This window comes from Primulina eburnea, chromosome 5, assembly GCF_022965805.1.
Source record: "Primulina eburnea isolate SZY01 chromosome 5, ASM2296580v1, whole genome shotgun sequence".
Classification (NCBI taxonomy): domain Eukaryota; kingdom Viridiplantae; phylum Streptophyta; class Magnoliopsida; order Lamiales; family Gesneriaceae; genus Primulina; species Primulina eburnea.
In genome coordinates this window covers 16,024,633-16,096,721 of record NC_133105.1, presented here as the reverse complement: position 1 = coordinate 16,096,721, position 72,089 = coordinate 16,024,633, and the positions used below count along the sequence as shown (strand labels likewise).

At 37.9% G+C, this 72,089-nt stretch overlaps 1 protein-coding gene across 1 annotated transcript; it reads right to left on the bottom strand.

The window, feature by feature from the left end:
* Positions 1 to 60,851: 60,851 nt before the first annotated feature.
* LOC140831401 (uncharacterized) lies at positions 60,852 to 61,337 on the bottom strand. The gene has a single exon (XM_073195155.1). The coding sequence runs from the start codon at positions 61,335 to 61,337 to the stop codon at positions 60,852 to 60,854; it is 486 nt and encodes a 161-aa protein (XP_073051256.1).
* Between the last annotated feature and the right edge of the window lie 10,752 nt (positions 61,338 to 72,089).

Here is a 72,089-nt window from a genome sequence, read left to right as displayed (position 1 = left end):
TCGACTAACTAAGTCGACACATTTCTTGCCAGTGAAGACAACTTTATCCATGACGCAATACGTAGAGCTCTATATCCGGGAGATAGTCCGATTGCACGAGATCCCAGTTTTTATTCTGTCCAACAGGGACCCGAGGTTTAAATCGTCCTTTTGGAAGAGTTTACATGCAGCCATGGGGACGAAGTTTCTTTTCAGTACAGCTTTTCACCCACAGACAGTTGGCCAGTCTGAGCGAGTGATTTAGATTTTGGAGGATTTATTGCAAGCCTGTTTGATTGATTTTCATGGGACTTGGGAATCGAAGCTACCTCTAGTGGAGTTTACCTACAACAACAGTTTCCAATCATCTATAGGTATGGCTCCCTACGAGGCATTGTATGGAAAGAAGTGCAGATCGCCGGTTCATTGGGATGAAGTCGGTGAGAGTTCAGAACTTGGTCCAAATATTGTTCAGCAGACTACAGATGTGGTGGTCAAGATCCGAGACAGGATGAAGACCTCCCAGAGTCATCAAAATATTTATGCTGACAAGAGGAGAAGGGATCTAGAGTTTGCCGTAGGTGATCACATTTTCGTGAAGATAGCACCTATGAAGGGTGTTATGAGGTTTGGGAAGAGAGGCATGCTCAGTCCGAGGTTTATTGGACCGTTCGAAATTCTTGATAGAGTTGGGACAATAGCTTATCATGTAGCCTTACCGCCAAATCTGGCCGGTGTACACAATGTGTTCCATGTCTCAATGCTAAGGAAGTACCTAGCTATTCCTTCGCATGTTTTGAGCTATGAGCCGTTGCAGCTTGCTCCAGATCTGTCGTATGAGGAAAGACCTGTCCAAATCCTAGACAGACAGGAGCGGAGACTTCGGAACAAGGTGACCAAGTTGGTCAAGGTCCTGTGGTTGAATCAATCAGTGGAGGAGGCCACTTGGGAGTCAGAAGCAGATATGAGGACCGCTCCCTAGAGCTGTTTGGTAAGATTTGTTTTCGAGGACGAAATTTATATAAGTGGGGAAGGAACTGTAGAGCCCAAATTCAGTACACGTAAAACCCATGCATTTAATTAATTGTTAAATTATTTATTTAAGTTTAAAAAGAGTATAGCGATGCATGATCTATATAAATTTCTTCATTTTAAATTATTTAAGCTTTTGTGATGCACGTTAAAATATTTTCTTGAGTTTCATGTTTCAGGTGATTATTCGATGCGGGATCGAGGAAAAGAGACCGGGAACGAATTTGAAAATTTTAAAATGTGGTATTTTATTTTTAATTGAGAATGAGGCATATCAAAAGAGTTATTAAGTTTTTAGCATTTCAAAAGCCTAAATTATTTATTTACGTAATTTTAGAATTTTAAAACTTTTAAAGTTGAGCTTATGTACATTTCATTTTTTAAGAGATTTTATTTGTGGTAGAAGAAGGTTAGTATTTTAATTAATTTTTAATTACTAATTAGCAATTTCCTTCTTTAATTATATTACTAAACTCACGCACACACCCATATACTCACACACACCTTCACAATAACACACACACATTTTTCCTTACATTTCATTCCTTTTTTTAAAAGAAAAGCTAGGGTTCCATTAGCAAGAGGAGCAGCCTTTTCTCTTCATCTTCTCTAGCAATTTTCATGAGTTTTCTTCAAAAGAAAACGAGCCACTAATTGTTCTAGATCAAGCCTCGCACTGCCTCCGTTTCGGTATCGCCGTATCGTGAGTTTTAAACATCAAAAGGAACGTATATTCTTTCGTTTCTGCATTGATCTTGTCATATTAATAATTTTTATGTTTATTTTATGAAAACCATGTGTATGATATGTATAATTTTGAGCAAATATGGTTGGATCACTTTTGAAACGATTTTTAGATCTAAAAACTCGAATTTGCTGTCATTTTAAATATTGCGACTTTTCGGTCGATTTTCTGGAAAAACTTTCAACATATGAAACGTAGACTTTTTTATACCTTCGATTTGACTGTAAAGTCGAAATATTTGGATAAAAAATGAGTTAGTTATGATGGTTTTCGTGGGACTGCTCAAACTGCGTTTTCTGAAAATTTTGTTATCTAAGAATTTTTTAAGTTTTGTATTTCAGGATTCACTGGGCATCGCCGAGCTGGTTTTACTGCGGTTAGACATGTTGTGGGATGTGTTTAGGCACCATATGATATTTCTTTTTGCGACGGGAATGTCTTGGGAAGCATTAGAAGTCGTAGGAACTGTTATGGTGTCGAATTGTCGAGTCGTGTCGTTTTGTTGTTGCTTGTCGATGTTGGGGTTAGTTGGATTGTCGGTATGGGTTGGATTCAATCCCGTAGCGTCCTACGATGGGTCTTGATGTATCGATTCTTGGTCTATTCAGTTGAGTTGGGAGAAATAAGCACAGTGCAAGGAAATTTTCACGCAGGTTTGTTTGCCCGAGGCTACACGCACCCTTACATGGACCCAGGCACGGGGTCTGTGCCTTTGTTCCCTTCGCAATGCCAAAATTCCGAGCCTACACGGACCCTGGCACGAGGTCCGTGCCCTTCCTTCTTTTCGAGTATGTCCTTACAGTATGTACACGGACCCTTATACGGACCATGTTGCGTGTTTTCACTATCGCAAGTGTACGGTGTCAAGTTTTAGTAATGGTTTGAGTACAGATATCGATCCTACAAAGAGTAATTATTTAAAATTGTGTATTAATTACCATAATTGACATAGCTCAACTTTGTTTAGACAAATCAAATAGTTGGTTTAAAATCAATTCAAATAAAATAACAATTCCTGTAATTCTAGCACGCAGTAGAAAATTCATTGAGAAAATAAATCTAGAGATATGATTTCGTCTGGCTTCCCCTATGCTAAATTAAAATTAACTAACATGTTATCAAATAGCATCGTATTTACTAACCAAGAACTCGCAATTTTTCTATTCCCTTTTTCAAGTGATAAATAGAACTGTATTACCTATTACCGATTTTAATATGTTTATTCAAAATCAAGCAACACGTAATAAATGCAACCAAGGTCCTCTTAGGGATTCGTCAGAGTTATACGTCTTTTGCACGTTATAAATATCTAACGATGTGATTTCTCATGTCCTAATTTCAATCCCCTCTCTCGAGTGTTAGATCTTAATTATTTGATCAATCGTATTATGGCCAGTAAACCAAAAGCATTAATCACGAGAAATCACAAATAAACACGATGAATTAATTAGATGAAAAGTCAAAACGTCAATTAAATAGGGTAAACAAAAACTACATCAATCTCTAGAAAATAAACTTAGTTCATACTCGAATTTAAATCAATACAAAACATGTTTGTAATCATTAAAAACATAAAAGTAAGAAACCGAATTAAGAACGTGTTGGCGAGAGATGAAAGTGCGTCTCCGTGTCCGGATCCAGCATCTTCTATCTCTGTTCTTCGCGTCCCGTGCTCCGTGCGCTCTCACTTTTTCTCCTTTTTTCGAGTGCTATGACGGCTGCTTCTAAAATATTTCGGAACCCCTAAAAAAACAACGCCAAACCTACTTAACTTTGAAATCTCGCGCCGCGCGCATATGCGCAGGTGCTTCTGGTGCTGGCCTTCTTCTTGCGCGCATATGCGCGCTGCTCTCTGGATATCGGCTGTTGTCTCTCGCGCATATGCGCGCCATGAGCGGCGCAAATGCGCGAGGCTCACTGTTTGGGTCGCGCATGTGCGCGGCTTTGGGAGGCGCATGTGCGCGGATCTTTCTGTCCTAGTTGCGCTTGATCCGCTCACATTTCTTCTACTAAGCGCCATTTTGGTTCATTTTCACGCCCATGTCATGGCCGCACCTAGGCTCCTGCAACCACACCAACAACAACACGAAACGCATAATTCTGCCTAAAAAAGACTAACAATCTGTATGAATTGTAAAGATAATTTAAGTGCACAAATTGCACTTATCAAATCTCTCCAAATTTAAACTTTTGCTAGTCCCGAGCAAAATAAAAATGAATAAAACATTAACTAGACTAGACTAAACACATCTTAAAGAAAGTAACTAAACGAACAAGAGTTTTGGAATAAAAGGATAACCACTAGCCTCAGAGATTACACTTTCCATGATATTGAATCAAACACATACCAAATTACTCACAGTTCACGTGCGTGTGTGTTCTGCTATTCTCGTTTACCCACTCCAAATGCCAAGATAAGTTCATAACTTTTCATCTCATAAAATTTTGGACTCCTCGACACACATGTAATTAGCAAAATCATTGAGACACACATTTAACTTCACAAATCAACAGGACTTATAGTGTAATATTTGGCTAAACAAGGTGGTATTATGAAGACAACAATTTACCAAATAAAATCCAATATCATGAGATGCGCACATGTACACAATCAAATTCTGTGTCTATCGACGGCATTTTTCAAGTGTCCATAGGCTTAACTTTGACAACTCTTCTCCACTAGTATATTGGGTACGTGTGACTCGGTTAATAGGTCTTTTAAGCTTATAGCGTTAGGCTATGGCTAATGGCTTCAAAGGAAGGTCGGGAGTCAAAAGTGAGAGAAAACAAACCAATATACTTTTCAACATGTGTCTCCTACCTTTTGTTTCACTTCCACTTGCCTTGCCACAACATATTCACCATTTTGTCCTCTTTTTCACATCGATACGTCATACTCTCTTTTTTTTTTCTTTTTTTTATTCAACTTTATCCTTCTCCCTTTTTTCAACATCTTCTTTTTTTTTATAGACATTTCTTTCTTTCTTTTCACCTTTTCATGATATTCTTATATGCACACAAGGGAGAAAAACTTTTGTAGTGATACACAGGTTCGTTTTCTCTCAGTTTTCGGTGGGTACTAGTGTATATGCTCAAAAGTAGGTAGTTGACGTAAGAGTTTAGAATTGATACGAATGGGGGCTTTTGTGTGCCTTGGCACACTCCATTCGATTTTCATTAAGCTCAAACATGGGACACTAGGGTGTATATGATGTTATAAGTAGGCTTGAAAGGCTCAAACGTTCCAAAAAAATCGCCTAAATCATCCCTAAGTCACACAATACCCGTATCTCGCCTAGAAGAGTGCCAAACTAAGTTCTAGACTACTTTCAATTTACCAATCAATAAACACATACAAATCATGTTTTCGGGTATTCAAACAGAACAAATCACACATCTCATTCTCATTCAGGCTCAAAAGGGCTAACAATTGACAAATTATTCAAGGAAAAACAGGCCCAACATAAATCAAAGATTGCCTGAATCATTTTTGTGTTAGTGAACATGTAACTCAACAATAAATAATCAACATGCAGGTTTTGGAGTCCATTCATACATTCCAAGTTACAAATCACCTGAACACTCTCTTGACATCGGGTGTATCAACAATCATAGCAATCGTGAATTAATGTGTAAACGGTTAAGTAAAGATAGCATGCATTCGGATTCGTAATCAAGGAACAACATGAATTTCGGGTCAACTCTCATCATTGTTTGGTTATTACCTTAATCCCACAACTCTAAAAAAACTTAACGACTAAAATTGATATAAAGACTAAATTAACTATTCTATTTTTTTTTAAATAATAAACATCAAAATTAAAATACTAAAGCATCAAAATTCAGAATTAAATCACCCCCCAAACTTAAAATATGCATTGTCCTCAATGTATAAACAAGAAAGAAATGGGACAAGCATACCTCATACGACGAGCGTCAGTGCTCGCCGTCATCGTCATCGACATCCTCATCCATGTGCTGAGGTGGGGCCTGCGGAGGAGGTTCTGGATACTGCGGTGGTGGTCCTGGATACTGCGGTGGCCATGCAGGCGGCTGGGGAAACATGGGATCCGCTGGACCTATAGGTGGGAACCGCTGAGCAAGCACGGAGGTGAAGTCCATCATGAATCCCATGAAGTAGTCCGTGCGGTACTGAAGCGAATCCAGCACCTGGCGCTGCTCAACTAGTAATCTCCTCTGCTCCCCCATCTCTGTCTCAAGTCTGTGGAGTCGGTCTCCTCTGTGCTGTCGGGCTCCCTCAGGTGGTGGCGGTGGTGGAAGCTGTGCCTGTGGCAGGTCCTCGTCATCTGAATCATCGGGAGGCATATAGGGCGCAACGATGGGAGCCTTCGGCTTAAGCACTTGCTCATCAGGCGACCAGGAGACGCCGGCCTATCTGCATAGTTCGGTAACAATGTGAGGGCATGGAAGGGCAACCGTGGCTAATCCTGTGCCGGCTCTCATGATCGATCCATATATGATTCTTCCCAAGTTAACAGATTTGCCCATCAAAATAGCAAAGACAAGCGCAACTTTGTCTTTGGTTACATCGTGGTAATGCGAGGATGGGAGAACCCGAGCCAACACGAACGATGTCCACGCACTTTCATTAGGGTTCATCTCGGATTTCTTCAGCGAGATTGGACCACTCGAGCTCATTTTCCATACGGCGCCTGCCTGACACACGGTCCGAATGACCTCTGAATAAATCTTCTAAGAATTCGATGTACTCATCTTCTTCGAGGCTTGGCATCTGATAGATCATATTTATCGTTTGAGAATCAAACGATACCAACTTACCTCGCACCAGTACCTTTGACTCGTCATGTCGTATCCGCAGATTGGCATAGAACTCTCGCACGACAGAAATCACAGCGTCTAGAGGAGGTTAAGCAAATTCAACCCATTGTCTTCTTTCCAGTTCACGCTTAATAATACCACGTATTGTTGATAAATTAAATCCCCTCTCTGAGATGATAGACCGAGTCATCGAGCTCTCATACACCTGTTGGGCCTCCTCATTCCAAAACCGGTGTGAATCGAAGCTTGAAGAAGACGAGGCACCCTTTTTTGACCTCTTTTTCGGTGCCATATCAACTCAATAATCCAATGTCACAATCAACACCAACTAAATTTAACAATTGAAGATCCAAAAATCCGGTGAGCACACCCCAATCTACGTAGCAATTATAATCTCACAAAATCACTGAATCCGGTTAACAATACAATATACGCCCCAAGCACACACCGATTTAGAACAAATCGAAGTATCCACGTCACAATAACAGAAGTTCCCCTAAAAATCGAACAACAATTCTAACAAATCCCAAAGTTTGAACAAAATCTGGAGAAAACCCCTTACTTGAACAAAAGATGACCGGAATTAGGAGTGTGCCGGAATTTCACGACGGAGATTGGCAGCGGCGGCGGTTTTCGAAGGACGGGCGGCGGTGCGGCGGTGTGCGAGGAGGCGACGGCGTAAGGGTCTAAAATAAAAGGAAGGGCTGTGTGTAAAATCTGAAGATGCATCGCGATCCCTTTTTTTAAAAAAACTAAGTCGCGCGCATATGCGCTTTGAAGTGGCGCATATGCGTCGAGGCTACTGGCCGGCATGCTGGAATGTGGCGCATATGCGCGCCATGATTGGCGCATATGCGCCGACCTCTCTGTAATTTTCGCGCATATGCGGGCCTGGAGTGGCGCATATGCTCCGACCCTTCTGCCAATGTCGCGCATGTGCGCGGAACTTCGTCGCGCATGTGCGCCGAGCACACTGTCGATCATTTTTTTTTAAATACCTGTAAAAAAATAACAAAATGCAAATTAATACTTGAATCGAGAAAATTAAAATTAATAAACTAAGGAATCGAAATAAAATAAAATAAATAAAATGAATGCAAAAATAAATAAATGTGGGTTGCCTCCCACACAGCGCTTGGTTTAACGTCATCAGCCTGAATTATTCTTCAGTCTACTTTGGTTCTCCCAGTGGGATGTTGTCCATGTGTCGCTCTTCATTTCCAAAGTAATGCTTGACCCTTTGACCATTGACTTTAAATGTCTGACCATTGTTGCACTTTAACTCAATTGCACTGTGTGGGTACACTGTTTCCACTGTGAATGGTCCAGACCATCGTGATTTTAACTTACCAGGGAACAACCTCAGTCGAGAATTGAATAATAACACATGTTGCCCTGGTTCGTAGTCTCGTCGAAGAATATGCTTGTCGTGCCATTTCTTGGTCTTTTCCTTGTATATCTTGGCATTTTCGTATGCATCATTCCTGAATTCTTCCATCTCATTCAACTGCAACAGTCGTTGCTCTCCCGATGCTCCCATATCAAAATTGAGCTTTTTCACAGCCCAAAATTCTTTGTGCTCCAGTTCCAAAGGTAGATGACAAGCTTTCCCAAAGACCAACCTATAAGGTGACATCCCAATAGGTGTCTTGTATGCAGTCTTGTACGCCCATAAAGCGTCATCTAGCTTGATCGCCCAATCCTTCCGGTTTGTCTTCACTGTCTTTTCTAATATTTTCTTGATCTCCCGGTTGGATACCTCTGCTCGCCCATTAGCTTGCGGGTGGTATGCCAGTGTCACCCTGTGCTTCACATCATACTTATCCAACAGTGAGTTAAAAATTTTGTTACAGAAATGTGTACCTTCATCACTGATAATGGCTCTAGGCGTTCCAAATCTTGTGAAGATGTTCCTGTGGACAAACTTAACAACAACTCGAGCATCATTAGTGCTGGTGGCAATTGATTCCACCCATTTGGATACATAATCAATAGCAAGTAAAATGTAAGATTGACCAAAAGAGGATGGGAACGGACCCATAAAGTCAATACCCCAGACATCAAAGAGTTCCACCTCCAAAATATTTGTTAGTGGTAATTCATGTCGTCTAGAAATATTGCCAACTCTTTCGCATTTATCACGTGAATTAACCAAAGTATACATGTCCTTAAACAGGTTAGGCCAATAAAAACCAGACTGTAATACCTTAGTTGTTGTTCTTGATGCTCCAAAGTGTCCCCTGTAGGGTGAGGAATGACACTGCTCTAGAATCTTACCCGCTTCTTCCTCAGCTACACATCGTCTGATTATCTGATCAGCGCATCTCTTGAACAAGAAAGGATCGTCCCACAGATAAAACTTGGTATCATGAAGAAATTTCTTCTTTTGATGATAAGTTAAATCTGAAGGTAATTCCCCTGCAACCAGAAAATTTGCTATATCTGCAAACCAAGGATGTGTAACATTTACCTTGAAGAGTTGTTCGTCTGGGAACGACTCGTTGATAGCTCCACCTTATGTTCTTTCTTCCAGCTCTAGTCATGACAAGTGATCTGCCACCTGGTTCTCACAACCTTTCTTGCCTTTAACTTCAAAGTCAAATTCTTGAAGTAGGAGTATCCATCGTATCAACCTGGGCTTTGCATCCTTTTTGGCGAACAAGTAACGAAGAGCTGCATGGTCAGTGAAAACAGTTACCTTGGTGCCAATGAGATATGTTCTGAACTTGTTGAATGCAAACACCACTGCTAGCATCTCTTTCTCAGTAGTTGTGTAATTCTATTGGGCTGCATTGAGTGTACGACTTGCATAGTAGATAGATTTGAACATCTTGTCTCGCCTTTGTCCCAATGCTGATCCCACAGCATAGTCGCTAGCATCACACATGAGCTCAAATGGCTTCTTCCAATCAGGTACGATCATAATCGGCGCAGAAATAAGTGCGGTCTTGATCCTGTTAAACGCCTGCAAACAATCATCGTCAAAAATAAATGTAGAATCCTTCTCTAACAAATTACATAAAAGTCTAGTAATTTTAGAGAAATCTTTAATATAACGACGATAGAACCCGGCATGTCCCCAGAAACTTCGGATCCCTTTCACATTCTTCGGCGGTGGGAGATTTTCAATTGCCAGAACTTTGGCTCTGTCCACTTCTATCCCTCTAGCCGAAATTTTATGCCCAAACACAATACCTTCTGGGACCATGAAATGGCATTTCTCCCAATTCAACACTAAATTCTTTGCCTGACATCTCTACAAAACAAGTGTTAGATTCTGCAAAAAATGGTCAAATGATGAACCAAACACAGAGATATCATCCATAAAAACTGCCATTATTTCCTCGACCATGTCAAAAAATATGGCCATCATACACCTCTGAAAAGTAACAGGTGCATTGCAAAGACCAAATGGCATTCTCCTGAAAGCAAATGTACCGTAGAAGCAAGTGAAGGTAGTCTTCTCTTGATCCCCCGGTGCTATGACAATCTGATTGTAACAGGAATAACCATCTCGAAAGCAATAATAATGATAACCACCTACTCTATCAAGCATCCGGTCAATAAAGGGAAGGGGGAAGTGATCTTTCCTAGTCGCATAATTCAATTTCCTGTAGTCTATACACACTCGCCAACCAGTCACTGGACGAGTTGAAATCAATTCGTTATTCTCATTTCTAACTACAGTTATACCTCCCTTTTTAGGCACTACATGTACTGGTGAAACCCAAGAACTATCAGATATAGCATAAATGACATCAGCATTTAACAATTTTAATACCTCAGCCCTCACAACCTCTTTCATGGCTGGATTAAGCCTCCTCTGATGATCAACATAAGGGGAATAGGACTCCTGCATCAATATTTTATGCATACAAACAGTAGGGATAATCCCCTTTATATCAGCAATTGTCCATCCCAAATCAGATTAAATTCTCGCAAAACCCTCAACAACCTATCCCTTTCATCAATAGTAAGAGCAGAAGATATAATTACCGGATGTGACGAACTCTCGTCTAAGAATGCATAGCACAAATGACTCGGTAATTACTTAAATGCAGGGGATGCTTTTGGTACCTCTTTACTTGCATCTTCAAGCAACTCTTCATGCTGAGCATCACTCTTTTCCTTAGGTAGTGTATTGAGAGCAAGTAACTCCTCTTGCACATCCCAATCATCTTCATCCAGTGTAGAAGTCGATTCCAATAAGCATCTCTCTAAAGAGTCTTTCGTCATCCTACCTGCACCAACATGAGATACATATGAATCAATTATATCAATGCTATTACAAGTACTTACCTCATTTAGTCCTTTGATGGTGTTGTAGATGTTGAACATGACTTCTTCTCCACCTACTCTCAATGTGAGCTCGCCCTTGTGCACATCAATCAAGGCTTTCCCGGCGGCCAAGAATGGCCTTCCAAAGATAAGTGGCGTACCTGGTCTTCTTCCATATCTAATATGACAAAATCAGCAGGAAATATGAATTTGTCTACCTTTACCAGCACATCCTCTACTATCCCTCGTGGATAGGTAAGTGTTCTGTCTGCCAGTTGCAAAGTAATAGTGCTAGGTTTCACCTCGCCAAGCTGCAAAGTCCTGTAAATAGAAAAAGGCATTAAATTTAAACTAGCACCTAAATCACATAAAGCTCTATTTACTCTAGAACCACTAATAACACAAGGAATAGTAAAACTCCCTGGATCTTTGAGTTTCTGTGGTAGTTTCCTTTGGAGTATGGCACTGCACTCTTCGATCAGCTTTACGGTCTCAAATTCTTGAAGTTTCCTCTTCTTGGACATCACATCCTTGATGAACTTAGCATAATTGGGCATTTGCTCCAATGCATCGGCAAATGGGATGTTAATGTGTATTTTCTTGAAAATTTCCAGGAAATTCGCAAACTGATCATCTAGTCCTTTCTTCTTGAACCTCTGTGGATATGGAAGTTTCACCTTTGGTAAGGGTTGCGGTTTAAGTACTTTCTCAGGTTCCTCTACTTTCTCTTCTCCAACACTTTCGCTCTTTCCTTCATCTTCCTCAACTGTAACCTCTACACTTTCTTCAGCATGCTCTGGAATTCCGACTTCTTTGCCACTCCTAAGTGTGACAGCCTTGCACTGTTCCCTAGGGTTCACCTCGGTATTGCTGGGAAACTGTCCTCGATTCTGATCTTTTAAAGCATTGGCTAGTTGCCCAATCTGTGTTTCCAAGGATTTCATCGTGGCACCCATATTACCCATGTGTGTCTCCATGTTATCAAGACGAGACTCAGTTCTCGCCATTCTCTTCCCAGACTCAGTCACAAATGTACCAACTAGATCTTCAAAAGATGGCTTTCCTTCCCTTTTTTGTGTATTCAACCTTGGTAGAGGATTCAACACGTTCTTGTTGTTCGCATAAGAGAAATTCTCGTGATTCCTCAAACCTGGATGATAAGTATTAGGGGAAGGATTACCTCGATAACCTCCAAAGCCACGATTGTTGATGTACTGAGCTTCCTCCACAACGGGCTCTTCCTCAGCAGTCACCAATGCTACATCAGACGTAGATTGGCCTGGCTTGTTCATCGCTGCAATCTGTGCGGTTAATGCCGAAACCTGTGCAGTAAGTGATGTGATTGGGTCTACAGCATACACTCCAGCAGGTTTCCTTCATCCAGATCTTTCACTTGGCCATTGATAACTGTTAATGGTCATCTGTTCAAGCAATTCGTAGGCCTCATCAGGTGTTTTAGAAAAAATAGTACCTCCTGATGTGAATCTTTGTACGAACGAATAGCAAACACGATTAAAATCAAATCGTGCCTTCAATTCAATAACGAACAAAGAATCGTTGTTGTCCCGATCTTTTGAATCAAGTGTGTGTGTTGTGATTTTCACCTCTAAACTATGAAAAGTCTAGCAACAAATAATCACGAGATAAACAATCGAAATTATAACGAACCTTCGAAGAACAAGTCGACGACAATCCGCACAAGCACGATCGACAAACGCCACATAGTTAAAAACTTTGATAAGTTTGATTTTGTTTGACAAAGCAAAAGCTTTAATTGTTTGAGAGAAAACTCAAGAACAATGATAAAATATCAATAATAATCTGAATTGTGTTCCCAAATTTTCATCCCCATATGTTTTTGTTAACAAAAGATATCAAAAATCTAGAATCCAAAATAATTAAAACTCTAGAAAGGAAATTTTCTCGCTCAGCCGTCTCAGACACGGACCCCGTGTAGCCCTCCGTGCCCGAGTCCGTGTACACTCGGGAAATAAACCTCAGCTGGAAACAAGAGACACGGACCCCGTGCCCACCTCCGTGTACGGGTCCGTGTAGACACTGTCTTCGCAAATATCATAGGACTCGGACCCCGTGTACTGGTCCGTGCTTGGGTCCGTGTAGGCACTGGAATTCTTTATCCTCGGCTGTAAAGGACACGGACCCCGTGTGTAGGGGTGTTCATCGGTCGGTTCGGTTTGGTTTTCGATTTTTATTTCGGTTTTTTCGGTTTTCGGTTTTACAAATATATAATCCGATATCCGAACCATTTTTCTTCGGTTCGGTTCGGTTTTCTACCGAAACGGTTCGGTTATTTCGGTCGGTTATTTCGGTTTTGCTACAATTATTTAAATTAATAATATAAATATACTATAAAATATAATATGTTATTTTTTAAAATGATTTCTTAGTAAAATATTTAAATATAAAGTATAAATGAATTACATAAACAACAATCAACTAAGTATTATTCAAAATAATTCTTTATTCACTAATATCATCTCAATAAATAATATAAATAAAAATAACATTATTAATTTAATTATATTTCGGTTTTTTCGGTCGGTTCGGTTTTGACATTTATAATCCGAAACCGAACCAAATTAATTTCGGTTTTAATATTTATATCCGAATTATAAAATTCGGTTTTCGGTTCGGTTTAGTGTTCGGTTTTTTCGGTTTGGATTTTCGGTTTTTTCGGTTTTATCCGAAATTTGAACACCCCTACCCGTGTGCAGGTCCGTGTACACATCCGTGTAGTCTCGGCCGACTCCAACAATGCTTGAATCATATTCCGTTGGCCTCCAAACGTAATCCCATGCATTGCGACCCATTCATGCTTGCTCATGACTCCCTGTAGTGCCTCCTTGAACTTCTTTAATCGTCCCCTCGTGACTGGTCCGTCCGACAACTGCAAAGGATCCCATGCTTTTCTTGGGGCTTGACCACCCGTGTTCGCATCATCCTCCCCTTCTTGAAAAGGATTTGTCCTCAAATCTTGCTCATCACCTACATCAAACAACGACAAGTCACTAACATTGAAAGTAGAACTGACGTTATACTCACCTGGTAGATCAAGTTTGTAGGCATTGTCATTGATCCTTTCAAGGACTTTAAATGGTCCATCGCCCCTAGGTAACAGCTTTGAACGCCTCTTCTCGGGAAACCTTTCCTTCCTCAAGTGTAGCCACACCCAATCTCCCTTCTCAAATATCACCTTCTTCTTCCCTTTGTTGGCTTGCTTGGCATATTGCTCATTTCTCTTCTCAATGTTGGCCTTGACCTTTTCATGCAAGTTCCTAACAAATTCAGCTTTCTTTTTCCCATCCATGTTTAACCTTTCACTCACAGGTAAAGACATCAAATCCAACGGAGTTAAAGGATTAAAACCATAGACAATTTCAAATGGTGAATAATTTGTAGTACGATGCACGCAACGATTATAAGCAAATTCAACAAAAGGCAAACAGTTATCCCAATTCTTTAAGTTCTTTTTAAGAATAGCACGCAAAAGTGTTCCTAAAGTTCTATTAACAACTTCAGTTTGCCCATCCGTTTGAGGATGACAAGTAGTAGAAAACAACAATTTTGTGCCAAGTTTAGCCCATAGAGTCTTCCAAAAGAAACTTAAAAACTTAACATCACGTTCAGACACAATAGTCCTAGGCATGCCATGCAACCTAACGACTTCTCTAAAGAACAAGTCTGCAATGTTAGAAGCATCATCGGTTTTGTGACAAGCAATAAAATGTGCCATCTTAGAAAATCTATCAACAACAACAAATATTGAATCTCTCCCCTTCTTTGTCCTAGGCAACCCCAAAACAAAGTCCATAGAAATATCAACCCAAGGTTCATTAAGGACGGGAAGTGGTGTATACAAGCCATGTGGTTGTGTTTTAGATTTAGCTTGCCTACAAGTAATGCACTTATCACAAACACGTTCAACGTCACGTTTCATGCTTGGCCAATAAAAATATTCATGCAATGCACTTAAAGTTTTAGCCATACCACAATTCCCCATTAAACCACCCCCATGTGCCTCCCTAACAAGTAGTTCACGAATGGATGATTTAGGGATGCACAACCTATCTTCTCGAAACAAGAAACCATGATGCAAATAAAATTTATCATGTGGACCATGCACACAAGTTTCAAACAAACTCTTAAAGTTCTCATCTAGCACATACAATTCCTTCACGTGCTCAAACCCCAAATCTTTTGACTCCAAGGTAGAAATTAGTACGTACCGTCGTGATAGTGCGTCGGCCACTACATTTTCCTTACATTGCTTGTACTTGATGATGTAGGGGAATGTCTCTATAATGCCACCCACTTGGCATGCCGCTTGTTCAACTTTTGTTGCCCCATAAGGTGCTTTAGAGACTCGTGATCCGTATGAATCACAAACTCCTTAGGCCTCAAGTAGTGCTGCCACGTCTCTAGGGTCCTCACAAGTGCTAGAACTCCTTATCATACGTGGGATAGTTCAGCGCTGCTCCATTGAGCTTCTCACTATAGTATGCCACCGGCCGCCCTCCTTGCATCAACACTCCACCAATACCTACACCTGATGCATCACATTCAATTTCAAAAGTATTAGCAAAATCAGGTAAAACTAGTAAAGGAGCATTAATCAATTTTTGCTTAATAAGGTCAAAAGACTTCTCTTGCTCCTCGCCCCAATGGAATGGAACATTCTTCTTGATTACCGCTGTCATAGGTGTTGCCAGTGTGCTAAAATCCTTAACAAACCTCCTATAGAAGCTTGCAAGACCATGAAAACTTAGAACTTGACCAACAGTAGTAGGCGTTGGCCAATCTCGAATAGCACTTACCTTGTCTTCATCAACCTGTATACCCTGTGAACTTACCACAAAACCAAGAAAGACAAGTTTGCTTGTACAAAAATCACATTTCTTCATGTTAGCATATAAATTTCCAGCCCTTAGTGTGATTAGCACAAATTCAAGTGACCAACATGCTCATCCAAGTCTTTGCTATATACTAGGATATCATCAAAGTAAACAACAACAAATTTTCCTATGTATGCACGCAAGACATGGTTCATTAGCTTCATAAAGGTGCTAGGAACGTTAGTTAAGCCAAAAGGCATTACCATCCACTCATATAACCCGTACTTGGTTTTGAAAGCCGTTTTCCACTCATCACCTTCCCTCATCCTAATTTGGTGAGACCCACTCTTCAAGTCAATTTTACTAAAGACACATGCACCATGCAATTCATCTAACATATCATCTAGTCTAGGTATGGGATGCCTATACTTAATGGTTATGTTATTGATTGCCCTACAATCTACACACATACGCCATGAGCCATCTTTCTTAGGAACTAATAAAACAGGTACAACACAAGGTGACATGGACTCACTCACAAACCCCCTATCTAACAACTCACTTACCTGCCGTTGAAGCTCCTTACTCTCCTCCGGATTGCTCCTATAGGCTGGACGATTTTGGCAATGCACTCCCAGGAACGAAATTGATTTGGTGCTCGATTCCCCTCAATGGTGGCAATCCTTGAGGCAACTCCTCCGGAAATACATCCTCAAATTCCTGCAATAGTGAAACAACAATGCTTGGAAGGGCCCCGGCTATATCATTTTTGTTAAGGAGGATCTCCTTGTAAAGAATCAACACAAGTGGTTCATGTGTGTGCATTAATTGCTTCAACTCACTTTTTTGGGCCATATATGATTTCTTTTTGGCCTCTTTCCTCTCATTTTCTCTCAATTTTTTTTCTCTCATTTTGATTTTGTATGGCTATCTCACTCTTTTGATCGCTCTTTTTTTCAGCCATTTCATTTTTACTTTCGAAGGCCATCTCACTTTTTCATTCACTCTTTTTTTCGGCCTCATCTCTCTTCTTTTTTTTCAATTGGTCCTCCAACACTTGCTTTGGGGACAATGGAAGTAAAACAATGGAATCCTTCTTCAACATAAATGAATACCTATTCTTGTACCCATAATGTGTCACCCGCCTATCATATTGCCAAGGTCTACCCAACAAGATATGACATGCATGCATGGGTACCACATCACACAAAACCTCATTCACATACTTCCCAATAGAAAAATACACCAACACTTGTTTGTTCACCTTCACCTCCGCACAATCATTCAACCACTGAAGCCTATATGGTTGAGGATGCCTTAGTGTAGGTAAACCCAACTTTTCTACCATCTCACTACTAGCCACATTGGTGCAACTTCCCCCATCTATGATAAGATTGCAAACTTTTTGATTCACAAAACATCTAGTATGGAACAAGTTTTCCCTTTGGTTAGTCTCCTCCTCCTTGACTTGGGCACTCATGATACGCCTAGTCACTAGTGCTTCACCTACCACCGCCTCATATCCCTCGTCAGGATCCTCTAACGCAGGCATCTCATCATCATCATCACCCTCACTATGAGACTCATACTCACCATAGTCATTTAAGATCATTATCCTCTTATTAGGACACTCACTAGAAATATGACCCAACCCTTGACACCAAAAACATTTAACATCTCTAGATCGATTAAGAGGAGTTTCAGATTTACCTTGCACTCCTTGCTTAGGCGCCTCTTGTTTGGTCTCAATTTTGGGCTTGCTCACCACGTTGTTTTCCTCACGTTTCACCACATTTGATCGCCATGAAGATGATGAACCCCCAGTTTGATTGGTGCAGCCAACTCCACGCCTTTTGAGTTGTTGCTCCACTTTTATGGCCATCTGCACCATCTCATCTAGATCCAAGTAGTGTCGAAGCTCCACTTGATCTTGAATTTCCCTGTTCAAACCACAAAGAAAACGAGCCATGGTCGCCTCACTATCTTCCTCCACATTGGCCCTAATCATGACTACTTCCATCTCCTTATATTAGTCCTCAACACTCTTTACCCATTGCCTCAAAGTTTGTAGTCTCTTAAACATCTCCCTATAATAATGATTGGGCACAAACTTCTTCCTCATGACCCTCTTCATCTCATCCCAAAATTCAATGGGCCTCTCATTATACCTCCTCCTAATGGTCACTAGTTGATCCCACCAAATGAGAGCATAGTCTAAGAATTCAACCACCGCCAACCTAACCTTCTTTTGTTCGGAATAGTGGTGACACTCAAACACGAACTCTACCCTCTTTTCCCACTCTAAGTACGCCTCCGGGTCAGATTTCCCATGGAATGAAGGAATTTTCATCTTAATACTACCAATGTTACCATCTTCCCTATCCCTATCATATCTACCCCGTACAGCCTCTCTTTTTCCTCTCCCTCCCCAATTCTCCTTTTGACTCTAATCGTCTCCTCCCAAATCATATTCCTCATCATCTCTACCCAAATCCTTAGGCTTAGATTTACTCCCACTAGCACTACCCTCAAGCTTGTCCAACCTCTCATGCAAGGGCTCTAATTCATTCCTCATCAACCTACTAAAATGCCCAAATAAGGCCTCCATTTGGAACTTAGACACCCCTTGGTTTGAATCATCTCCTATCCCCCTCTCCATTAAATTTTTAGAATTGTACCTGCAAGAAAACGTTAGTAGAAAAAAAATATTCCTCACCCAAAAGCTCACGATCACTCCAAAGAAATTCGCTCGTCTCTCCTCTCTTATTTAGTTTGCTCACAACAAATACTCACTAGTCACTCCAAAGAAAATTCACTCACACTCAAGTAATGTCACTCAAGTTCGAGAGTCCTCTCAAGGTGCTCAAGATTTGTATCTGAATTTATCAAACAATCAAGTTTAAACTTGTGAACAAATGTGATCGACTCACTTGGATTGCGTAGACAAGCAATTTGAAGATCGAGATATATATATATATATATATATATATATATATATATTTTGACTTTGTGAGGGAAGTGTATATGACTCACAAAAAGGAATAGAACAAAATATCAAAAAGAAATAATGGTAGATTTTCGGATTTTTGGTAATCTTTTTTTTTTTTTGCTCTAAGAATTCCGAAAATTCAAAGAAAAAAAATGAGGCACAAATTTCGTGTATCACAGAATCACAAACAATGAAGACTGATAGAACAAAACAGATCTGAAAGCGGAACGAAAGAATAATTAGATCTGATAATAGAACGAAGGTAAACTTACTTGAATTCAATGAACCTGGCTCTGATACCGAATGATGTGAATCTTTGTACGAACGAATAGCAAACACGATTAAAATCAAATCGCGCCCTCAATTCAATAACAAACAAAGAATCGTTGTTGTCCCGATCTTTTGAATCAAGTGTGTGTGTTGTGATTTTCACCTCTAAACTATGAAAAGTCTAGCAACAAATAATCACGAGATAAACTATCGAAATTATAACGAACCTTCGAAGAACAAGTCGACGACAATCCGCATAAGCACGATCGACAAACGCCACAAAGTTAAAAACTTTGATAAGTTTGATTTTGTTTGACAAAGCAAAAGCTTTAATTGTTTGAGAGAAAACTCAAGAACAATGATAAAATATCAATAATAATCTGAATTGTGTTCCCAAATTTTCGTCCCCATATGTTTTTGTTAACAAAAGATATAAAAAATCTAGACTCCAAAATAATTAAAACTCTAGAAAGGAAATTTTCTCGCTCAGCCGTCTCAGACACGGACCCCGTGTAGCCCTCCGTTCCCGAGTCCGTGTACACTCGAGAAATAAACCTCAGCTGGAAACAAGAGACACGGACCCCGTGCCAACCTCCGTGTACGGGTCCGTGTAGACACTTTCTTCGCAAATATCATAGGACACAGACCCCGTGTACTGGTCCGTGCTTGGGTCCGTGTAGGCACTGGAATTCTTTATCCTCGGCTGTAAAGGACACGGACCCCGTGTGCAGGTCCGTGTACACAACCGTGTAGTCTCGGCCGACTCCAACAATGCTTGAATCATATTCCGCTGGCCTCCAAACGTACTCCCATGCATCACGACCCCTTCATGCTTGCTCATGACTCCCTGTAGTGCCTCTTTGAACTCCTTTAATCGTCCCCTCGTGAATGGTCCGTCTGGCAACTACAAAGGATCCCATGCTTTCCTTGGGGCTTGACCACCCGTGTTCGCATCACCTCCGGCGGCTGCATCCACATTCCCTCTAGTCGGCCCATCCAAACCATTATAAAATAACTCGATTTGTACCCAATCTGCATATCCATGGTTCGGGCACTTCCTGAGTAATTCCTTGTATCGCTCCCAAGCCTCATATAACACTTCAAGCTCTCTCTGCCTGAATTGGTAATCTCTATTTTCAACTGAGCAGACTTGGCAGGAGGAAAATACTTTGACAGGAATTTCGTAACTAAATCTGCCCAAGTAGTAATACTTCCCGGCGGTAGAGATTGGAGCCAGCTCCTAGCGTGATCCTTGAGAGAAAACAGAAACAGGCGCAATCGAATAATTTCGTCAGAAACACCATTAATTTTTACCGTGTCCATGATCTCCATAAAAGTTCTGAGGTGAAGATGGGGATCTGCTGTGGCTGCTCCTCCAAATTGGTTTGTTGAACCATGTTAATGAGTGCGGGCTTTAGCTCGAAGTTGTTAGCAGCAATGGTTCCGCGAGCTATTCCATAGTAGTGAGCGTTAATGACTGGGCGGAAATGTTCCCGGATAGGCACCTCTCTAGGGAGTTCATTCTTATGATCTCTGTTTTCAGCCATTGCTTTAATTTCGTCTCTCATTGCTTTCCTTAATCTCCTGGCAGCTCTTTCGATTTCCGGATCAAAATTAGCAAGTCGGGATTTTGAAATCTTCGCATGCACTGCAAAACAAGAGAAAATTATTAATTAAAAAAATAAATAAATAAAATGAAATAAAGTCTAAATTAAAATCAATACTACTTAGTAATGATATCAATATTCAATTAAATAGTTTACTCTCCGGCAACGGCGCCAAAAACTTGTTGCGTGTTTTCACTACCGCAAGTGTACGGTGTCAAGTTTTAGTACTGGTTTGAGTACAGATATCGATCTCACAAAGAGTAATTATTTTAAATTGTATATTAATTACCATAATTGACATAGCTCAACTTTATTTAGACAAATCAAATAGTTGGTTTAAAATAAATTCAAATAAAATAATAAATCCTGTAATTCTAGCACGCTGTAGAAAATTCACTGAGGAAATAAATCTAGAGATATGATTTCGTCTGGCTTCCCCTATGCTAAATTAAAATTAACTAACATGTTATTAAATAGCATCATATTTACTAACCAAGAACTTGCAAATTTTCTATTCCCTTTTTCAAGTGATAAATAGAACTGTATTACCTATTACCGATTTTAATATGTCTATTCAAAATCATGCAACACGTAATAAATGCAACCAAGGTCCTCTTATAGATTCGTCAGAGTTACACGTCTTTTGCACGTTGTAAATATCTAACGATGTGATTTCTCTTGTCCTAATTTCAATCCCCTCTCTCGTGTGTTAGATCTTAATTATTTGATCAATCGAATTATGGCCAGTAATCCAAAAGCATTAATCACAAAAAATCACAAATAAACACGATGAATTAATTAGATGAAAAGTCAAAACGTCAATAACATAGGGTAAACCAAGACTACATCAATCTCTAGAAAATAAACTTAGTTCATACGAGAATTTAAATCATTATACAACCTGTTTGTAATCATTAAAAATGTAAAAGTAAGAAACCGAATTAAGAACGTGTTGGCGAGAGATGAAAGTGCGTCTTCGTGTCCGGATCTAGCGTTTTCTATCTCTGTTCTTCGTGTCCCATGCTCCGTGCGCTCTCACTTTTTCTCCTTTTTTCGAGTGATATGACGGCTGCTTCTAAAATATTTCGGAACCCCTAAACAAACAACGCCAAAACCTACTTAACTTTGAAAGCTCGCGCCGCGCGCATATGCGCGGGTGCTTCTGGTGCTGGCCTTCTTCATGCGCGCCTATGCGCACTGCTCTCTGGATATCGCCTGTTGTCTCTCGCGCATATGCGCGCCATGAGCAACGCATATGCGCGAGGCTCACTGTATGGGTCGCGCATGTGCGCGGCTTTGGGAGGCGCATGTACGCCGATCTTTCTGTCTTAGTTGCGCTTGCTCCGCTCACATTTCTTCTACTAAGCGCCATTTTGGTTCATTTTCATGCCCATGTCGTGGCCGCACCTAGGCTCCTGCAATCACACCAACAACAACACGAAACGCATAATTCTGCTAAAAAAATACTAACAATCTGTATGAATTATAAAGATAATTTAAGTGCACAAAGTGCACTTATCAGACCATGACACGGTACTGTGTTTATTTGGGAAGATTATGTACCTCACTTTAAGAGCTGATTCGGGATTCAAGGTCGTAGTTTAGTAAGATGAAAGGAACTCATTGAAGTCCCGAAGGGTCTAGAAAGTCATAAGCTAATTATTTCGGTGTGTGTACGATTGACACGCTTAAGATATGATATTTTAAGTACTTGAGTTATGTGTTAGTATGTGCAGCAGTGGCCCCAAGTGAGATGCAACAAATCCGTCAGCACCAAGTAAGTATGTTTGATGTACAAAGAAAATATTTCAAGTTTTTGAGATATGCTAAATGTCTTGTGACCAAATTATGTATGGGATTGGAAAGCGGTAAAGTATGACTAGGGACCAATCCACTCCGTTAAATTATGAACGGGTTTAGATCAGGATTGGAAAACAGTAAAGTATGACCAGGGACCAATCCACCCGTTAAATTATGAACGGGGATCTCATGTATGTGGCAGTGGATCTTCCCTGTCAGCCCAGTACTGTGGTTTAGTCTGATCAGGCATTTTTATGTATGGGTCACTTGCTTTGAAACATGCCTCTACGCAAAATGATGAAGTTTATGTATGTTCAAGTATGTACGATGTAAACATGTTTAAGAAAAGTTTTACGTTGATGACACGTCTATGATATGTACGTATGTTCAAGCTTATGTATGCATGTTAAAGTTCAAGTATGTACGTCCTATTTTAAAGTTGCATGTGATGCTATTACGTATTACTTGTTACTTCCAGATCATAAACTCACTAGACTTTATCGATGCAGGTGAGGATAACTTTGATAAGACGAGGGGTGGGGACCAGTGAGCCGGCTTGGACTAAGCGGGAGGTTAAACCCGAGGACCGCCAAGTTTTAAGAATTTATGCAATGTTCAAATACTCTGATTTTTATGTTACCGTCATGAGGTTTAGACAAATGATTTAGAAAAATTTTAAATTTGGAACGTTTGGTCGTAAATATTTTTGGGAACGGATTATGGATTATTACAATTGAAAAGCTTATTTGGTATTTAAGAAAATTTTTATTTTTACGCATATTTTAAAATAGTTCAAAAGTACGGTACGTTACACCAACAATACAAGGTTTTGTGGGGACCCGGACGCTAACTCATTTTCTTGAATCATCATTGGGATTAAATGGATCAATTAAATGCGCTGGGTCGGAAAAAAAAAATTTAAGTTGAGCACCTAAAACAAGTGTCCAAAATGCTACTACAAGTTATGCTCCATTTTATTCAATTTACAAGATCAAGTTCAATATCTACAACATGATCAAAGATACAAAACTTGCTCAAAATAAAGTCATAACAAACTAGTGTTTATCAACCACATTTCAAGTGTTGAACAACAAGTTTTACATCTAAGCCCGGATCACCACTCTAATCTCAATCTTTCACGCTCTTCTCGACCCTGATCATGTCCCACCTGTTGTCATGCACACATACAAACACAACAACAGCCGGATAACTCCGGTGAGAAACATATTTCCCAGTATAAATAACGTATACATGCATTTCATACAAGCATATACAAAAGCGTAAAACATTTGTCAAACAATATGTATCATAGTCTAAGAAAACATAAACCGATACAAAGCTTTAAATCAAACTCTTTAACTCTTAATCTTTGACTCGACTCTATCTAGGGATCCCGGTTTGAATAAGAACGTAACAAGTCTCCCACCTACTCTCCCATTCGTGGTGGTGGTACGTCCCTATTCCCGGACTTCGGCACACTATATCGAGTGTCTACAATAGGAGTAGATCTTTCTCCTAAGCTCATCGATATAAACCAAACGTCCAGTGACTTGGCACATCTACCAAAGACTCATCCAAGATGTCTATCTCAAATATATGCTTTTCTATAACTCAATAGACTAAGCATATTAATCTCAAGAATTTCGAACGCATCAAAGCAATAACAATTTAGTATGTGGTTTTGGGAACTCAAGTCATATCTTATTCGAGTTATCTATCCCGATTTAACATTGATTTATACCTTTCTTTCCTCATTTTTTGGTTTGACGTAACCAATCTCAATCTTGCGTTGTTCGTTCTTCTACCGGTTTCGAAGTTGAATTCTCAAGTTTGAAGCCTTCGCTTCCAAATCTGGAATGACATTTTCGAGAGGCACAATATCAACATACAACTCAAAGCAAGACATGGTATGATCAATCACAATCTAATTACATTTTGACGGAATAATGGCGCAATTTTGAGAAACCCAGCAACTCAAACAACCATAGATGAATATCAACCACTCATAACCATCAACAAATACAAACTACAATTCCAAAATCTGAACAACCCCATTCAAACATAGGCTGGAAAAATGATAACAATTACATACATTGTTTGTCCTTCGATCCGGTTTCAATTATATGCTTATCATAATCTCAAGAACATATAACATCAATCAAATTATGATTTCTCCAACACCTAAATTTTGAACCATGCAGGAAAGTATTAAAACTTACATCCTTTCGAAGCTCTTGACGAGAGAAGCACGGAACTATGCTCGGATCGAAAATCGAATGACCGAATCTTGCACAATCAAAATTCAAAGAAATGAATAAGCTTGAGGATTTCAAAACATAGAGTTCTCGATTCTTGCAGCTCCAATTCTGAAGTGGATGGAGGGTTGCTTACATGTTAATATGCATGGCAAGACATGTGCACATTTCACTTTTTTTTTCATTCAGCAGTTCTCGCGCATATACGCGTCCAATGTTCGCGCATATGCGCGAGACTTTCTGTCTCGGCGCTTAGAATTACACCTGCTCGCGTATATGCGCGCCTCATCTCACGCACATGCACGAGACTTTTTGTCTAGGCGCTTGGCTGCTCGCGCATATGCGCGCCTCGTCTCCGCGCATAAACGCGAGGTCTTCTGGCCTCCACACGTATCCCATGCTTTCCCATGTCGTATATGTGCGAGGTATTCTGGCCTCCACATGTATCCCATGCTTTCCCATGTCTTCCTCGGAGCTTATCCTTCCATGATCACATCAATTCATCAATTAAATAATCTCGGATTACAATGATATAATCTCGGGCCTTACAGGTTTGCATATTCTTATACATCTTCGTACTCTCCGAGTGAATAGATTACGGGGTGTTGTGGGCTTCCTTTATAATGTTTTCTCTCAGTGAATCACCACTACGAACCCACAGTCTGTCGTGATATCAGACTACGCTATCCTCGACAGAATACGATCTCAGATCTTTAGACTCATACCTCAATCTCCACTTTTGCAGCTACTCATCTGAAGACAGACCTGCTCGAATCATGCCCTTCAGTGTCGACTATACTGTAAGGGTAGAAAGATTAGGTTCGCATATCACAAGAGTTTGAAGTAGTTCTTCAAATCTTCAGAGTGAATACCACTGTTGCTAGCTCGAGGTCATGAGTTAGATAACTCTTCTCATGAAATTTCACTTGTCTGGGCGCATAGGCTATCACTCTGTCATGTTGTATCAGAGCTGCACCCAAACCATGCTTTGAAGCATCCGTTTACATAACAAAATCTCCCTGCCCTGAGGGCATCGCTAGAACTGGTGCTGAAGTCAAAGCTTGCTTCAACTTCTCAAAACACTCCTGACATTCTGTTCCCCAAATGAATTTGGCATTTTTCTTTGTCAAAGCGGTCATGGGTACCACCATAGAAGAAAAGCCCTATATGAACTTTCTGTACTACCCAACTAGACTCAAGAAACTGCGGATCTCTGTCACACTCTTAGGTAGGGATATAAATGAGCCGAGCTGTTCGCGAGTTTTTCGGATCTCGGCTCGTTAAAAAGCTCGTTCGAGCTCGTTCGTTAAGCTTATCGAGCCGAGCCCGAGCCTTATTTTGGGCTCGACAATTTTGTGGAGCCGAGCTTGAGATTAATGATGTTCGGCTCGTTAGCTCGTGAACATGTTCGATAATAGGTTCGTGAGCTCAAAATTGAGCTCGGCTCGTTTAGTTGGCTCGTGAGCTCGAGTTCGAGCTCGGCTCGTTTAGCTGGCTCGTGAGATCGAGCTCGAGCTCGGCTCGTTTAAGTGGTTGATGGGTGAAAAAAACGGAAATATCAGCGACGGTTTTTAATAAACCGTCGCTATATAGCGACGGTCTGCATTAAAACCGTCGCATATTAAATTTAGCGACGGTTTATTAAAAACCGTCGTTATTATAGCGACGGTTTGCATCAAACCGTCGCTATAATAGCGACTGTTATGAATAAACCGTCGCCGATTAATATAAGCGACGGTTTTAGCAAACCGTCGCTGATGGCAACGGTTTTGGGGTTTAGGGTTTAGGGTTTATGGTTTTAGCAAACTGTCTATAAATTGTCGCGTTTAGAGTCGTTTGTAACATTTGCACTTAGTCATCCTGAGTGTTTATTAAATAGATATATCCGTTGTCCTTACAATCGAAAAAAATGTCAGAACAAACCATATTTAGACGAAATTACAAACCATTTGTGTTTCCTAATAAAAAGTACAAAATTGTTGATGTCAATCGAAAAAAGAGTCTTGGATACTACGAACCATTTGTGTTTCCTACGCAAGCCTCGCAAGTTGTGTATTTGACTTATCCAACAACGAAGAGAGCAGAATCAGATTGGATGCATGTGAGTACTCTACGTAGGCGAGCTTATGTCACTGATGTTGAGCAAAATACTGAGCATAATCAAATTGATACGAACAATACATTTCAAAACAACGAAAGTGGACCTCATGACATCTCAACTCAATTTCTTTTATCGTCTCAAAATCTAGTCGATGTTAATGTTATGTACGACAATGAAATTGATTTGAACTGAAAGTGAAATAGAAGAAGTTCAATATTCGAGCGACGATGTTCGTGACATTTATTGAATTGTACTTTGGAAAAAATATATATTTCATTAATTATAAATGTTAATGTTTTACAATTATTGAATTTATTTTAGCGAGCACGACATGGCAGAGATCCAACGTCATGGGAGCTATACCTTCACACACATCGACATGCAGATGGATCTTTCGTTGACACGCGATCCTGCCTGCTCCACGTAAGTTTATTAAATTTCGTTATTCTCATCAACGTTACATTAAGAAAATTCAATTTGATTCATTTTAAATCAACATCACAGGAGGAGATGTAGCGCTACATGGCTGATTCATTTTGTATGAAACACTTGTATTATTATTTGCAGATTAATAATATGATTACATTTCTCAAATTTTGTTAAGTTTTTTTCGATTATACAGCACAATATATTTTTATTTCAGATTTAAATAATTATAACATTTTTTAAAAAAAAACATTTAGCGGCGGTTTTTGTTCAAACCGTCGCGACATTAGCGACGGGTTTTATAAAACCCGTCGCTAATGGCGACAGATTTGACATACTGTCGCTATAATAGCGACGGTCTAAAATAACCGTCGCTTTTTGGCGACGATGTCTGTAACTAGCGCTATTTGCGACAGTTGTAGAAAAACTTCGCCGATCAGATCGGCGACGGTTATGTAGGCAACGGTTTAAGAAAAACGTCGCTGATCCAGATCGGCGACGTTTTTGTAAATACCTGTCGCTATTAGCGACGTTTGTGTCAATACCCGTCGCTATTAGCGACGCTTTTAATCAAAACCCGTCGCTATTGGCGAACCCGAGCCAGGCTCATTAAACAAGATAAACGAGCCATTAACGAGCCGAGCCCGAGCTTCATAAATTCCGAACGAGCCGAGCCCGAGCCCGAGCTTCGAACCCGAGGCTCGTAACGAGCTCGAGCCCAGCCCGAGCCGAGAAAATAATGAAACGAGCCGAACCCGAGCCAGTTACTGCTCGGCTCGGCTCGGCTCATTTACAACCCTACTCTTAGGCACTGGCCAATCTCTGACTGCCTCAACCTTGTTGGGGTCAACCTCGACTGCATCCATGAAAATAATGTGGCCTAAGAATGCCACCCTATCGAGCTAGAAATCGTACTTGATGAACTTGGCATATAACAATCTGTCCTTCAAAGTCTGCAGTGCGGTTCTCAAGTGTTGTTTGTGCTCCTCTTTTCTCTTCGAATAGATCAGTATTTCATCTATAAAAACTATGACAAACTGATCCAAATATAACTGAAATACCCGATTCATGAGATCCATGAAGATTGCTGGCACGTTAGTCAAACCGAAGGGCATCACCATGAGCTTGTAGTGCCCAAAACGCGTCCTGAAAGCCGTCTTGTGCAAATCAGACTCTCTCATCTTCAGCTGGTGATATTCTGATCGAAGATCTATATTTGAGAACACTGATGCTCTTGTTATTGAGTGTGACTCTATTCAGCTCTCTATAATCTCACCTTCGATTTTAGGCACATGATACTTGTTATTGAGTGTGACTCTGTTCAGCTCTCAATGCAGAGTCGCATGCTGCAATCTTTCTTCTTCACAAACAATATCAATGCGTCCCACGGAGAAAAACTTGGGCGAATAAAACCCTTGTCCAGCAAATCCTGAATCTGATATTTCAATTCTTTCATCTCCACAGGTGCTAGACGATATGGTGCCTTAGAAATTGGCACTATACCGGGCATCAGCTCAATAGAAAATTCTACCTCCCAGTCTGGTGGAATGCCAGAAACGTCCTTAGGAAAGACGCTAGGAAAATCTCTGACGATCTCGATGTCTTCTAGTCTCAGGCTGACTGGATCAGATACTCACAATACTCGACAGAAAATCTTGGCAGCCTCTCTTCATTAGTTTACTCGCACATATACAAGAAATGATGTGCGGCATCTGCTTGTTCTTTGCTACCTCAAAGATAAAATATTTCTCGGTGGGCGGTCGAACAGATACTGAACTCTGCCGAAAATCTATCGAAGCTCCATTTACAAAATCCAGTCCATGCCCAGAATGATGTCAAACTCAGGCATCGGTAGTACAATCATATCTGCCTGAATAGCATTCTTCTGCAAACAAAGCTCCAAATTCTTCATTATCATCGAAGTAAACATCTGATACTCAGAAGTAATCGAAACTTTGAAGCCCGTATCCATGGCCTCTAGTATATAAATGAATGTGTAGCTCATGAATCTAGCAGTGCATAGGTGGCTACACTTGAAATAAATATCCTTCCTGGGACAAAATATACCATCAAATCCGTTCAAGCTTAATAAATTCAAGAAACTCTATCGATAAACCCATAATTCTCAAAAATTCTCCAATTAACCAACCATAATTCTTAAATTAATCAATTCAATTCTTAAATCCATCTAATTAGAGCATGCAACCTTTATTATTCTAAGTTCTTGATTACAATAGTAGTTCTGCTAACCAACTTAACGTTTCATGCAATCAAGGAAATTTTTTTAAAGGAAATGCTAAGAAAATAGGTTACCGATGATCAAAGTCGAGTCGAGCTCTGCCTCTGCCTATGCCTCCTCTATATGCATGACGTAGGCTCTCCCAGTAGTAGGCCCCTTGTTCCTTGGGCAGTCTGTAGCTTTGTGACCCTCTTTCTTGCAGATGAAGAACTTAAATGTCCCCCACATGCATTTATCATAATGAAAATGGTTGCACTGATTGCAAGGCTGCCTCTCCTCCTGTCTTGGTGCACTAGATTCTGAGAGGTCTTTAGCTGCCCCGACTTCTTAAATTGTCCTTGGGTCATCTGCTGCCCCTCATGTCTTAAAGGCCCTGTGAACTGCCTCTTGTTGGGATGTGAGATCTGCTGAGTCTGATGCCTCTTCCTCTGCATCTCTTTATCAATATCTCTCAAAGCCTGCTCTACCAGAAAGGCACAAGCAGTAGCAGCATCATAAGTCACCGGCCTCATCAGCATAACATCCCCGCGAATGGTCGATCTTAGGCCATCCATGAAGTGCCTCAGCTTCTCCGCAGAATCCCTAGATATAATGGACACAAATTTGCAGCCCATGTCGAACTTCCGGATGAACTCTGAAACAGACGAGTCCCTCTATCGAAGACTCATGAGTTCTCGGGTCAGATGCCCCCTGACGTCTGCAGGAAAGTAATTATTGTAGAGCACATCCCTGTACTGGTTCCATGTGAGAGTAGCTAGATTCACCCCATGTGCTACCCCTTCCTACCATAGCGATGCATCATCCCTCAGCATATATGTGGCACATCTTACCATGTCAACATCTATCATATCCAGGTACTAGAAGTGCATCTCCAGTTATTGAATCCAACCCTCGGCAACAAATGGGTCGGTGGTGCCACTAAATTCCTTGGGATTGAGCCTCCTGAATTGCTCATACAAGTCTATCTGGGTTCTGGGAGCCTGCTCCAACAATCGTGCCATAACCTTTAGAACTCGGGTAACAAGGTCTCCTAGTGGTGGTGGTGGAAAAGCTATGCCACCTCTAGGATTTTCATCCTACTTGTCTGTACTAGGAGCTCTTCCGGGAGGCATAATATCTGAATATAGTCCAAATTATAAACGTAGCCCACATGCAATCCAATCTAGCTTTTAAATCATTTAACCTCAAAACATGTAAGCAGATCGACAAGTACTGTGAGTCATATATCTTGTAGACATGCAGGGGATAGCATTAAAAACATTCAAAAATGTAAACTTACAGACTTGAGTCTTGACGACTGAGCTTCTGAAATTGGCGGTAGCACAAACCCTCTATAAAAACCCTTGCTCTGATACAAACTGAAACGTCTGCCTCTTAAAATACTACATAAATTTTTATTTTTTTAAACTATGACCGAAAATACACACACTCTTAAACATATAAATAATTTAATCATTCATTTTAAAAGTCATCCGATCACTGAATAAAAATAATTGTAGTTAAGTAAAATCTTAAAATGTGACTTCATCATGGAGTTATTGTTTAAAAATGAACACCATCGAATATCTAGAATTCTAAAATTCACCATAGAATAAAAATCATGAACATTTGAAACTACTGTTTAAAACCTCTGACTCTTAATTATATTATGCGGAAGAAATGCAAGGTTCTCGGGTTATCAAGTGCCCCTACAGCTTCGCCTACTCAGTCTTGAGCGCCTCCGGTCTCCAGATCTTCATGAACACCTGCATCAATCACATTTAGTGAGTCTAAATACTCAACACACCTAAATTGCAATAACAAGTACATGTATATATCATGCAACAATGAAAAGTACTGTAATTAAAATAAGTTTCATGATCTTTAAAAAATAGACTTAAACATAACATATACATATTTAAATCATGTTTCATCATATCATCATCATATACTTATTCATTTTCCTTTATTAAATTCATATCATTAGTTGTAACTTTTCTATCAGGTCTAAGTAGATGGATTCGTCTACGTATAACCGCGGTACTCGACGGCGGGGACATCACAAAATTTTTACCCATCCACTGCACCTTGGCCTTATATGTTTGTATTCTTGTTCGTGTTCGTGTTCGTCATAACCAACTCACCTCCTTCAAAAACATATTATCATATTCATCAATTGTAAATTTAATGCATATACGTACATTTCCTTAGAACCTAGCATGCAACAAGTTTTCCAACATTAACATAAAAATCCACGTTCCTAATCAACATATACGTTTTAAATATGCATAAATAGTTGTCACGGCACTGCCAGGACTGCTAATATAACTCCAATACAAGAATGAACGATTCCCAATCAGACATATCAAACGCCTTAAAAACATATTTGTAATGATTTCTTAGACGTAAACTCGAGCACATACTTTAACTTCTATAATCCGATTACAACTTAGACTAGAGTCCCGGTTTTAACTCATATCTTAAACATATTTCAGAGACTCCTAACCAAACCACATATATCCCAATTAGACCCTCAATAACTTTGGACACATTGACATAACATCACCCAAAATGAACCATGCTCATCAAAATCATTAACACTCAAGTACAGTACTAGCACCTAGGCGCTGGTTGAGTAGCGTTGCGGCTCTTGTAAGCACCTAGGCGGCATGCATAAGCGCTATGTGCTACAGGAGCCGAAGATCAAGCACTGTACAGCCAACTGAGCAGCACCGTGGCACCATGCCTGCAAGAAAAAGCATAAATTTCCACCTCAAAGTCAAACCATCCTACGCTCACTCGGCCCAGACCAGGCTCGAACCAACGTATCCTAGACCACAATCAAACCTTCATGCACTGCTCTATCCATGGCTCTCAACCCATGCTCTCGAATACGCGTGAACCACACTTACGCCCAAAAACCGAGCAACAAACAAGAAATTTCGAATGGCCTCATACCAACCCAATCCTCTTGTGAACCTAGTGCTTAACATCATCGACAAGACATTATTTGAGTCCTCTAACCTTCGATCCTAGTAGCCCCTTGCAAGACATGTCAAAAACAATATATATACAGGAACACATAAATCATATACATGAAGAAAAACATGTAAATACCAAGCCAAATCTTTTGATCTGACAAGTGTCATGCATAATCACTCCAAAACATGTTTTATGGTGTGAAAGACTTGAAAGTAAAGGAATCAGGCGTGCCTTGGTATAAAAACTCTCAAAGAAATCGAACCAATGAAGCGAGGGACGAGCACCGGAGATACTGGACAAGCTTCTACTGAATTTTCCTTGAAAAAATGCACAAAATCTGATGTTGTTTTCTTGAGGCAGGTAGCCAATAGAGGGGAGGTGGGGTAGGGTTTTGGGAGTGAAAATTTTGCATAATAATTAAGTAAGATAATGGGCCTAGGTTTAAAATATTAAAGTCTAGATATCTAGGCCCAAAAATCCTAATAACAATCCCATTAGGCCCAATGACACGTAGTAAAATATTTCGTTTAGGTGCATTTTTGAAAATATTACCTGAACCCTCAAAACATCATCTGCTTCTCTAAAAATCGCCTATCGGTTTAAAATATCGCTCGATGCATAATAATATCTTTAAAAGGCCCATTTTCGAAGATTCAAAAATACACAATATATTAAATAATCAAAATTATTTAAATAAAACATTTTTTTAACTGTCTCCGATTTCGTTCCTCGTTCGCACGTAAAGTACTTCTAAAAGCCTGTAAAAATGAAATCTCGTAACTCATGAAATAAAAACATATAATCATGTCCTAATTGTATTCGATGCATTAAAAATAACAACTCATACATTTTAATAAAACCCTAGATTTGCATGCAGTCGGGTTATATTGTTCGATTTCTAGACCTTGCATTAAACTTCTCTGTTTATAGAAACAATTCAAAGACTACGTCATCGTAATAGTAAGGGAATCTAACTAAAAAAGACCATGTTTGCAAATTTATAAGAAAATTAGATGGGAATCATATCCTCGACTCATAGAAGCTGTTGAAGCTATTTTCTTGATGTAAGACCATAGGAAAATTTTGAGACACAATCACATCATTGTAGATATGCATGTGTGTGTCATTATTTTTTACTATTTATTTTGTTGTCAGCTGGGACCCGCAATTTTGTCATGATAACATCTTATTATCCCTATAAAATTGATGGATCGGTTCGAGCATCTGCGAGGGTGCTTCAAACACAATATTCTCAATTAGAAATAGTTCGTGTTCTAAGAATATATACACCGATGAATTAGATCGAGTTTTGTTTCAAACCAAGCAGCAAACACTCAAAGTAATCATTCGTTAAGAAAAACTGAAAGATTTTAAAATCTAATGACTTGTGTAAACTGATCGATTGAAATACGTGAAATCAGTTATAGCTTCTATCAGTTCAGCTATGGACAGAACTGAACTGATGAAGTCAATTTATAACACAGTTAAGCAGCTAATACACAAGATATGTTTATGGATATTCGGAGACTTCAACTACTCCTATGTCACCCCTTCTACCACCTCGGGTTGGATTCACTAAAAGACTTTGATCTATACAACACCTTGTACAAACTCACCCAACTTAGGACTTACCCATTGCCTAACTGAACTCCTAGTCTAGACTGAAGGCATCACCTTCCAGCCAACACTTATTTAACGTCTGTGTGTCAAAGAATACATACACAAGTTTTACGTCTTTGTGAAAGACGATATTTGAATGGTGGTGTGTGTGTGTGTGTGAGAGAGAGCTGATCTCTGAAAACAGCCCGAAAGGTGTTCTCACTCACTGAGAGAAATAAGCTTCTACACTAAGATAATATAACTTGGAGTGTTCCCTCGATTGGGCTGATTGCTTCTTTGTAAGATGATATGCAATAAGCGTGCTCTTTCTTTTCTCTTTTTTTTCACCTCTCGTTCATGTATATATATCTGCACTGATCTTCATCTTCTATTTATAGGCGCTAAGCTTGATCGTACAGTGATACTCAATTATTGTATCCGTTGTATTTTGAATTTGTTCCTTGAAATGTGTCTGTACTTTTCGACAACTATTATTGAACGTTTAGGCATTAATCATTGATGCAACGTTCATTATTGCCCTTTGACTAGACAATTGCTTTTGTACCCCTATGCACTGCTGGATTCCATAGAATAAGCTTGTCGTGTTATGCAACTGATGCCCTGAACTGGTCAAATGAACTGCTCTTCAGTTGGGCTGGTGAAATCAGTTTACTCGTCAGTTGAACTGATTTCACTCTTTCAGTTGAACTGGTCAGCTGGGCTTTTAATCTGTTGAACTCTTCATCAGCTGGCCAGGCTTGTGAAGGTCTTCTGTTGAACCACCTATCAGCTGGACAATCAGTTGAACTGGTTTACGATTCATCAGTTGAACTAGTTCAGTTCGATTAATCAGTTGGTACTTTCACTTTGCATTCTTCGATAACTTCAGCTGTGGCTCGATAACTGATCAGTTTCGAGTCCAGATCAGTTTCAGTTTCTGCGCACTTAGTTAGAATCATTAGAAACACAATAACAAGCTTTGTTAACATCAAAATAAGATTGTGAACATTAAATGTTCCAACAAAAATATTTCATCTTTCTCTCCACAATCATTGAAAAATATTTAAGTATTTTCTGGGTTTAGTTCTGGAAAAAAGTGTTTGTAGAAAGAATAAATAATCTTGGAAAATTATTAGCTGAGAGAAAAAATTATTTGGTATATGGAAGAAGTAATATTACCTTATGGGATCTGTTTAAACAACAGCTCATCTTGGAGATAGTCAAGTTTTGGTATTTTTCCTATAGCTTTAGCTGAATGTAATATCACTGGTATCAATGTTGGGAAAAAATTGAGAGTTTCATCAATGTATGATAGAATTACCGAAATGATTGAAAATTCGGATGCTGTTATTGCATTACCAGGTGGTTTCGGTACTTTTGAAGAAATTTTTCACAATGTTTCTTGGGCACAACTTAATATCCATAATAAACTGGTGCGCTAGTTGAATACCAATAATTATTAGGACAGTTTCTTAACATTTTTTGATATCATGTGGGACATAATTTCATTTCAGAAAATTCACGACTGATGCTTATATCTGCTTCGACTGCTGACCAGTTTATCGATGATTTGCAAGCTTTTGTTCATAAGCCTGATCCATCGTAACAAATACCAATTGGTCGCAATCTAACAGTAAGAAAAGAAATATGGATCATTGATGAAGTCATAGATTGGTTTGTGTTTATGTTTCTTATCTTCAATAAAATTCCAGGTGATTTCTTATTCATTATGAACTTTCTATGTATAAATGTTTTGACATTGGAGACAATATCATATTCAAGTTGAGGGGAGAGTATTAAGTTTATATAATATATATATATATATATATATATATATATATATATATATATATATATATATATATATATAGAAAAATAAAAACCATGCTTATTGCTTTTGTCTTAGTAATTTTTGCATATTTCATACATTTTATGTTTGAAAGATTTAAATTAAAAAATCTGTTAATCAATCTGGAGATGCTTAAATTTTTATTTAGTTAAACTCAATTTCTATATCTTAATCATTATTAAAATATAATTTATGAAATCTTTTCGAATGATTAACATTGTGATCAGATCAGTTATTAATATATATGACCAAAGATATACCTTATAAAGTGTAAACTCAAACATATTTTGTGATCGAGTGGAGAGGATTGAAAAAACAGCTTTCGAGCCTTTATTGAGCATGAGATAGGCTATCTATTATTTAAATATTGAGTTCTTATTTTGAAAACATTAACATATCCTGAGAAAAAATTCAAATATCATTGTCATTTTGAAGGTATAAGCTATGACTGATTTCTCTCTCATAAAAAAATATCGAAAAGTAAATAATAAATAAAAAAAGAGAAAAAGAAAAAGAAAAATATCGTACAAATCGAATAAATATGTGGTCAATGAGTATATCCTCGAGATGACTGAGTAAATAAAAAAACTTAAAGGAAAATAGGAAAAAATTAGAATTACTATATTTTGAATTAATGGATTTGTTATCTTTTGAATAATTTGGCTCGTTTGTATGTCTGCATTTCGTAAACCATTTTCTTGAGTGTTTATCTGTATTCTAACTTTAGAAGAGAAATCGTTCCCATCAAAATATTTATTAACCTGTGAGGACATGTAGTTGATACTTTTAAGAAGAATTTCTGATGGCCATGTATATTAAATTAACATAAAATATTCTTTGGATTGATCACTCACTTTATTTCATAAATTATAATTATAATAATTTTGATATAACTTTGACTTTTACTAAATTGATTTTAAACACCTGGTTTGTTTTTATTGCATTTCTGTCTAGATTAATCAATGTGTTTTGTTTTGTTATTAACGGTTAAATTTCTAGGGATTAGCAATGTGATTAATATAAAAAAATGTTGGTAGGATCGAGAAAGAGTTTAAAGGGGGGTTGAATAAACTCTTTAAGAAATTGACGCTTTTAAAATTTGTTTTCAATCGTTTTTAGATGGTTGAATCTTTTCTCGAACGGTTAGAAATATGAACCACTTGAAAATTGCGAAAAACGGTTTAGAATTTCTAATGATAGCTACAACTGGTTGGGAAGTTTGTTACCAAGAAACTGTTCAAAATGTAATTGTTTGCAGAAAGTAAAGACAAAATATTTTATGGATGTTCGGAGATAAAACTCCTACATTACCCTTTCTTCCTCTTCAGGAAGGATTTCATTAAAAGACTTTGGCTTTACAAACTGTTGTAACAGCATACTCCAATCAGAGCTTACTACGCTGCTTGTTTTGGAACTTTTATTGATCACTTTACACTTCCAGATATTTAAGAACCCTCGATTCTCCAGAGCACTCAGTAAATCAAATAACCAAAGGTGGCTGATATAAAGAAATAGTATGTTTTGAGTAGCACGAGGTTGATCATTGAATGATCAGATATATTCCTGATGAGTGCATGCTTGATGAGCGATGAAGTATGGAACTTTTAGTGCGTTGAAAATCTTCAAGTATGCAAGTTTAGTGATGTGGCAATGTAGCAGTTGAAAAGCTTGTATGTCATATGCAAAAGTCAGCGGGCTACTTTACATTCTTCAACTCTTCATTTATATAGGCCATCAGTCCAACGATCGGCAAAGGATATGTAATGTAAACTTGTAGTATTGAAGTGATATATCACTATCTGCTGCTAAAACTGTAACGTCCTGAAAATTTGAAGGTCCACGTGAACCACATGCACGCAAGTTATTAAGTTTCTTTGGCATTTTATTAAATTGTTTTAAAACATTAAATGCATGTTTATTTCATGAATTTGTATTTTAATTCATGGTTTATTTAAAGTTTCATGCATTAGGATTTTTAGTTGCATTTCACGCTCAATTGAGGGACGGAGACCGAAGATATTCAGGAAAAATATTTTTATGGAATAATTATTTTTAAATTATTTAATATGAGGTGTTTTAAATATGATTTTTGAAAATGGGTCTTGGTTGTATATTTTTACCCGTCGGATTATATTTTTAACCGGTACGCAAATTTTAACAATTAAGGGGACTTTTTGAGGGCTCGAGCAATATTTTCTAAAACGTACCAAAATGAAATATTTTTCGGGAATGTTTTTGGGCTTGATGGGTTTTTTTTAGAGAATAATGGGCTCAAAAACCCTTTTAAATCATTTAATTATAATTAGAGGCCCATTAGTGCATTTTTAATTAACCTAAACTACATTTAAAATAAACCTAAACATAATTAGCTCACAACAGCCGCCCCTCCCCTCCATTCAGCATCCATCCTCGTGAGAATACCAGCAGCAACGTTTTCTCCATTATTTTTCAAGAAAAACTCCTCCCCGCTCCTCTGTTGCCTCCCTGACGCGCGTTTCTTCGAGTCTTTGAGCATCTACACATCAAGGCACGCCTTGTATCATTATTTTTCTCATCATTCATGCTATGTATGCTGATATTTATGCATTTTCATTTGAACTCCTTTGATTTATCATGTGGTGCCATTTTTGCAAAGGTTTGACACGAAATACGCATTCTATTTTTTCCTACTCACGTTTTTGTGATTCATGTGCGAAGGGCTGCAAATTTTTGTGTTTTTAAGGGCTTTACACAATGATGAGAGGGTTTCAATAGGTTGGATTCGATGGTTAGATGGGTTAAGTCGAGGGTCGATCGGTATGTTTTGTTGAATTGTGTCACAAAACATGTCACCCTCGGTTATTTTGAATTTTGCGACTTATAGGTTAGTTTTCTGGAAATGTGTTCAACATATGATTTATAGCACTCTTTGTTATCTTCCATTCAATAGTAAATTTGTAATTTTCTGATAAGAAACGAGGGAGATATTATTTTTACCGTAAATCCGCGCAAGCTTTGAAATTTCTGTACCCCAAAACCTGTCACCCTCGGTTATTTGAATTTTTGTGACTTATAGGTTGGTTTACTGGAAATGTGTTCAACATATGATTTGTAGCACTTCATGTTATCTTCGACTCGATAGGAGATTCGTAATTTTCTGATAAGAAACAAGGGAGATATGATTTTTATCGTAAATTCGTGCAAGCTGTGAAATTTCTGTGTCACAAAACCCGTCACCCTTGATTATTTTGAATTCTGTGACTTATAGTTTGGGTTTCTGGAAATGTTTCAACATATGATTGAAGCACTCTGTGATTTCTTCGATTTGATAGCAAATTCGTAATTTTCTGATAAAAAATGAGAGAGATAATATTTTCATCGTATCATCGCTCAAGCTGTGAAATTTGTGTGCATATGATAGAGATTTCCAGCAACCTTTGGGCTTGTTTTGTGGGTCATAAGTGGTCTGCACGGGTGTTTTAGAGGCTGGTCATGTAGGTTTAAGTCACGGTTTAAGTTGGAGAAGATTTGGTTAAGTTTCAGGTTGATTCGGGATAAAATCGGGACCCTTGTCCAAGTTTTAAAACGAATCGATTAACGTTACAGGTGTGTTGAGTCTTTAGACTCACTAGGTGTGAACGATGCAGGTGAGCATTTTGATCAGGAGACTGGAGGTGATGATGATTGAACGGGCGGAGCTGGTAGCGCATGTTAACCCAAGGACCTTTTATTCTTCCGCAAGAATATGATTTATGAGAACACGTTTAAACAGTTTTTTTAAATGGTTGATAATTTTATTTTATTGAGGTTTTGACAGATTTTTTACATGCTGGACGTTTTATATTTTTAAAACAGTAATGGTTTAGGTTGGTTGCTCTGTTCATAATTTTAACTGTAGTTATTGTATTCAATAGTGGATGATTTTACAAAATTCATATTTCGAATTTTATGGATTTACGTAGGCCTAGTTTCGGCCATTGCATTTGAAAAAATGTTCAATAGAATTTTAAAATGAGGAGACGTTTCAAAAACATTTAATGTTCTCTTTGATTGTACAACTTTGAATCATGTTCATCTAAAGAGTTGCTTTTAGTTATCGTTTTTGTAGTAATGGTCAGCTTCATCAGAACTTGTAAGATATGTAAGGTCCAAAATTAAGATAACGTAATCCAACTGCATGTAAATCTAGTAAATATGAAAAATGAGTAATTAAATTATTCTAATTGATAAACTAATTATGCGACACGTTTATGTAATGTTTTAGTAGTTTTTCTACTTACATGATTTAAAAAATATATTTTAAAAAGTTATTCGAGTTGCGATCGAGGAACGGAGACCGAGGGCTGAAAAATGTAAAATGTTTTTATTAAATAATTGTTTTTAATTATTTAAATTAAGGGTGATGCTTTTTCTTATTTTTGAAAATATAAGGTTTTGAAGTGATTTTATATGCCGGGACGTAAATTTTATCGAGGTTGATTTTCCAACAAAAATACAAACGTTTTGGCAATTCGACTAATAAATTCACAAACTTATTTCAACAAAATAAATTTTATATTTTAATTAAATACTAATGAGCCTAATTAAACTCCTTAATGGTCCTAAGCCTTGTTAGTAGAATAATTAAGTATTTAAAGTACAATTAAACCCCATAACCTACCATAACCCTTCCCCCCACTCACGTTAAACACACGGCCACTTTCAGAATTCTGTCCTAAACCCTCCCCAAGCAATTCACGACACACACACACACACACATCAAAGTTGAGAGAAAAATTCGAAGCTTTCAAGGGAACACAAGCCTAGGCCCTCGTCGTCGACATAAAACTGTGCGTTTAAAACGCAAAGGCACGCCATACATCTCCTTTTCTCGTATATCACATTGTATTATTTTTTTAAATAACGTTTGTATGAAAAGCATGAAGTTTTTGTGATTATTTTCGTAATATTGCATATACATGTGGTAAACTTATGATTATAGGATTCAAATTCATGATTTAATTGTGTTAAAGGGGCTGCCATGACTAGGGCTTTGATCAATCATGTTTTCATACGTTTCTAAGGGGACTAGAACACTTGAATATGCTGCACGACCCGTTGAAACAAACGTTGGAATCAACTGCTGTCAAAGAGAACTTAGGTGATCGGTTTTGGACTTGGGCGCTTGGCTGGGTCACGGCTTGGGGCCAGGGTCTGGATAAGTCGAGGGTGGAGCCCTAGACACACTAGGGCTTGAGTCGAGAGGGCTGGGAGGAGTCCACCCGAGAACTTCAGGTAGATCACGCAGGGTTCAGCGGCTTGCGAGAGGTCTGGGGACTTCGGGCTGGGCTAGGGTTCGTCCTTAGGGTCCTAGGTGGGTGCACAACAAGCTGGTTCAAGGGCTGGGGCGATGGCTAGAGTCCTAGACACACAAACATAGAGTCCATGCACAATAGAAGTCGCAGCCTAGCTTGCTGCTGGAGTTTGGCTTTGGTTTCAAGCTAGGGGGCTGGTTCATGGGGTCATGTCGGTCCAGGAGGGTCCATAGAAGTTCTAGGAAGGGGCTAGCTCGGGGTGGCTCGAGCTTGGCTTGATGAAAAAGCTTGATGGCTCGTAGTGGCTTGAACCGTAGGCTAGGTTTTTGCTTTTAGAAAATAAGTCGAAATACGGCTCACGGGTGTCGAGTGATGGTTCACGAGGGCTAAAATAATATAAAAAGTCTAAGTTATAAATTTAGGAATTTTAATTAAATTTTGAAATTATTCGGGATTAAAACGCCTTAAAAATGAATAATTAAAGATTAATTAAAAAGTCTAGTATTTAACCTAAATAAAATTATGAGAATTTTAATTTAAACTTAAATAATTATTTTGAACATGTTAGAGTCAATGAAATTAAGAAAAAGTCAAAAACGTGAAATTTTAAAATAGTAATTTTACACCCGAAAATTAGTAAACGTCATGGAAATGCTCTGAATGTTGTTTTATATGTTATTATATTTATTTTAATGTTTATGGGATTTTTTATGTTAAAATATTTATTTTAAAGGTTTATGGAATTTTATTATTCATTTATGGAATTTATGATGAACGATAAAGTTAAAAGGATATGTTGCATGCTTGTTTTTAAAAGAAAAAGGATATTAAATGCATGATTTTTATAAAGATATGAAAATGTAAAACGTTGAAGGAAGTGAAGTAATTGTGACTATTGAGGATATGAGGATAAGAATGGGGATATCGTGAGGGAAAAGGCCTCAGAGGGAGCCCATTTATGGGAGAAAGCCCCAGAGGGAGCCCGACGATCGTATTTCCATTCGATGAGGATAGGCCAAGGCTCAGTTGACGAGAGAGTGTCGCTGATGTCCCCGCCGCCCTGTACTGTGGTTACATGTAGATGGATCCATCGATTTTTTGAGGATGAGAAAAGCCACAATTAACGATCTGAATTCAATAAAAAGGAAAAATGTTTATGCTCATGATGAAATGATATATGTTATGAAATGAGGAAAGGAAAATATTGAGGATTGTGTTATGCATGTCATGAAAATGTTACCTTTACATAAAAGTATTTTCACTGTTGCTTGTGGTTTTATACGTATTATTTGTTATAAAAATTATGGTGTGTTGAGTATTTATACTCACTAGGTGTGATGGATGCAGGTGAGTTTGATGGAGGTCTTGATGGTTGACCTTACTGGACTGAAGGTGCACATAACCCGAGGACCAGAATTTCTACTTTTCCGCACTTATGATTTAAGTTTATGATTTACGTTAAAGAATTTTAAGACTATTTATTTAGGTTTTTTAGAGGATGATGCTTTTCAAATTTATTGCTTTTTAGATTTGGTAAAATGTTTAACAATTTGACTATTTCCTTTCAAATATTAATTGGTTGATTTATTTTTAAATGCCGTCAAATTATTTTATATAGTTGTTTAATGGTCGGCCGAATTGGGAGTTTGAAAGAAAAAAAAATTCTAGTACTTTTTAAGCAAAACGAATAGCAGACGTTTCAGGATATTTGAACGATTTTTCCATTTTGGGATAATGACATTTATGAAGATCTTTATCAGGACTGGAGCAAGATATGGTTGACTTATTGTGGTGCACCATTGAATGTCCTAAGCCTGTCACATAATTTTACTCATTAAATGTTCGATAAATAGCTCCTTTAAATGAAGCGGTTGAAGCTTTTAAGTAGTCGGTTGGAAAACTTCTAACGGTTGAAATCTTCAAGTTGCTGCAAGCAGTTGATATCCAAGTGGTTGAAGCGTTCTTGTTATAAAAGATAAACTGCGGCTGTTTCCGGAAACAGTTAGGTATTGTTTTGATTTTTTCAACTGAAGTGTAATAACAATATTTTAACAAATGTATATTTATTAAATATTTTGTATAATATTTTATAGTTTAAAGTATATTAAATTTAAGTTTTATAAGTTTTATAATAACTTGTATAAAAAAAAATTGTGTTGTATAATAATATTATTTTTGTTTTTTTACAGGTTCGGAAAAACAAGAACAAATTTGGATAGAAAAATGAAAATGAAATGATATTAAACGTGTATAAAATTGATTTAAATGTCCACAATATTGATGAAAAGCTTGAGATAAAATTCTTCTCACAATTGAGGTCAAATTGAGCAACAAATAAAAGTGGTACCAATGGAATTACGGTTTTACGAAGCTTGAGTATTTAGACCATATCTTTCAAAATTCTTACTAAAAAATATTAAAATTTACCACAATTCAGAAAACTCAATTATGAACAAGATTATCTTTAAGGAAAAAGATCAAATATGTTGGCAAGATTGTCACAGATGGAGAGAAGAATGCAATAAAGACTCGGGTCATTCATGAAGAAAAATAAGAGTATATTGTGATGAAGGAAAACATCCCTCATTTTAGAAACAAAACTTTGAGTTTATAATTTATGTTTCTTTATTTCTTGACTTTAATAAAATTGTCATGCTAAATATGTATTCCAGGGTCTTCATTTTCTTAATGAATAGCCAATCTTTCAAAGTCGAGAAGAAAATGTAACACTCTTGGTATGATAATCAAGTAATAATATTTAATCATTATTTACGATAATTTTTTTTATAGTCTACTTATAAGTGAGAGTTTTTTGATTTATTGATGCTATATGTCACACTAAACTTTTGGTACCACTTAATTATTAGTTTGGTATTACTAACAATTTAAAGTGGTTACTTTGATTTACTATCTATGAATATTATCATAATATTAAATTTTGATACCATTTATATGTTAGTTCGATATTACCAACTATTTAAAGTAATTATCTTGATTTGGTGTTTACAAATATGTAACTCAAAAAATATTTGACAACTTTTATAAGTTTTGGTGTACATAATATATGAATAAGAATATATAAAAATAATATAAATAATTATTATTTAATATTTTAGAACCATTTTATTAAGTTGATTCTAATTATGTTAATTTATTTTAACTGTATTTAAATACCAAAAGTCGATCATCTCATATCGATTATTTGATTTGAACATATTAAAATCTGTTGGATCCGGTTTTCTACACGCCCAAACGCAGCGGAAGATTTAAAATTTTTATTTTATTTTGAAAAACAAAATAATATTGCTTTAGGCGCTCGTATGATTTATCAAAACATTCATAGGGAGTAAATCATTATACCTTTGGTGAATTAATTCACGTGGCTCCAACTATTCCGGGGTTAGCGGAGATAGCTCTTGATGATTCCCTACGAACTTTCTTCAAAGAAATCCTTCTATCAAGTCCACGACTAGATAGTGTGTTCCTCTTTCAAATTGCACTAGAGAATGAGAAAGAGATTTTGCGTAGGAGAGAAAATAATTGAGAGACGGCACAATTTTCCTTTTTCTTTTAAAACAAGTGGCCGATTTCCCCTTTTAGAATGAGTGGAGTCTCACGTAATTTTTGTTTGGTGGCTAGGGTTTAGATGGTTAAATGTGTTATTTATAATAAATTAAACCCTAATTACATAATTAACATTAATGGGCTTGATTTAATTAATTGGGCTAGTCCAACTAGTTTAATTAATTTAATTAAAGCCCATTAAAACTTTAATTATTTATTATGTTGGACTTCTACTCCTACAAGCCCATTAAACATAATACACACCACATTTAATTTATTAATTATCAACTCAACTTTTGAGCTTAATAAATTAAATACATTATAAATTCAACATTTGAATTTATTATTTAAATTATGAATTCAACTACTTGAATTTACATCACCTCCAAAATTTAATATTTAATAAACCCAACATTTGAGTTTAATAAATTAAATTCTCAAATTTTATAAATTCAACTCTTTGAATTTATTCTCTCAAAATTTAATTATCATAAATTCAACTCCTTGAATTTACTATATAATATAAATTCAACTTTTGAATTTATTCTCTCAACGGGAACAAACAATCCAGTACTTGTGTGACCCTCAATGGTTCAGGGATACAGCTAGCCGTGGGTTCACAACTCTTTGTGATTCAGGACAGAATCCTTTATTCGGGCTTACCCTAGTTAGCCCCATTCTTTCTATCAACACCTTGATCAAGAATGTCAGAACTCATTTCTGATAGCACCCATCGGATCATGGTAAGAGCGTCTAGTAGCATCGCCCCATGATCCCCTAGGTATCACTGATAGTGCCTGCAAGAACCAGTCGATTATGATTTAACGTACAGTACGGTCCCTTCATCTCATATATCCCGATCGAATCTGCAACCATTGGTTCATCGAGGGTTGCATATTAATTCGATAACTATGTGATAACTATAATAGTGGCATCGCGTGTACTATTTGGAGAACTCCTTCTCCAACGTACATCTCGTACTCTGGCCAGAGATTCCATGCACTATTATTTCATTAGATCACATAGGATATCCACACCCGTAGGTGAGCGGTGAATCCCCGACTACAATGCACTGGCTCCTATATGTGTCGCGACTGTACCCAACCTCGCCACCTGATGACTCTCCTGGAGCCGGTAAACGAGTCAAAGCACAGCCCTAGCATATAGAGCCTCAGAGTTGTCTCGGGTCATAAGGACTAATGGTGTACAATCATAACCACGGACTTATCCTCTCGATGAATGATAACCACTTGGAAAGTCCGAGGGAGGGTTGTTCGGTAAAATCATCCTATGACTACCCATCTGCATGTTTGGACATCTCTATGCCCTTACTAAGAAACGAAGTACACAACATCACAGATGCTAGTCTCAAGCTCAAGCGACCTTTATCCATGTTTTAGGCTGCTGAATCGACTAGGAACGAATTTAGATCATACAGTATTTACAAACGAGTTTCAACATCGAATTACGATTCATTTGTATTAAAGTATAATCAAGGTCTTTATCTATGTTTGATAACATGGGTATACAGATAAAGAATTAACAAACCATGAAATAATGAATTATATTAAAATAAAGATTGTTTATTACACTTGAGTCAATAAAATCCCTAGTCAACAGTTGACTTGTAGGGCATCTACTCTAACAATCTCCCACTTGCCCTAGAGCCAACTACCCATAAACTTTAATCCCATTGCTTCGCGATGCTTCTCAAACAATGGTCCTGGCAAGGGCTTAGTAAGTGGATCGGCAACGTTATCTGCAGAGGGGACTCTTTCGACTGATATGTCTCCCCTTCCCACAATCTCCCGGATGATGTGGAATTTCCTCAGTACATGTTTGGATCGCTGATGAGACCTTGGTTCCTTTGCTTGCGCAACGGCACCAGTGTTGTCGCAGTACACCGGGACTGGATCAACTCCATTAGGAATAACGCCCAACTCTTGGACAAAATTCCTCATCCAAACTGCCTCTTTCGCTGCAGCAGATGCAGCAATGTACTCAGCTTCAGTGGTGGAATCCGCAACGGTGTCTTGCTTGGAACTTTTCCAAGAGACAGCCGCACCATTAAGCATGAATACAAAACCAGAGGTCGATTTCGAATCATCTACATCACATTGGAAGCTAGAATCAGTGTAGCCTTCCAATTTTAATTCTCCACCCCCATAGACCATGAACAAGTTCTTAGTCCTTCTCAAGTACTTAAGAATATCTTTCACGGCCTTCCAATGCATTGGACCAGGGTTCGCCTGATATCTGCTTGTAACACTCAAAGAGTAAGCAACATCAGGACGTGTCGATATCATACCATACATGATACTACCAATGGCTGACGCATATGGAATACGTGTCATCATCTCTATCTCTTCATCAGTTTTGGGACACATAGCTTTAGATAGAGTAATACCATGACACATTGGTAAGTATCCTCTCTTGGACTCTTCCATAGAGAATCGTTTTATAATGGTATCAATATATGTGGCTTGGGTGAGCCCCAACATCCTTTTTGATCTATCTCTATAGATTTGTATTCCTAATACATAGGATGCTTCACCCATGTCCTTCATGGAGAATTTACTGGCTAACCATACTTTAGTTGATTGCAGTAATCCTATATCATTCCCAATGAGCAGGATATCATCAACATAAAGTACCAGGAATGTCACTGCACTCCCACTAACTTTCTTGTACACACATGGTTCCTCAGGATTTTTAGCAAAACCAAACTCTTTGATAGTGCTGTCAAATCTGAGGTTCCAACTCCTCGATGCCTGCTTGAGACCATATATTGATCTCTGAAGTTTGCATACCTTATGCTCACTTCCTACTGATGTGTATCCCTCAGGTTGAGACATATAAATTTCTTCTTTGATGTCTCCATTGAGGAATGCAGTCTTTACATCCATTTGCCATATCTCATAGTCATACCATGCTGCTATGGCTAGTAGTATTCTAATGGACTTAAACATAGCTACTGGTGAAAAAGTTTCCTCATAGTCAATTCCTTGCCTTTGAGTATAACCTTTTGCAACCAGTCTTGCTTTGAAGGTCAGTACCTTCCCATCCGTCCCAAGCTTTCTTTTGTAGATCCATTTGCATCCTATGGGAACGATTCCCTCAGGTGGATCCACTAATGTCCAGACTTGGTTTGAATACATAGAGTCCATTTCTGACTGCATGGCTTCAAGCCATTTAGTTGAATCAGTATCAGATATTGCTTCTTTGAAATTCATTGGATCGCATCCAACACAAGGCTCATCATGGCCTTGTTCATGAAGAAGTGTATATCTGGCAGGTGGTCTAATAACTCTATCAGACTTTCTAGGAGCTTGTACTTCAACTACTGGTTCTAGGGGATTAGGTTCAACTTCTAAAGTTGAGGGAGTATCTTGAATTTCTTCAAGTTCTATCATCTTGCCTTTTCTATCTAATAGAAACTCCCTTTCCAAAAAGGTGGCATTTCTTGAAACAAACACTTTTGCTTCATTAGGATGATAAAAATAATATCCAATAGAATTCTTTGGATATCCTACAAAGTAGCACAAAGTGGATCTACTATCCAATTTGTCTCCCACTGTCTGCTTCACATAAGCAGGACATCCCCATATTCTCAAGTAAGAATACTTGGGAGGTTTCCCCATCCATATCTCATATGGTGTTTTATCCACTGCTTTAGTATGGACATTATTCAACAACATTGCCGCAGTTTCAAGCGCAAAACCCCAAAACATTGTAGGCAATTCAGTGAATCCCATCATAGATCGAACCATGTCCATCAATGTTCGATTACGACGTTCAGAAACACCATTCAATTGTGGTGTTGCTGGTGGAGTCCACTGTGAGAGAATCCCATTCTCTTTTAGATAACCCAAAAATTCAGCACTCAAGTATTCTCCACCTCGATCAGATCGAAGTGCCTTAATACTTCTTTCTAGCTGATTTTCTACTTCAGATCTGAACTCTTTGAACCTTTCAAATGCTTCAGATTTATGTTTCATCAAATAAACATACCCATACCTCGAATGGTCATCAGTAAAGGTAATGAAGTAGGAATGCCCAAATTTTGTGCTAACACTTAGCGGGCCACAAACGTCTGTATGGATCAAATCCAATAGACCATGTGCACGTTCTACTTTTCCATTAAATGGAGTCTTAGTCATTTTTCCTTTTAGACAGGACTCACAAGTAGGTAGAGAATTTATGTCTGACAAGTCAAACATGCCTTCTCCCACTAGCTTGTGCATCCTTCTTTGAGAAATATGACCTAGTCTAGCGTGCCACATTTGTGCGGGATTTGGATTTTCTATTTTTCTTTTGTTTGTTGTTGTTTTCGTATGCGCTTGGACATTGTTTAAAGGAATCTCTTTCAATTTTAAGTTATAGAGATCATTTGTTAATTCTCCAGTTCCAATCAAACATTCATTCTTGTATAAATTGCAAACACCTTTAGCAAAAACACAAGAATAACCATCCCTATCAAGCATAGAAATAGAAATAATGTTTTTAACCAATTCAGGAACAAATAAAACATCTCTCAAAAATAACTTAAAATTATTGTCCAAAATTAAAGTAACGTCTCCAATGGCAGTAGCAGCAACCCTTGCTCCATTTCCTAGTCTTAGAAAGGTCTCACCATCTCTAAGCCTCTTGCTTCTTCCCATCACCTGCAAATCATTGCATAGATGAGAACCACATCCGGTATCCAATACCCAAGAAGAGGAATTAATAGAAACATTAACTTCAATATAAAACATACCATGGCCAGAACGCTTCTGGGCAAGATACTCCGCGCAATTACGCCTCCAGTGTCCAGGCTTGTTGCAGTGGAAACAGATTTGTTCTGACTTGTCAGGCTTTGTGGGCCCCGGATTAGGTTTCTTGTATGGCTTTTTGTTAGGCTTGTTCTTCTTTGGAGGGGCAGAACGCTTCTTGCCTTTGTATGGGGTTCCCTTTTTCGTGCCGGACGAAGAACCCACTAGAAAAACAGGCTTATCCTTTTTGATTGTGGCCTCATAACTAGTAAGCATATTGACCAACTCTTCAAGGGTGGCCTCAAGCTTATTCATATTAAAGTTAACCACAAATCCATCGAACGAAGAGGGCAGAGACAGCAAGAGAATATCAGTCGAGAGCTCACTAGGGATAACCAAGTCGAGTCCCACCAACTTCTCGATGAGCCCAATCATCCTAACACCATGCTCATGGACCGAAGCCCCATCTCGCAAGCGTGTAGTCATGAGTTCTTTAACAACAGCATATCTCTCTGAACGAGTTTGTACAGCATACAATTCTTTCAGATGTAAGTGAATGTCAGCAGCATTCACAGCCTCCTCGAACCGCTTCTGCAGTTCATTCGACATAGAAGCCAACATGTAGCTCTTAGCTTGAATGTCATGGTCCCACCATTTTTCAAGCTCAGCCAATTTAGTCGGAGTGACATTTGAAGGTGCTTCCTTCGGTGGCTTCTTATCAAGCACATACAGAATCTTTTCCGAGTTCAGAATAATCTTTAAATTTCGAAACCAGTCATTATAGTTAGGGCCAGTCAATTTGTTTTGATCGAGAATGATTGAAAGCGGGTTACGAGTAGACATCGTATATATACTGAAAATGAAAACAGATAAATGTTACTGATAATTTTAAAATAATTCTAAGATATAAAATATGGATTTCATTTTATAAATTACCCTCCCACTATTTTGACATTTCCACCACCCTCTGATGAAAAAGGGAAATCGTATTTCCTTAGTAGGCACGTAGAGTCCAATTAGCCAATTATAATCCCGAATAATATCAGCCAATTATAATTTCTAAAAGGTAGAGTCCAATTGCATCCCTATGCAACCTCCGCGTGTTTTGCCTCACGTTTAATAAGGACCCAATAATATGACGCCGTTTATTTTCACGTGTCAAACCAACCCATCAATATTGAATTGTAGTGGACGGTCGCCATGAGTTCCCCCAATAATATGAGCCGAAGTCATGGGAGTTCCACTCAATTCACATCATATGTCCGGTGGAAGTCACAGCTTTCCGGCGTACAGGCCTCCCCAATAATATGAGCCAGACACTGTCCGCGGGTAGCGATCAACATGCAACCACGGTTGATGGAAGGCAAGGAAAAATTAAACTCTTTTAATTTTTACTTATTCGGTTTGATATAAATTTTGAATCATATTCAAAATGAGGGATTTTAATTAAAAAAATTTGTCTCATCATTTTATTTGAAAATCGCGTGCCACGAGTTTGTATGTTTGCCGGATTCATGCAACTATATTATATAATAATATACATACATGCATACTACTATATATCACATATATCATAATATGACATTCAACAATAAATAAGGATGATCGATTGCCAACACTAATAGATCCATGTGAGCCATACATGGATCCAGGTCCAAACCTAGGTGAATGCAGGGATGCAAATGCAACTTATTACAAAAGCTTCCAATATTTTACATGTCTTCATCTTGATCATCGGGCCCACCATCTTCCAGTCTTGATCTCCCACTATTTCTAATTATTACATTTGAATGGCCATGGCACATAAGGGATACATCTCATGGGGGTGGGAACGGGCCATAAACCAGGCCCACTTTAATAATATCAAATATTATAAAATTGAATAAAAACAGTAAAATATCCTAACATACACCTAACACATTGGTCAAGGCTCTCGATCATCCTTCATGCATTTAATATCAAATATTAACATCAATTTAATTAAACAATTTAATTAATTGATAAATCATATATCTAATAATTTTATCACTAACCACCACAATTATTAAAGAATTTAATAAATTAAATAAACTCTTTTATTTAATTTCCAATTAAATCAATAATAATTGATTTCTTATAAAACTCATTTTTACCATAAATAATTAAAATCATATTCTAATTATTTATTTTACAAGAAAATTATTAATTTTCCAAAAATTAATTTTCCAAAATAAAAAATTGAATCAATTTCAAAAATATCAATTTTCCCCATAATTTTGAAAAATCAGAAAATTGCACCCCGGGCCCAAACAATTCAAGCCCATCAATTTTGCACGCTTCCCGAGACGATCCCGGGTCGTCGCCCCAGCTGCCCGCCCGCTGCCCGAACGTTTCGGGCAGTGGCAGCAACCTGTGCGCGCAGGCGCGCACAGGTGCGCGCAACGCCGCGCGCAGCGTGCGGACGCTCCGCACGCTGCGCCGCGTTGTCAACGCGCGGGGCGGCGCACAGCGTGCGGACGTTCCGCACGCTGCGCCGCTCTGCGCGCGCACGCTGCGCGCGCGCGCTGCGCGTTCCTGCGCGCAGCCCTGCGCGGGGTCTGCCCGGAACAGTTCTGGGCAGATCGCGAAATTTTTTTTTTTTTTTTTTTTTTGTTTTTCCGAAAAATTTAATTTTTATGGTGCATCAATATTTCTGAAAATTTTCTTGTGTGGTTAGAAACAAATTATTCAATATAATTTAAATCATACGATTCAGAAAACCTGGCTCTGATACCACTGTTGGATCCGGTTTTCTACACGCCCAAACGCAGCGGAAGATTTAAAATTTTTATTTTATTTTGAAAAACAAAATAATATTGCTTTAGGCGCTCGTATGATTTATCAAAACATTCATAGGGAGTAAATCATTATACCTTTGGTGAATTAATTCACGTGGCTCCAACTATTCCGGGGTTAGCGGAGATAGCTCTTGATGATTCCCTACGAACTTTCTTCAAAGAAATCCTTCTATCAAGTCCACGACTAGATAGTGTGTTCCTCTTTCAAATTGCACTAGAGAATGAGAAAGAGATTTTGCGTAGGAGAGAAAATAATTGAGAGACGGCACAATTTTCCTTTTTCTTTTAAAACAAGTGGCCGATTTCCCCTTTTAGAATGAGTGGAGTCTCACGTAATTTTTGTTTGGTGGCTAGGGTTTAGATGGTTAAATGTGTTATTTATAATAAATTAAACCCTAATTACATAATTAACATTAATGGGCTTGATTTAATTAATTGGGCTAGTCCAACTAGTTTAATTAATTTAATTAAAGCCCATTAAAACTTTAATTATTTATTATGTTGGACTTCTACTCCTACAAGCCCATTAAACATAATACACACCACATTTAATTTATTAATTATCAACTCAACTTTTGAGCTTAATAAATTAAATACATTATAAATTCAACATTTGAATTTATTATTTAAATTATGAATTCAACTACTTGAATTTACATCACCTCCAAAATTTAATATTTAATAAACCCAACATTTGAGTTTAATAAATTAAATTCTCAAATTTTATAAATTCAACTCTTTGAATTTATTCTCTCAAAATTTAATTATCATAAATTCGACTCCTTGAATTTACTATATAATATAAATTCAACTTTTGAATTTATTCTCTCAACGGGAACAAACAATCCAGTACTTGTGTGACCCTCAATGGTTCAGGGATACAGCTAGCCGTGGGTTCACAACTCTTTGTGATTCAGGACAGAATCCTTTATTCGGGCTTACCCTAGTTAGCCCCATTCTTTCTATCAACACCTTGATCAAGAATGTCAGAACTCATTTCTGATAGCACCCATCGGATCATGGTAAGAGCGTCTAGTAGCATCGCCCCATGATCCCCTAGGTATCACTGATAGTGCCTGCAAGAACCAGTTGATAATGATTTAACGTACAGTACGGTCCCTTCATCTCATATATCCCGATCGAATCTGCAACCATTGGTTCATCGAGGGTTGCATATTAATTCGATAACTATGTGATAGCTATAATAGTGGCATCACGTGTACTATTTGGAGAACTCCTTCTCCAACGTACATCTCGTACTCTGGCCAGAGATTCCATGCACTATTATTTCATTAGATCACATAGGATATCCACACCCGTAGGTGAGCGGTGAATCCCCAACTACAATGCACTGGCTCCTATATGTGTCGCGACTGTACCCAACCTCGCCACCTGATGACTCTCCTGGAGCCGGTAAACGAGTCAAAGCACAGCCCTAGCATATAGAGCCTCAGAGTTGTCTCGGGTCATAAGGATTAATGGTGTACAATCATAACCACGGACTTATCCTCTCGATGAATGATAACCACTTGGAAAGTCCGAGGGAGGGTTGTTCGGTAAAATCATCCTATGACTACCCATCTGCATGTTTGGACATCTCTATGCCCTTACTAAGAAACGAAGTACACAACATCACAGATGCTAGTCTCAAGCTCAAGCGACCTTTATCCATGTTTTAGGCGGCTGAATCGACTAGGAACGAATTTAGATCATACAGTATTTACAAACGAGTTTCAACATCGAATTACGATTCATTTGTATTAAAGTATAATCAAGGTCTTTATCTATGTTTGATAACATGGGTATACAGATAAAGAATTAACAAACCATGAAATAATGAATTATATTAAAATAAAGATTGTTTATTACACTTGAGTCAATAAAATCCCTAGTCAACAGTTGACTTGTAGGGCATCTACTCTAACAATCTCCCACTTGCCCTAGAGCCAACTACCCATAAACTTTAATCCCATTGCTTCGCGATGCTTCTCAAACAATGGTCCTGGCAAGGGCTTAGTAAGTGGATCGGCAACGTTATCTGCAGAGGGGACTCTTTCGACTGATATGTCTCCCCTTCCCACAATCTCCCGGATGATGTGGAATTTCCTCAGTACATGTTTGGATCGCTGATGAGACCTTGGTTCCTTTGCTTGCGCAACGGCACCAGTGTTGTCGCAGTACACCGGGACTGGATCAACTCCATTAGGAATAACGCCCAACTCTTGGACAAAATTCCTCATCCAAACTGCCTCTTTCGCTGCAGCAGATGCAGCAATGTACTCAGCTTCAGTGGTGGAATCCGCAACGGTGTCTTGCTTGGAACTTTTCCAAGAGACAGCCGCACCATTAAGCATGAATACAAAACCAGAGGTCGATTTCGAATCATCTACATCACATTGGAAGCTAGAATCAGTGTAGCCTTCCAATTTTAATTCTCCACCCCCATAGACCATGAACAAGTTCTTAGTCCTTCTCAAGTACTTAAGAATATCTTTCACGGCCTTCCAATGCATTGGACCAGGGTTCGCCTGATATCTGCTTGTAACACTCAAAGAGTAAGCAACATCAGGACGTGTCGATATCATACCATACATGATACTCTTAGCATAAAAAGTAATACTTTTTCATAGATTATCCAAATAAGATATCCGTCTCACAAATACGACCCGTGAGACCGTCTCACACAAGTGTTTGCCTTCGGGGTATTATCCTAAGTCACGTCCAAAGATCCTTTTCATTATCATATATGAGGTCCATAAAGAAATCATAGATATCACATACAAGAATAAATGAGGATTGTTTATTATCCTTTTACAAGTAATACCTAAGGTTGAGCTTGCATTTGTTGATTTGATCTAGAAGAAGAGATTAGTTTTAAGGAAATATTCAAGGGATATATACACTCATTTTGGGTTTATTTGAAATTCATTTTAATTATTATTGAATTTTACGTAACTTGATATGAAGTGTAATTTCAAGTAATGTAAATTCAATAATAAAATGGTGTATTTGAAATATACTCAAAAAAATTATAATTTGAAATATAACCCTCAAATCTTCTCCTAAATCAAATATCTCGATCTAATTCAAATCAACCAATCGAAACCAATATATTGCTATGTGCATAAAATAAAACATTAGTTGATTCGGGCAAAAACTTGTGTGAGACTGTTTTACGAGACGTATTTGCTGAGATAGATCTCTTATTTGAGTCATTCATGAAAAAATATTACTTTTTATGCTAAAAATATCACTTTTATTGTGAATATCAATAAGTTTGACCCGTCTCATAGATAAAGATTCGTGAGACCGTCTCACAAGAGACCTAGAGCCCGTTTGGTATCAAAAGTTTTTTGATTAAAAAAGTGCTTTTTTAAGTTGGCTTTTAAAAGTGTTTTTTTAAGTAAAAGTTGTGTTAATATTGTGTTTGAATGAATAGATAAAAAGCACTTTTTAAATTAATAAATGTGTTTGGATACATATCATTAAAGTGATTTTTTAACTCATTAATTTATATATATATTTTATAACGGATTTCTAAACAAATGTGATGTATAAATATAAATAATTAAATCCATACCAAAACAATAAAATATTGAAATCTTAAAAATCATAAAAACAATTGTTAATAACAATGGTTAATGTTTACATTCTACTTTAATTTATTTAAATAAAAACTAATAGTTCAATGTCGACCTTGTATTGGCAGTGAATTTCTTATGTCATCTCTCAATTCTTTCATTTCCGTAATATTTTCTTGTGTTGGCTCTTGCCATCTCGTACCTCTGTCATGGACATAAACATTTTCACCATCTTGCTCGATTTCTTGTAAATCATCAATATTTTCGAGTTGTTCAAGAATATCTCCAGCCGCATCATATCGCCTAATGAAATTGTGTAAAGCAAAACATGCCACTATAATTTTAAATTGAGTATCTAGACAAAATGTGGGCATATTTTGTAATACCTTCCATCGTGCTTTGCACACTCCAAATGTTCTTTCAATAACCGTCCTTAAACTGGAATGATGATAATTAAATACTTCGTTTTTTGATCTGAACTTTGGAGCCAATCGAAATTGAGGTAAATGATATCTAGTATCTTTATACGGTCCCATAAAGCCTTTGAAAGTAGGATAACCTGCATCAATTAAATAATATTTACCTGCAAAAAATAAGAGTTAAAGTGTAAATATTTATCTGACAATTATTTAAAAAAACATATAAGATATATTAATATCAAACCTTCAGGTGGGAGTGGAAAATGCAATCTCTCTCTGCGCATAGCCTCTTTAAAAAATTTAGAATCATGAGCAGAACCTTCCCAACCAGCCCATACAAAAGTAAAGCACATGTCGAAGTCGCATACAGCCATAACATTTGTTGAAGTATACCCTTTTCTTCCAATGAAATCTATTTGCTTGCTAGGCGGAACACGAATGCATATATGTGTGCCATCAATAGCCTCTATACAATCTTTAAAATAAGGCCAATATCTTTTGCCATTCTTAATATATTCAGGGACATCTGTAAAATTAAGATCGATAGGTTTGATGATATCTCTCGACAACTTCCATATGGACTCTAAAACCCTGTGAAACTGTCTTGAAACAGTTTCCCCTGAGTGTTGAAAACGCTCTTGAACATTTCTAACTGAAGCATGTTGACCCATCATGTACAAAAATAATCCCACCTTTTCATAGATATCAACTCCTTTTGTTGGCTGTAAGCTATATTTGTGGAGTAGATCGTCACATAGTTTATAAAAAACATGTTTCCTCATTCTAAACATTTCAAAGCATCGTGTCTCATTACCATTCAATATCTCTGCCACCCATTGAGACCCTGATAACCACGATGTCCTACATTTTTCTTTAACAATATATTTCAAAACATAATTCGTAACACCACACAAGGATAACAAAACCATTCTTTTCTTAGAGACATGTGTATTTCTAATAGAATCAATGGAAATGTCGGAATCACTTGATGCATCAGAGTTATCTGATATAGTGGAGCCTGAACTCGAAGACATCCTGTGAAAATATATGAATAAAGATAAATATATAAAAAACAATAAACATTGAAAGTTTTAGATTATTGCATTAAAAATTTAAACATACTACTTAGTAAAGTTGACTCATAAATCAATAAAAGAAAAAAAACAAGTGCATTATTCAAGTATTTTTCCTAAAAACATAACTCATGTTAATAACGCTTCAAATCATCTTTAGTGAATGTCTTTGCCCAACCAAGCTGCAGTTCCGAGTCCTTCAATCCGATAAATGTTTGCCTATTATGATTTTTATCCAAAACTCTAGTAACTATGAAGAATTGCTCACTACCAACCACCATACCATGCAAACTACGAAGAAACTCCAGACAATTTTCAATGCAACATGGATCATCTTTTGGTGTTTCGTGTATAGACTTTTGAGTCTCAAATTCTTGAAGGACACGATCAAGTTGATCGGCTAACCTAGTGGCAATGAGACTTCTTTTTTCCCCACTCTCCCTTCTTTTTCTCTTTTTTGGCTGTATAGAGTTGTCAGCTCCCATTGTTGAGTTTTCCATAAATTCGTGGCTTTCAACATTAATATAAACATCACTTTGAAACTCTCCATCTAACTGAACATCTCAATCATTTGTATCATCGTTGAAATTATTATGAATTGGTTGATCCTCTGATGGTGCTATTGCAACATAGCCAGTTGCTATGGAACCTTTAAATATCTTTTCCAATAAATCTAAATTCTTGGGTCCCCTCAATCTAAACTTTGCATACTCGGGATTTTCCTGTAATTTGCAACGTAAAAAAAAATAAATAAAAATAATTGATTAAAAATTTAAAATGTAGTATATAAATTATGTACCTTAATCTTATCCTCCCACCAACTATTATCAGCTTGCACGGTCATCTTGTTATGATCCCAACCAAGACCAGTCTCATTATTTCCAATAAATTGTGCCCACAGTGCAAAATATTTTCTCATCGAATCCCATTTATTTTTGAATTGTTTTTTATTCAAAGAAAGTCCCGTTCTCTCATGAAATTTTGAAACTAAATTTGTGTACCCCGTTTTGTTTAAATATTTGGTAGGCTTATTGCCGGATTCAATTTCTTCCTCACAAATTTTTAAAAATATTTCGGTATTCTGATCAGTCCAATCCGCCTTATTATTCCTATCATCAACAAATCCAGGTTCAACAGTCTCAATCGTATATCTAGGTAATTGACTTGGATTTGATAATCCTCGTTTAGGAGCTAACTTTGAATATATTCTATATTCAAAAATAAAACATAAAAAAACAATAGGGAGTGTAGATTCTGCAGCAAAAAGAAAGCAGAAAAAAATGAATGAACAAAAACCTCGACGGAAAAAAAAAATTGTACCTTGTAGAAGAATGGAGAAAAGATTGAGAGGAGGCTACTGGTGGATGTTTTTTTTAGGTTATTGAAAAGGCTAGTGGAAAAAGCTCTAAAATAGGGCTTTTAAAAAAGCTCTAATTTCAACTTAAATAAGTTTTTTGTTAAGCACTAGAAGCCCACCCAAACAAGTTAAAAATTAAAAAGGCCCACCCAAACATCATCACATAGCTCCTAAGACCCGATAATCCCACTCTAACTCGTATCTCCTCACCTAGAACTGGACTCTGGCATCCCACGCCTCGCCTCACTTACCGTCAAACACATCAAAACAAGAGGTAGCCGACGTGCCGGTGAGTATAAACAAAGTATGATACAATCAATAACATATGAGAATTAAAGTTTCACAAAGTTCATATACACTCATAAAGATGTAATATAATGCAATGCATGATCAGAAGCTGTGGGCTATCAATAAATCTCAAGATCAAGTGAATCATCTGGTCATAGGGTACCCAAGGGAAGAGAATCCTCCAACAACTTCCACCGACTCATCCGCTCGAGGTGGTGTGTTGTGTTCTACAATCCCAAGACTATGGTATGCTTATAGAGAGTGTTCAGGCCATAGCAGCGACCTCCGCATACACTATGCCAACTCAACTATAGCCCCATACGTCCAACAAATCAATAAATCAAGGCGACCTCCGCCATATCAAATCTGAATCAAAAAGTGGCTCAATATGCAATGCAATGATGCATTTCAATCTCATCAAGTCAATATCATAATAAGCTCATCTCAAAAAATCAATCATCAACAAATCACAAATAATTCATCAAGCCATCGAATTTTTAATTTAAAATAAAAATGATAATTTTACCTCGTATGTTACCGACCGTAACATACCTTTCAAATATTACCAAAAGAAGATCGAAATGTGTAGGTGAGAAGTCTTGAACCTCTGAATTCTACTATAACTCAAGAACTCGGATCATTTATCAAAACAGAGCAATTTCTGTACAAAATTCATAATTAATTCAATAATGCTTCGAATCAAGATCCGCAATTTGGATATTCAAGAAAACTCAAATCCCAACAATTGTGTAAAGAAGGAATCCATATCATTTCTTAACCATAATATGACATAAAAACATTCATTGAATCATTTTGTCAAACACGTGACGTGCGTGTTAAAGAGTTAGCTCCTCTACAATTCCATTTCTTTTCCAAAATATGAATACATACAATACCATCAATCATTATATTAACAACTTTACCTCAACACTCAAACCAAACAACCCATTGTTTTCCCTTCAATCACTAACCCAAGGAAATAAGCTTTCTTACCTTGCTTCTAAACTCTTGAGGAGAAGAACTTCTAATCTCCAAGCAAAGATTAAGGCTTCAATCAAAGATTAATATCTTGGAAGAAATTGGATTGAAGGAAAAATGAGGAACCCTGGCTCTAAACCGATGGAGAGAAATGAGGATGAGAAGAAATGATACAAAAATCATTCCCCATTCTAATATATACCATCCAAACCTCAAAATACGTTTTTTGTACAAATGCTGGGCGCCATGGCGCGTGTTTTGGCGCAGGGGCGTGCACCATACTGCCCAAACACCAAAATTTCAGCAATGGGCGCGCCATCGCGCGGGATCTGGCGCAGGGGCTCGTCGTATTCTGTCCAAAACGCATTTTTAACTTCAGAATTTGCGAAATTGGTAAACTAGAAAGTTGTAGCCTTATGTCTTGTATTGCATCTCCAATTAGCCTCATGTCATTTGGAGATCTGAGTAAAAAAGTTATGCTCAATCTCCCAACATGTGTCATTGTAGGAACGAAGATACGCACGACACACTTCGGGGCGTTTTTGGCTCGTCTTCCCTAATGATTTGACCAAAACTCAAAATAAGAAAGTTATAGCCTTATGTCTTATCTTACTAATGAAAGTGGCCTCATCAATTGGATCAATATAAAAAAACATTATGCTAAAAACCACAACTACTGCCACATTTTTCATAGCGTTTCTGCACTTCCATTACCTATTTAGCTCAAATTCAACCTTTGATTCTACCCGTCCATTATCTATTCAATTCTATAACATTCATTACCATTCATACCATAACGTAAAGCCATAAACCATCACAAATGATGCCACAATTTTATTTTTTCCAAAATTCGGGCATTACAATTCATCCCCTCTAAAAATAAATTCCGTCCTCGAAATCAATCATCTCCTTCAAGTCAAAGATGTAATGATCAATACTGAAAGTAAAATCGAGAATAGAAGCGTACTTCATTTGAATAACTCTGGATATTTATGTCTCATTTTATCTTCTAATTCCCAAGTTGCCTCTTCGACACCATGTCTGTTCCACTGTACTTTAATCAACGGTATCAATTTATTTCTGAGTTGCTTATCTTTTCTATCTAGAATTTTAATCGGTCTCTCAATGTAGCTCAAATTTTGATCTAACTCAACTTCATCGGGTGGAAGTAAATAAGAAGGATCTGGATGATATTTCCTCAACATGGACACATGAAAAACATCATGAACACCTGATAACACAGGAGGAAGAGCTAATCTATAAGCCAAATCACCAACACGTTCCAAAATCTCATACGGACCTATGAATCTCGGTGATAATTTACCCTTTTTTCCAAATCTAATTGTACCACGAAAAGGAGATATTTTCAGAAAAACTCTGTCACCTTTCTCAAAAATCAACGATCGTCTCCTGATGTTCGCATACTTAGCCTGTCTATCCTGAGCAGCTCTCATACAACTCTGAATCAATTCACCTTCTCTGTCATATCTCTTATCATATCAGGTCCTACAATTGGTGCTTCAGATAAATCGTCCCAATACAGAGGAGATCGACACTTCCTGCCATATAGTGCTTCAAATGGTGACATTCCAATGCTCACTTGATAACTATTGTTATAAGAAAACTCGACAAGTGGTAAAGAATCCTGCCAACCAATACCAAAATCCATCACTACAGCTCTCAACATATCCTCTAATGTCTGAATAGTACGTTCTGACTGTCCGTCTGTCTGAGGATGATATGCTGTACTCAAATGCAAACGAGTTCCAAGGGCCTCTTGTAAACTCTACCAAAAATGAGAAGAAAATCTGGGATCACGATCTGATACAATTGACTTAGGCACACCATGCAATCTCAAAACTTCTCTGATGTACAATCTGGCCATCTGATCATGCCTCTATGTCATCAGATAAGGAATGAAACACGAAGACTTGGTTAATCTGTCAACGATAACCCAAATTGCATCACCACCCCTCGATGACCTCGGCAATTTCGTGACAAAGTCCATGGTGATATGATCTCACTTCCATTCTGGAACTTTAAGGCTATGCAAAAGACCTCCTGGTCGCTTTCTTTCTGCTTTCACTTGTTGGCAATTCAAACAAAGAGATACAAATTCTGCTATGTCAGATTTCATTCTTTTCCACCAAAATTGTTTATTCAAATCATTGTATATCTTTTTACTTCCAGGGTGTACACGGAACTTACTGCAATGAGCATCACGCAAAATATGTATTCTCAACTCTGAAATATTAGGAACTACAATACGATCATTCACAAACAAAATACCCTCATTATTGACCTGAAATTCTGATTGATGTCCTGATTTGACAAGTTCAACTGATTTCTGAATGCTTTGATCTAACTTTTGGGCCTCTCTAATTTTGACAAACAACTCGGGTTCTGCCTGAATCATAAATACTCTTACAGGTTGAGTATCTACCACAAAATCCAAACCAGAAAGACAACATTCTTCTACTAAATCAGATACACTGCTAGTGATCAAGGACATATTACATACTTTTCTGCTCAAAGCATCGGCTGCTGCATTAGACTTTTCTGGATAATACTTTATTTCGCAATCACAGTCTTTCAACAAATCTAACCAACGCTTCTGTCTCATTTTCAACTCTGCTTGTGAAAAGAGGTATTTCAAACTCTTATGATCAGTGAATATCTCAAATGTCTCCCCATACAAGTAGTGACGCCAAATCTTTAGGGCAAAAACCACTGCTGCTAGTTCCAAGTCATGAACGGGTTATCTAGACTCATGTGGCTTCAACTGTCTTGAAGCATAGGCAACCACACAGCCGTGCTACATTAATACACAACCCAATCCTTGATGCAAAGCATCAGTGTGCACTATAAATCCTCCTACACCTGATGGAATAGTCAGAACTGGAGCACTAGTCAATCTATGCTTAAGTTCAACAAAACTAGCCTCACATTCCGGTGACCAAATAAATGGTGCATTCTTTTGTGTCAGTTGCGTAATTGACCTCGCAATCTGTGAGAATCCTTCAATAAATCTGTGATAATAGCCTGCCAAACCCATAAAACTACGTACCTCAGGAACTGATGTCGGTCTAGACCAATTGATGACTGCCTCAACTTTACTCGGATAAACTGATATACCAGCACTCGAAATCACATGTCCAAGGAATACCACTCTATCCAACCAAAACTTGCATTTGGATAATTTAGCATACAACTTTTCAGTTCTCAAAATATGCAGTACAACTCTCAAGTGTTCGACATGCTCAATTTCAGATTTTGAAAAAATAAGAATATCATCAATGAAGATCACAACAAATTGATCTATATACCGTTGAAACACACGGTTCATCAAATCCATAAATACCGCAGGTGCATTGGACAACCCAAAAGGCATAACCAAAAATTCAAAATGCCCATACCTGGTACGAAAGCAGTCTTAGGTACATCTGTCTCTATAAGTCTTAACTGATGATATCCGGATCTTAAATCAATCTTAGAATATACTGAAGAACCCTGCAACTGGTCAAAGAGATCATCAATCCTTGGCAAAGGATACTTATTCTTTACTGTGGCTTTATTCAACTGTCTATAATCGACACAAAGCCTCATAGACCCATCTTTCTTCTTCACGAATAAAACCGAAGCACCCCAAGGTGAAACACTTGGTCTTATATATCCTTTAGCAAATAGATCCTCAATTTTTTCCTTTAGTTCCTTCAGTTCAATTGGCGCCATCCTATAAGGAGCTCTAGAAATAGGTTGTGTACCTGGCATCAACTCAATGTTTAACTCAACCTCTCGGGCTGGAGGAAATCCTGGAATTTCATCTGGAAATACATCTGAAAATTCACTAACAATTGGAATATCTGTCAATTTAGGTACTGACCTTGAAATATCAATCGCATAAACCAAGAAACATTCGGCTCTTTTCTGCAACAAACGAGTCATGGACAAAACAGATATCAAAGGAATCTTAGCTCGAGAACCTTTACCATAGAATGTCCATTGATCTGTCAAATCAGGCCTAAACTTAACAATTTTTTGAAAACAATCTACAGTAGCCCTCTATCTTGTCAACATGTCAATACCAACTATGCAGTCAAAATCAGACATCTCCAATATAATACAATCAAGCTCAATGACATTATCCTCATAGCAAAATTCACAACCACTTCTCATTTCAACTGACCTCATCACTTTGCCCAGTAGAGTAGAAATAGATAAGGTAGATGATAATGGTATAGAATGCAACGAATGCAATGTGACAAAGTGCTCAGATATGAAAGTATGTGATGCACCCGTATCCATCAAAACATAAGCAGGATAACCTGAGAGAAAACAATTACCTGAAATGACATTATCTGGAGCATGATGTGTCTCATCCTCAGTGAGAGCAAAAACTCGAGCCTGCTGTCTAGGTGGATGTCCTGCCCTGTGGCCACCAATCTGTTTGTTCTGATCTGACCGGTTTGATTGCTGATAAGAATGAACTGTAGGGGTCTGACGATTCTGGTGAGGTGTCTGTCTCGATGATCCCCCACTCTGAGATATTTCACTGCCACAATTAAGACACACTCGAGCATAGTGTCCCACCTGGTTACACAAGTGGCAAGCTCCTGAGATTCCTCTACACTGATAGGTATAATGTCTACCACCACACTGACCACAAGTTGTGCCTGAATAACCAGTGCTCTGAACTGAACCAGACTGTCTCGATCCACTAGAATTCGAAAAATTACTATCATGCCTCTTAAATTGCTTCTCTCTAGCCCTAAACTGCAAAGACTGAAATCTGGCTAACAGTATCTCCATCGGAGTCAGAGTTATGTCCATCTGAGTATGAGTAGCACTGCCTTGATCTTGTGCCACTGGTATGTTCTTTCTAGGTCTACCACGACCTCTACCTCGAGTAGCCATGTCTGATATATAATAGATCAACACATATAAAATCACAATATTATAATCATCTCAATCTTGTATCAATCATCTCTAGCTTTCGAGACTCAACAATCTCAAAAATCTCAAATAAAGCTCAACAATATAATATCTAAATTATATTCATGTATTTCACAATATGGTACAATGATAATGCTAGCAAATATATCTCATGATCAAGCAATTTGAACTGACTCGATCTACCCTGTTCCCAAATATCATACGCTCTGATACCACCTAATGTGGGGCCCCGGCTCCGACATCTAATATTAATAATTATAAATATAACAAACCCAACGATTTAGTAAATACATAATTTGTGGTTCACAAATCACATAAACATCGTCAAAATAATTTAAAGGTTACAAATGTTTGAAATATAAATTTTAACATGCCAAAATAAAGTAGTGAACCAAATAAATCCAAACATCATCACATAGCTCCTAAGACCCGAGAATCCCACTCTAACTCGTATCTCCTCGCCTGGAACTGAACTCTAGCATCCCACACTTCGCCTCACCTACCGTCAAGCACATCAAAACAAGAGGTAGCCAACGTACCGGTGAGTATAAACCCAGTATGATACAATCAATAACATATGAGAATTAAAAATTTCACAAAGTTCATATAAACTCATAAAGATGTAATATAATGCAATGCATGATCAGAAGCTGTGGGCTATCAATAAATCTCAAGATCAAGTGAATCATCTGTTCATAGGGTACCCAAGAGAAGAGAATCCCCCAACAACATCCACCGACTCATCCGCTCGAAGTGGTGTGTTGTGTTATAAAATTCCAAGACTATGGTGCGCCTATACAGAGTGTTCAGGCCATAGCAGCGACCTCTGCATACACTATGCCAACTTAACTATAGCCCCATACGTCCAACGAATCAATAAAACAAGGCGACCTCCGCCATATCAAATCTGAATCAAAAAGTGGCTCAATATTCAATGCAATGATGCATTTCAATCTCATCAAGTCAATATCATAATAAGCTCATCTCAAAAGATCAATCATCAACAAATCACAAATAATTCAACAAGCCATCGAATTTTCAATTTAAAATAAAAATGATACTTTTATCTCGTATATTACCGACCGTAACATACCTTTCAAATATTACCAAAAGAATATCGAAATGTGTAGGTGAGAAGTCTTGAACCTCTGAATTCTACTATAACTCAAGAACTCGGATCATTTATCAAAACAGAGCAATTTCTGTACAAAATTCATAATTAATTCAATAATGCTTCGAATCAAAATCCGCAATTTAGAAAACTCAAATCCCAACAATTGTGTAAAGAAGGAATCCATATCATTTCTTAACCGTAATATGACATAAAAACATTCATTGAATCATTTTATCAAACACGTGACGTGCGTGCTAAAGAGTTAGCTCCTCTACAATTTCATTTCTTTTCCAAAATATCAATACATACAATACCATCAATCATTATATCAACAACTTTATCTCAACACTCAAACCAAACAACCCATTGTTTTCCCTTCAATCACTAACCCAAGGAAATAACCTTTCTTACCTTGCTTCTAAACTCTTGAGAAGAAGAACTTCTGATCTCCAAGCAAAGATTAAGGCTTCAATCAAAGATTAATATCTTGGAAGAAATTGGATTGAAGGAGAAATGAGGAACCGTAGCTCTAAACCGATGGAGAGAAAAGAGGATGAGAAGAAATGATACAAAAATCATTCCCCAATCTAATATTGTAAGGCCCGAGAATTGGATTACCGTAATTGAAATGATTTGAGTATAATGACCGTAATCGGAGATTAATCTGAAATGATTTATTGAGTAATCAAGGAAATTATAGACGAAACGGAGTGGACTGAGAAATGTGAGAAAAGACGTGAAATACATGTGCAAAGAGGTGTGCTCGCGCACATGCACGACGTGATGCGCGAGCCATGCGCGGAGTGGACAGAAGACCCCGCGCATATGCGCGGCGTATGGGCGCGCATTTACGCGAGGTATCCAGTAGCCTAGGAAATGCTCGGCGCATATGCGCGACGTGAACGGTGCATATGCGCGAGCAGGGCAGAAAGGTTGGCGCACATGCGCGGCAGAATGCGCGCATATGCGCGAGTGGTAGAGGGCATGAGACAGTAGGTTTTGTGCATTTGCGCGATTAATGTGCGCGCATATGCACGAGTAGTCCAGTATCTGGATAAGGCTTCTGGCGCATATGCGCGGACTTTGAGCGCGCATATGTGCCAGTCATGCAGAACAAGAATATGCCACGTTTCTATCATGCACAAGTTTTGTATATATATATATATATATATATATATATATATATATATATATATATATATATATATGCATACAAACGTTAATCAGCAAAATCGAGAATTAAGGGGAAGTTTACTTCTTGATTTTAGAATTCGATTTACGAGAAATCCGTCAGTCTGATTTTGAATCCGAGTACGGTATCGTGTTCCTAGCGACGACAGCTACAACTGGACGTAAGTTTTGTTACGTTTAGGCATGATTTAAAATTATGATATTTTCAGAATTGGATAGAATTCATATATGATGTTCTTGTCATGTTAGACATCATAGAATCGAAGTCAGATTGAAGAACGGACTGGTTATGTAATTGTTATGATTTTTGGAAGCAATTTGACTTAGATTTCATATCAGATATGTATTGTTATTGAGATTATGAGTTGTACTGATACTGATTACGAAGTCTGGTATTATATTTGTGATGTTTGGACTGACGGGGTTATCGAGACTGTATTGTTATGTCGTTAAAACATCAGTTGATTGATATTGATCAGTTTCAGTAGTGACTTCGATTATATCGGGATACTATCGATATGGATTAAATTGTATATGATCCGATATTGATCAGTTTATGTTTTGATTTGAGTATTGATCAGGACAGATTCTGAATTGAGTTATATATTGATATTGTGTCTGTTCGGTATTGTTATTATCAGATTGAGAACGGACAGAGTTGAATTCGGGACTTCGTCTTCGTCAGAGCTGGAAGATAAAGGTATAAGTCCATGTGTATTGGGAGATCGACTTGAGTCGGTTTAGACTTGAGTTTCCCTAAATCACATATTTTATTTTATTGCATTGATATTTGCATGTATTTGATTGATATAATTGTTTTCTTGATATATAGATAGCAGGTATCCGATTACTTGTTCTCTTGATATATAGACAGCATGTATTAGTCGAGTTATCTTATGACAGAAGTGTCTAATAGTGGTGGGATCGCCACGGGCACATTGCACGATGTCATGAGATAGTGTATTGGCGGTAGTGCCATAGTCTGTCACCGGATAATTGGCTATCGATGTGGATAGAATTATAGCTCCTTCTATTACTGGTGATCGGTACTGTATCGATGTGGATAGAATTATAACTTCTTCTATTACTGTTGATCGATGTCATATCGATGTGGATAGAATCGGAGTTTCTTCTATTACTGGTGATCGATACTATACCGATGTGGATAGAATCAGAGCATTCTTCTATTACTGGTGATCGATACTATATCGACGTGGATAGAACTGGAGTCTTTTCTATTACTGTTGGTCGATATGGAATGCCAATGTCTGGAAACCGGGATCCCTAGGCTAGGACTGAGTCTAGTCTGAGTCGTGGAGTCACGAGCATTGTCGACAGTATGATATTGATTATGTTGGAAACAAGATTCTGGAGTTTGACAAAACATAAATCAATCAATTAACAAAATATGAATCAACTGATGCGCACAAGCATATTAGGCAACTGAAGACAGTTGACACAAAGTAAAGTGATCAGTTGAAACTGATCAGAGTGTCTTAAAAGCTTCTCAACTGAAGACATCTCGGGAAAGACCAAAGGAGACAAACAAATTACAAGAATGTCGTACCTCGATCACTACAACATAGAACAATGTGTTTTCGGCTATTGCAATTAAGACGCCGTATCACAATCAATGAAGAGAACATTGCCCAAAGAATGATGAAGTGGCAAATCAACGGATACTAGAATTCAAATGCATATCAAAGTTACCGTTGAAAAAGAAGTATAAATATAACTGAAGAACAGCAGATGAACAAGTGAGACAATCATTCAATCTTAAGCTTGTTGTTACTCTGTCAAAATCTCAGCTCACTCTCATTTGAATTACTCGTAGCAATCAAGGCAACAATCTGAGCTTATTAGCACTCTCTAAAAAGTTGTTAGACTCAATTGTGCAAATATCAGTTACGTACTGAAAACTTTGTGTATAACTAAGAGTTTCAGTTTTGGCAGTTGTAAGTCCAAACTGAAGTGGGTCTGTACAAATGTTGTATTTGATCAAAGTCTTTTAGTGAATATCCTATCCTTGTGATAGAAGGGGTGACGTAGGAGTAATTAAATTCTCCGAACATCCAGAAACAACTCTTGCATATTTATTTCAGTTTTGTATTCTATCTTTCAGTCAGTTACTTTCCGCAACTACTCCAGTTTAACTAATTGTTATTGAACAACAAGATTCCGAGTTTCAGTTTGTCACTAAACTGAACTCAAATATTCTTAAAGAACAATTTTAAGTGTGAGTGTTTATTCAACCCCCCCCCTTCTAAACACTCTTAGTGTGATAACCGATCCTATCAAGTGGTATCAGAGCAGTTGAATCTTGTTTTTGAGTACTTCTGATCTATAAATCTGTTAGAATGACTTCTTTCAATAAAATTCCTATGTTCTCAAGAGAAGATTTTGATGACTGGAAAATAAGAATGCAGGCTCACTTAGCTGCACAAGATGATGATATGTGGTTTGTCATAACAGACGGACCCATGAAGATTATGAAAGCAAACACAGCAATAGCTATAACTGAAGGGGCACCACAGATAATTCAGAAGCCCAGAGAAGAGTGGACAACTGAGGACAAGAGAAAAGCCAATCTTGACAACGTGGCCAAAGATACTCTATACAAAACATTGGATAAAGCAACCTTCAACAAAATAAAGATGTGCAAAACAGCAAAAGAAATTTGGGAGAAGTTGATTCAGTTGTATGAAGGAAACGACCAAACAAAAGAAAATAAACTATCTGTTGCTGTCCAGAAATTCGACAATATCAAAATGAAGGTTGGAGAGTCAATGAATGAGTATGATGAAAGAGTGAGCAGTATTGTAAATGAATTAAATGCACTCGGAAAAATGCATACTAACAAAGAAGTTGCATTGAAAGTAATGAGAGGTCTTCCAAAGGAATGAGACGTCAAAACAATGGCTATGAGAGAATCAAAAGACTTGAATCAGATCGAAATTCATGAACTGTTCGCTGACTTAAAAGCTTATGAATTTGAATTGCAGAACAGAGAAGGAGACCATCTACTCCCACAACTACAACTGCCTTAATAGCTATCAGAACTGAATCAAACAGTTCAACTGAGAAATCTGCTGATCAATTAAGCAGTGATGCAATGTCATTATTCATCAAAAAGTTCGGGAGGTTCATGAGAAAGAACCAATGAAACTTTCAGAAGCAATACCAGAAAAACAATCCAAAAGAAGAAACAAATGCTTGCTACAATTGTGGCAAAACAGGTCATTATATTGCAGACTGTCCTAAACCTAAAAAGGACAGTCAAGGATCAACTGACAGAAGAAAGAAACCATATGATCATAAAAGAAGGCCCAGAGAAGATAAGAAAACCTACAGAAAGAAACACGAAGTTCTACTAGCTGAAGAAAGCAAATCCAGATGGGCAGAAACTGATAGTGATGAATCAGAACCAGAAAATTCATATAGCTCAAGTGATGAAGAGGAGGTCAAATACCTAATGCCAAATCATACTGAAGCAGAATCGACAAGTCACCAGGTATTTGATTTTAGTTCAATTGACTTTACAAGAGAAGAACTCATCTTGACATTGCATGATATGGTAAATGAGTACCAGAAACTTGCATCATCATTTGAGGAAATAAAATCAAAGCAAAATGATCCCATAGACAACAAAACCAAAACTGATGAGTCAGTTGATGTGTTGAGTCTAAGAATGGAAATTGCTGAGATGAAAGAAGAAAGAAAGAAAGATCAGTCACTGATCCAGAAATTGATCCTTGAAAATTCAAAACAGACTTAACTCATTCAATCCTGGAATAAGTCTTCTATTGCATTAAATGAAATGCATAACTCACAAAAATCAGTTTGTGACAAAACTGGTTTAGGATTCAGTAATCAAGGAGAAACGTTTTCAAATGATACAAAACCACTGTTGACAGCAAACAAAGGAAAGTACATTCAATTTGTCAGATCAGCAGTAGATCAAGAAAAATTTGAGCCTAGAAAAATGAATGAACAATCCATTGAGAATATGTATAAGGGCAAAAGACATGGAGTTGGTTACAGTCTAAAAATCTCTACTGACTCAGTAAGTCAGTCATCAAAAATGTTTGGAAGGAATCGTTCAAATAACTACTCGAATTATCACAACTGCAAGCCAGTTCAGAAAAGATACTGTAGTGACCCGTTCCAGAATCACCTACTAATTGAGAACTAAGCATGCAATTAACTTAATTAATAAAAATCAGAGTTAAATGCGGAAAAGGCCAAAGAATCAAACGTTATACAACCCAATCGAAATCTAGAATAACCCAGAATAAAAATATTCGGTACTAGCCCGAATGCCGAATTGGGTAATCAACGGACTAATGGTGATTAATCATGATCAGAAGGTCTGAAGATGGTTCGGAAGCACCGAAGAGTTCGGACGATCCGAAGTGGGTTCGGTGGATCCGAACATGAGGTGTCAAGAGTGGATCGACACGTCAGTTTGCATACACGTTCGGACGGTCCGAAGTGTATGATCGGAGGATCCGATCATGAGCTGTCAAGAGCCAATGGGCACGTAGCGTTCGGACGTTCCGAAGTGTTGTTCGGAGGATCCGAACATGGCCTATAAATAGTGCTCGAAGTCCTCATTTTGGTATTGCCATTTCTTGAGATTGAGTCTTTAGTGAGAGATTTGGAAGGTTCTAGGGTAGTTGTTGGTCGAGCGATAGCCAGGAGCTGCCAGGAGTGGTAGCGTAGCGACGTCTGAGTTACGAGGCAATCGACATCAAAGGGCTGTCGACGGACGAAGGTAAACCCTAAACCTTTGGTAGTACTAGGGAGTACTGGTTTTGCTAGTCGAGCATGGTAGTATTGATTGAGTATGCTTTTTGATGCGTAGGCTTGTGCTAGACCTGATTAGCGGTATTGCGTAAGGCTAGGCTTGCTGTGATAGAGGTACGAAAGTACTGTCCGAGATATCCTG

Excerpts from the sequence above, each read along its gene's own strand:
- LOC140831401 (XM_073195155.1), bottom strand. The coding sequence starts at position 61,337 with ATGAGAGCTGCTCAGGATAGACAGGCTAAGTATGCGAACATCAGGAGA.